General features: G+C 39.1%; 3 protein-coding genes across 3 annotated transcripts; 1 reads left to right on the forward strand and 2 right to left on the reverse strand.

Moving 5' to 3' along the window:
* Positions 1-30,176: 30,176 nt before the first annotated feature.
* LOC110682633 lies at positions 30,177-33,571 on the forward strand. Its single transcript, XM_021858968.1, has 4 exons — positions 30,177-31,949; positions 32,053-32,196; positions 32,312-33,187; positions 33,277-33,571. Exons 1-4 carry the CDS (start codon positions 30,177-30,179, stop codon positions 33,559-33,561), a joined length of 3,078 nt encoding a protein of 1,025 aa, XP_021714660.1. The 3' UTR covers positions 33,562-33,571.
* Positions 33,572-33,591: 20 nt separating this feature from the next.
* On the reverse strand, positions 33,592-35,033 carry LOC110682656. The gene is made up of 2 exons (XM_021858990.1): positions 34,693-35,033; positions 33,592-34,429 (listed from the first exon to the last, which is right to left on the reverse strand). The coding sequence occupies exon 2, from the start codon at positions 34,424-34,426 to the stop codon at positions 33,947-33,949; it is 480 nt and encodes a 159-aa protein (XP_021714682.1). The 5' UTR covers positions 34,427-34,429; positions 34,693-35,033; the 3' UTR covers positions 33,592-33,946.
* A 15,798-nt stretch (positions 35,034-50,831) lies between these two features.
* Positions 50,832-58,871, reverse strand: LOC110682657 (protein SAD1/UNC-84 domain protein 2-like). The gene is made up of 2 exons (XM_021858991.1): positions 57,506-58,871; positions 50,832-51,426 (listed from the first exon to the last, which is right to left on the reverse strand). Exons 1-2 carry the CDS (start codon positions 58,604-58,606, stop codon positions 51,118-51,120), a joined length of 1,410 nt encoding a protein of 469 aa, XP_021714683.1. The 5' UTR covers positions 58,607-58,871; the 3' UTR covers positions 50,832-51,117.
* Between the last annotated feature and the right edge of the window lie 13,218 nt (positions 58,872-72,089).

Consider the following 72,089-nt stretch of genomic DNA (forward strand, 5'->3'; position numbering starts at 1 on the left):
GTTTACTTAGAGAAAATCTATCATCAAAATTAAATTTTACTTCCTCTGCTTTACAAATATTGCAACAAAGATGAAATTACGCATCCCGAAACACATTTTATATGCTAAAAATTATAAAAAGTTGGTATTGTAAAAGTATTTTACGAGACGAATCTAACAAGACCCCACATGACTATATTTTACTTCACGTATAAATTATAATATGTGGTCAAACAAGCGTGATGAATAATGTAAAAGTCCAATTGTTGCAATATTTATAAAACGGAGGAAGTATTTACTAATAGATAAAATCTATCAAAGTTAGATTTTATTTAGAGAATAACTATCATTAAAGTAAGATTATTCTTTACAAAAACATTTCATTTAATCATTTGGTCTTTTTCTTTATAGAAGCCCCATTTCTTGTACCTTTTTCCTACCTTTTTGTTGCCCCCTAAATTCACCACGTCTTCGAGCCAAATGAAACCTTTATCTCCCTAAAACACCCCCAACAAATGTTATTGATAGATAAAATTTACTTTGACCTTGACTTTGACTTGAATGGATGACTGAAGCAGCCAAAAGGTATATGTTGAATATTTAAATCATACCAAACCAAAGATGTATAAAAAGATGCCATTCCATATTGCATAATGCATATTGCATGTTGAATACTTTTACTATAATCTATAGTTTCAAAAAGCATGCATAAGCAACTAATGGACCAACTTCTCCCCAATCGGTTTTATACTTATTTCATTAATAATGTAATTGTTACATTGTGTTTAAATCCATTCTTCATTTCTTCATAATGACACGAAGCTTATAATAATAACAAAAATTTGCTAACGATCGTTCTTAGGGCGTTAGATAATAATTTAAATTATTTTTTAAAATGATATTAATTTGAAAATGCAGGCTAAAATTATGTGTCGATCCGTGTAATTAATGATTGTTTTAATTTAATATTTTTACTTTTAGTCCTTATATCCAATACTTTAGGGGTATTCATTAGCTTTTGCCTAAATGTGAGAGAGAGAGAGAGAGAGTTTGCTATCAAAAAAAGTTCTAGTTATATCCCGGCGGTTGTTGAGGGCTGCTACATAGTCTGCTGCTTAAGTTAACTCATCGTATATATAGCGAAATAGAGGAAATTGAACCAAAGCGGCAGAGAACAACTATCACATCATCTATGAGAAATAAACCGAATCTTAAAAGGGCATTGAATAGCATGTCCTCCCTACAAAATATTTATGATAAGCAAATTATTACTTTCAATGAAAATATGAGAAATGTTAGTTATTTTTAAAGGCTCACAGCTAGAAGAGTTGTAGTTTCGACAACTAAAAGAGAGACACAACCAGTATAAAAAAATGTACAACTATCAATGCGATTTTCAAGATGATTCCTTAGCTAATAACAACTTACACCAAATAACCATTAATTTTACATGGAGAAAGTACATACGCAAATAGAACAACGAAAGAAGCACTATACTTAATTACTTTAAGACAGAAATGCAAAGTTCAACACACAACACAACTTAGCATAAGCAAAACATGTCGACACAATGCCATGGTAAAATGAAGAACATCCCCAAATAAAGGAAGCCGTGTTATATTTCAAATGGGGCAAGGGTAAATTGGTCAAACCATGGACCACCATTTTTCTAGACAAAGTAACGTTCTTGATGCATTCGTGTGTGCTTCAAACTTTGAAGCATTTGCCCCACTTTCCCAATGAGCTTTGTATAATTTCAAAGGCATAATCATAGTTATCCTTTTATAATATAATCAAAAGAAGGAATGCATGCATGTGGAAATCTATATTTATTTATTCAACTAACTAAGCTTAAATGAATATATATTATTGTTTATACATTATAAGTAATTATATATTAGCATTGTATCTAGACAAATTAAACTAATCTTAGTATAGATTACTCAACCAAAATATCCTTACCTAGGTTTGTCACACATCCAAAACAAACTAATCAAATTTTCTAATTAAATATCAATATACATCTCATCTAATAGAACTTTAATTATTGCAATATTGATTCCATACACACAAACACACATCAATTGATTTTAGATCAACTATTAGTCTATCAATCTTATATACTTCCTATGTTTCTATTTCATTGTAAAATTTGATAACTATCTAAACAACTACGTATAGTATTAAAATAATAGGCGACTGAACAAGAATATTAATAGGACAATATAAAATTAATTTTCGTCATAATTGAAAACAAGAACAAACTTTATCAATCAACCGATATGACCCATAACCAAATTGGTCCAATTATATGACGAATACAAATTCTTATATGTGGCAAGCCGTAACATTAATAAATGGTGTATCCACTTCGCATATAAGACAATCAACTAAATAATGGGGATTATCATACACAATTGATTAGGGGATTTTTATCCACCAATCACCGTCTGACAAGTGGACCAACCAGGTTCCGCCACGTGTCCTTCACGAAGGCCAATAGGAGTCTGCCACGTGTCAATCACAGATACGTCCTCTACGGACCAATCGAGGCACGCCACGTGTCCACCCATGCCAAATGGGAAAACCGGCCAACAAGGCCCAATCCTGTCTAGAGGCCCGGTCAGCCCTAGGTTTACCCTAAACCTAGAGAGTGGCACGCTTCTCAAGACTATAAATACTTAATTAATCCTCATTAAAAGGGATCAAGCAATTGAGAGGCAATTGATCAAGCAATTAATCTCACCTGAAGAACAGAAACAGTACGGAACACTAATAACCGGCTAATCTCGCTAACAAAGCAGATTACCAACATTAAACACTCTCACCTAGAGAGGTCTTATTACTTTAATTTCCGTATCAATTACTCCTTAATCAGGTACTAACTTGACCGTTGGAGGCGGAGCTCTCAGGAGTCTCCGTTATTTTGCAGGTACAGGCGTCCGGTTCCAGTCTCGGAATTGTAACTCTCCCGCAGGACATCAGAAAACCCCGAAACATTTTGGCGCCGTCTGTGGGGAGAGTACTTCAGAGATGGCATCCAAGTCTGTACCGACTCCTGAAGAGAGGCGTCCCCTAAACGACCCTCAAGTTCAGTCGGATCATGACACCGAAAGTGAATTTGAAGTGGAAACTCATACAGCTCCAGACGGGACCCTAAGGGCCCGACGTACCCGTCATACCGAAAGGAGGGAACGGGAGCATCTTCAAACAGGAAGCGAGCCAGCAGGCGCACCGCCTGCTCGGCAACAGCCGACTGATGGGTCTGCTCCCATCACAAGGAACGAACTCATGACCTTCATGAGGGACTTCAAGGGAGAGATTCAAGAGTTGATCAACAAAAAGCCGCCTGCTTCAGTCAAAGAGCAGTCGGCCAAAAAACCTTCCACTTCACTGAAGAGGAAGCCAGTTCAAGGGCGAGAGGCGACTCCTCATCCTAAATCCAAGAAGCGGGAGCCACCTGCTCTTGATTTCACAAAATTCCGTTATCCTACGGGAAATAGGAAACCGGTTCGTCATATTCAGGCGGACGGGTCAAAGCAAACGTTCACAGATGCTCGGCTACTGCTAGAGCAGAAGAAGAGTGACCGATTGTCAGAGTCGGCTTCTACTTCAAATTTTCAAGACAGTTTGCGAAATGCCTCGATGAGGCATACTCAGTCGTACCATGAGAGTCAGTCAGGCGGCACCTCCCGTCAGTCCGGCTTTCATAGTGCCCAGGCGGTACCAAACTTACCATTTGTGCCGCAACAACAGTATTTTATGCAGCCACCTCCATTTGGTGGACCTGCAGCAAAAAACGTCCAACCTATGGACTGGCAGCTACGGTTGCTTAGACTTGGTGAACAGCCGTCGGCCTTCTCCAAGGAAATTACTGAAGCCGCTCAGCCGGCCAAAGTAAAAAATGTACTAGTAGGCGCCTATGACGGCACTACTAACCCAGAAGACCATCTGATGGCATTCACCAACCTGATGTACCTTCAAGGGTTGGATGATCCCACTTGGTGCAAGTGTTTCCCAGCGACTCTCAAGGGAATCGCACAGCAATGGTTCGGCAACCTGTCGACTGGTTGTGTAAACAGCTTCAGGACGCTTGCTTACTTATTTGCCTCCAACTTCGCCATGAACATCCCTGCGAAGAAAATGACCCTTGATTTGGGAACAATTCAGCAGGGCGAGAAGGAGGGGCTTCGTTCTTACATCAGGCGGTTCAACCTGATGAGAATACAGATTCAAGGGTTACCGGATGAGGTAGCTTATACTGACTTTTTTAGAGGTCTCAAAGACGGGTCTACCTTCAAATTTGATTTAGTTCGAAAAAGGGTGGCGACTCTTCAAGAGGCCTTGATTGAAGCAGAAGCCTATATACAGGCGACTGATCTGTGTACGATAAAACAGTCGGACGGGAAAAGGTTCGACAAAAGAGAAGGACGACAGAAACAGTCGTCTAACAAAGATGAGAAAAGAAAAGAGGTCTGGGCGGTTGATTCCTCTAAACAGCCGGCCCAGAAAAAGAAAAAAGAATTCAAACCATACTCCCCAAAGTATGTGTTTAACAAGGATAACCAGTTTATCCTAAAAGAAATAAAGGGACGGTTCTCAATTGAGAAGCCGGTCCCCATGAAGGGTTCTGCAAACAACCGGAACCAAGACAAAATTTGTGCTTATCATGATGACGTTGGTCATCACACCAATGACTGCATCAGTCTCATGCGGTACCTAGACCGCTTGGCTGAGCAAGGTGATCTTGACACTTATGTCAAGAAATCTACGGGGAACACTTCCTCAAAAAAGCAGTCGGCCAAAAAGAATCAACAGGCCGACAGTTCCGATACAGATGATGCAGTCGTCTACACCATTGCAGGCGGCTACTCAGGAGGCGGCCCCACTATTAGGGGCAACAAAGATAATATAAGGCGGTTAGATGTAAATTCCGTTCACCAAGAACGGCCGTCCAAATATACATTTCCTGAGATTGTCATCACTGAAGAGGATCTAGGAGGGGTAAGGGGGCCGCATGACGACCCTCTCGTTATTGAATGTAAAGTGGCCAACCAGAGAGTTGGCCGAATCCTCATAGATACCGGGAGCTCCTCAGATCTCATCAGCAGCAAATGTCTGTCAAAACTGAAATATCAGACGGACTGCATACATCCGGCCTCCCACCCTTTAATAGGGTTTGGAGGAGGAGTCGTCCACCCACTGGGACGAGTAGATTTACCCATTCGCCTGGGCGAAAAAGGGGAAGGACGACACATGGTAGTCCGGTTCCTAGTAGTAGAGGAACTCTCGGCCTACAACATGATTCTGGGTCGACCAACCCTGAATAATTCCAAGGCTGTTATAATCCCGTCTCTTATGCTGCTTAAGTTTGAGAGGGATAATGGAACAGTCGGCTCCCTAAGGGGAGATCAGAGGATGGCCCGAGAGTGCTATCTCTCGGATGTCAAGCCCACTGTTATGGCCACTGGGTCAAGTGGAGAAAAAACAGACCTTGACAATGTCAAGGAGAGTGCGCCTGTTCAAGAAACAGGCGACAAAAAGAGAAAGGCGTCCCAGACAGAGTCCGCAAGAAAAGCAAGAAAATAGCAATCATTGGCAGAGGAGCGGCCGGATGAGTTCCGCCCTCAGCCGGCTGGTGAGCATGCGGACCTGATCTTAGACGACTCACGTCCTGACCGAACAGTCAAAGTTGGGACGACTGCTCTGAGAAACCTTGGTGACGACTTTCACAACCTATTGAAAGAATACAAGGACATCTTTGCATTTGAAGTCCATGAAATGCCAGGCATTAGTCCTGATCTGGCAGTACATAAACTCGCTGTGGATCCGAAAAAGAAGCCGGTACGGCAAAAGAAGCGGAACCATGGCGAAGAAAGAAGTCAGGCGGCAGCCGCCGAAGTTAAAAAATTACTTGATGCAGGGTTCATTCGGCAATGTTACTTCCCAGATTGGGTTGCAAATGTGGTGCTTGTTAAAAAGCCGAATGGCACCTGGCGAATGTGTGTAGACTACACAGACTTAAACAAGGCGTGCCCCAAAGACAGTTACCCTCTGCCTAAAATTGATAATCTGGTCGACTCAACAGCCGGCCATGCCTTGATGAGTTTCATGGACGCCTATTCTGGTTTCCATCAAATTCCCTTATGGAAGAAAGATCAGGAGAAGACGGCCTTCGTCACTGATCAGGGGTTATACTGTTACACGGTCATGCCGTTTGGTCTTAAGAATGCCCCGGCTACCTTCCAACGAATGATAAACACTGTGTTCTTTGATCAGATTGGGAGAAACGTCGAGGCATATATTGATGATATGATTGTCAAGACTAAACTTCAGAAAGATCATCTGACGGACCTCCGAGAAACTTTCGCCACACTCAGGCGGCACCATGTCATGCTCAATCCCAAGAAATGTGTATTTGGAGTTGAGTCTGGGAAATTTCTCGGATTCCTTATCAATCAGAGAGGAATAGAGGCGAACCCTGAGAAGGTGCAGGCGGTCATTGACATGCAGTCGCCTCGTACCATCCGAGAGGTTCAGAAGTTAACAGGTTGTCTGGCGGCCTTGGGGAGATTCCTAAGCCGATCAGGCGACAAATGCCTATACTTTTTCCAGGCAATTAAGAAAAAGGCAAGGTTTGAATGGGGGCCGGATGCTGAGGCCGCCTTCCAGAAATTAAAAGTTCACTTGCATTCCTTGCCGAGGCTGGTCAGCCCTTTGCCCAAAGAGGATCTCTACATGTACCTGGCCGTCTCTGATCATGCGTTAAGCGCTGTTCTCCTTGCTGAAAGGGACGGCTGTCAGCACCCGGTCTACTTTGTCAGTCACGTACTGAAAAATGCCGAGTTGAGGTATCCCCTAGTGGAGAAATTTGGTCTTGCACTCTTTATGGCTGTTAAAAAATTAAAGCCCTACTTTTTGGCACATGCAGTCGTCGTGTATACAGACCAACCAATCAAGCGGCCCCTTACCATCATGGAGTCGTCAGGACGAATGATCAAATGGGCCATAGAAATACAGAGCCTCGAAGTTACTTTCGAGCCTAGAAAAGCAGTGAAGGGGCAAGCCTTTGCTGACTTTATTGTAGAGATGACTCGTCCTCCTGACTCTCAAGTTCCAGACCAAGTCTGGAAGGTATATGTGGACGGAAGCTCTACTTCAAATGGTTGTGGAGCAGGCGTCGTATGTCAATCTCCAGAGGGCGACAGGTTCGAGTATGCTCTACGCTTCAGTTTTCAGGCTTCAAACAATGAGGCAGAATATGAAGCTTTACTAGCCGGGATCCGCATGTGCAAGGCGGCAGGGGCAAGAAAAATAGACGCCTGTTCTGATTCACAATTGATAGTGAGTCAGTACAATGGCGAATACGAAGCAACCCATCCGGCCATGATCAAGTATTTACAGGCGGTCCGACAAGCAGTCGGCTCCCTTGAGGATTTCCATCTGATCCAAGTGCCGAGATCAGAAAACAACCAGGCAGATGCACTGTCAAAATTAGCATCATCCGCCTCCTCCGATACTCCTCGAACTGTTTTTTGGGAAGTAATGGAGAAGAGAAGCATCGAGGAAAACCCTATTGGAATCCTAGACAGAAGCTCAACCTGGATGGATTCAATCAGGGCATATCTGACAAACAGTACACTGCCGGATGATCCTCAACAGGCGGCAGCACTGAAAAAACGAGCCTCCTGTTTTGAAATGATACAGGGAGAACTTCACAAGAGGGGGTACCTTTAACCCTTCTTAAAGTGTGTTACTCCTGAAAAGGGACGAGAGATACTAGATGATATTCACTCTGGTTACTGTGCTTCTCATATAGGTGGTAGGATGCTTGCTCAAAGGGCAAGGCGGCAGGGCTACTTTTGGCCTACTTTGGAAGCAGATGCAATGGAGATGGTGAAAAAATGTGACAAGTGCCAAAGGTTTGGCAAATTAATTCACCGTCCGGCTACTGACCTCACTACCATTCACAGCCCACTACCGTTTGCTAAGTGGGGCATGGACATTCTGGGTCCATATACGCCTGCTACAGGCGGCAGAAGGTATATACTTGTTGCCGTTGACTACTTCACTAAATGGGTAGAGCCGGAGGCTGTAAAGGGAATCAAGACGAAAGATGTAATTTCATTCATTTGGAAAAACGTCATCACTCGGTTCGGGGTTCCCATGTCTATGGTTTTTGATAATGGTCCCCAATTTGAGACGCCTGTTCTCAAAAGCTGGTTGGGAGACCAAGGAATTGCACACTACTTTGCATCTGTCGGCCGTCCACAAGCAAACGGCCAGGTAGAAGCCTTTAATAAAATCATCTCAGACGGTCTCAAGAAAAAGATTGAACGAGCAGGCGGCCTATGGGCGGATGAACTACCACATGTTCTCTGGGCCATTAGGACGACTGAAAAAGGGGCGACTGGAGAAACTCCATTCCTCCTAACTTATGGTGCGGAAGTTGTTCTTCCAATAGAACACTACGAGCCGACTCTTCGAGTAATGCTATATGACGAAGAGGCAAACTGGGAAGCCATGCGCCTGGCATTAGACTCACTTCCTGAAAAGAGGGGCAATGATGTTTTGCGCCATGAGATCTATCGCCTGAGAATGACTAGATCATACAACAAAAAAGTACACAGGCGTCCACTCAAAGTAGGGGACTTTGTACTTAGAAAAATGGAAGCAGTTGGTAGGGCTAATGAGTCTGGCAAACTAACTCCCAACTGGGAAGGACCCTACCGAATCTATGAGGAAGTCAGGGACGGTACCTACCGTCTGGAAACACCAGACGGACAACCGTTGCCTCGAACTTGGAATGTAGATAACCTTAAAAAATATTTCTTCTGAATGATGTAAAGTAAAGAGCTACTTAATAAAGTTTGCACTTACTATTCAATTTTGTATTACGAGGGGCATGCCGTCTGTACCTTTACAGTCAGCTACTCTCCATTGAGTTTTTTCACTCTATCTTCAGAGGGGCATGCCGTCTGTACCTTTACAGTCGGCTACTCTCCATTGAGTATTTTACTCACAATACTTAGCTAAAAAGATTAGGGCCTGGCCGACCCTGTGTCTAACAGGCGGCTACCCTTCTTTTACTTAGCACCTACGTTCACCAAGAACTTACCAAGGCCACCGGCCGAATGATCAGACCAGGCGCCAAGCCACCTGATCAAATCTACAAAACTAATACGACCTGTCCCAACATCATAGCAGGCGTCCGACGGCATCCCTCCGGATGAAATTCGTCGCAGAGAGCAGCTCCCTTTTGGGTGGAACATTGTTCTATAAACTAATTACACGGCACCTATACGACTGTCCCCAAGGGCAACCACGTAGCCGTTTTTGAGACAAGGATAACTCTATCACTAACCAAACCAGTGGTAGCAGTTGACATCTGAGTCAGATGACCGCCTGTATTACTTGGGATAAATGCAGGGGGTACCTATTGAGTTAATAGCCAACAAACATGGGCGAATCAAGGGGTCTAGCCGGCCTACGCCGCCTGGTACCTCTACTACTCAATCTAGATTGTGACGAAGACTAAGTAACTCCTATGTTAACTTAATAGTCACTCAAACTTAGTATGGAGCCTAAAGGGTATGAGTCGTCCGCCTGTTTTTAATAAACAGGGGCTCTCAACCACTACTCTTGCTAGGTTAACAAATTACGAGTTAAAAGCCAACATTGGCAATAAAGGGAAACAACCGGTACCCGCCGCTTGTTATCCTACTTAATCCCTTGGCGACTAGGTAATACTATTTACTTGGTCAGACTGATTGAATAAATAGTTCGAATACCGATTGAATAAATGGCCGACTGATCGTCTATCCTGGAAACAGACAACCAGTCGTCCAGGGGCATAGGCGGCGTACTTACTATTTGTACCTGTCTGCAACGTTCGGCCATGTACAAAAGTCGGTCTAGTGAACAATGGGATATTAGATATGGAATACTTAGACAAATTTGAATCAAAACAAAAATTTGATTAAAAATAAGCCGGTCATTAAAGACCAGCAGAATATTCAAAGCCCCGGCCCCCTGGCCGGGTAAATACAAAGCAAACGGCACGCAGGCCGTGGAAAAAAAAAATACTTTAAGCTTAAGAAGGGGGCAGTTCAGTATTAGCAGGTGCCGCCTGGTCAGCACTCTTCTTGCTGGACTCGGCTTCAGCTGCACCCTCTTTTGATGCCTTACCCCCAAGTGGCACAAGCGCCACAACCGGCTCTTCCTCCTCCTCCAACGTATCTCCCAACGCCTCTTCTTCAGCAGCCGCCAGGATCTCTTGATTATATGTTTCCGAACACTGGCGATACGTTCTTTCCCATGAGGCAAAGTCGGCTTTGGAGAACAGGCGGCCCCAGGTCATGCGCTGGATTTGAGCGGAGTCTTCCACCATCTCCCGGACGAGCTCTTTCTTCTCTTGCTCGGCCTTTTCCGAGAGCTCTTGGGTAAGACTCTTCTCTTGGCTCACCAGGCGTTCTTTTACGTTGGCCAAAGATTTCTCCATGGCTTCGTAAGAGTGCATTTTTTGGCGAAGAGGTTTCAGCTCGGCCTTAAGATTTGTGACGGTCGCCTCCAGCTCGTCATTCTTCTTCTGGGCCGCCTCTAACTGAGCCCGAACAGCGGCGGTAGCCTGCGCCTGATAATAAAGAATATCAATGGTCAGTACTTCATTTTGGGCAATTTGAAACATTGCCTTATCACAGTTGGAGGCGGCCATAGCTTTTGCGGCCTTTACCTCTTTGTTTTTCCGATCAATCGGCTTGCGAAGGCTGTTAACTCGGAGCAAGGCCTAAGTACAAAAAAAAAACAGGCGTCAGTTTCCAAACAAAAAAGATAACAGGCGTCCTGGAACTCAAATACTCAAAAATATGCTAAGTATACCTCAGCAAGGACCCCTGCAATCCCATCAAGGTCAAGGGTGCCGGCACCCCTGACCGCCTCCCTTTCAGATGGAGGAACTACTTTGATCATGGACTTGGCTACCTCAACCAAGTCAAGCCCCTGAGGGCCGGCTGCATCAAGCGTAAAAAAAAAAAAAAAGCAAGTTAGACCTAGTCAAGAAGGAAGCAAGTGTGAAAGTTTTTACAAGTGATTGTCCATACTTCTAGGCGGCCCCGCCGGGGTTTTAGAAGAAGTGGCCGGCTGCTTCTCAGCCGCCACTGTTTTCCTAGAAGACCCAGGAGAGCTTGCAACAGTCGTCCTCCGGGCCTTGGGGTCCGGCTGTTGCGAGGAAGAAGCTCTTGGAGTGCCAGACTGAAAACAAAAAGAGTTAGTATATGCATAAGACAACTCCTAAAAGAGGAAGAGTTTTCGAAGCCTACCAAGGGTGCCCCCTTGTTGGGGGAGTCGGCACAAGACTGTTGCATGAGAGAGGCCCGCAACATGGCCGCCGCAGTCTTGGATGCTGTTATTTTACTCATGGCGTCAGCTGCAAAAAATAAACAGCAAAGTTAGTAAAGATCCCAAGTAAACAAGGCGTGAAAAAAAAAACAGAGTATTTGTCAGGCCGGCTACCTCTAGAGCACCGACTGCTGAGGCCACAGGCGGCCAAAAAGTACTCGTCATAGAGCCACTTGAAGCTCGGGACGCAGTTTAGGGGTACTTGCTCTCGTACCCCTGAAGTAGAGTTCACCCTAGTCTCTACTTTGAAGAGTCCTTTGTCTAGGATCTCTCTTTTAGCCTTTGGGGGAACAGGCGGCATGTTGCGGCCGCCTGCGAGAAGAGGCGGATCCCTATTCCACTTGTTAAAACGTTGGTTCAGCTCCGTGTCTGAACCCTCAATGATAAGGAAGGTGTTCCGCCAATCCTTCCATTTGTTCGCCTTACCTCTCGTCATGAGGTAACCCCTATGGCTTGTTAATTGATACCAGTCGGTACCTCCCGACTTAGGGGTCCGGCTGAGATAGTTCATGTGGGCGAAAGCCTCAAAGCTTGGCTCCACCTCGTACATTTCGCACCCGGCCACATAGCCGAGTACGTTTACCCAAGAGTTGGGGGCTAACTGCCATAACCCCAAATCATACCCATCTAAAATCCGCTGAACAGCCGGATGTAATGGGAAGCGCAGTCCAGCTTTGATGGCCGCCACATAGCAGCCAAAGCAGCCGTCATCATAGCTGGTACCAGCCGGCCAGACGACAGTGTCTTCTGGATCCGGCACGAACAGTAAAAATTCCGGGCCCATTCTGTGGTTAGCAATAAAGCTCTCCACTTTGTCTTGCATGGTTGCGATCCGGCCCCGGGGTACCATGCAGTAGTAGGGGGCGTTTTCCTCTCTGTAAGAGGCGGACGGCTCCGCCCAATTGTCCCCCTTCTCAACTGCATGAGAAAGTCTCGCCTCTTGTAAACGGCTATGTCTTTCTTCTGAGCCTGGAGAACTGTGGCCAGAAGAGCTGGACTCGGACTCGTCCTCTGACGAGTCCGAAGAGGACGACTCCTCCCCTCTCCCAGAGGGGCCCGCCTCCTCTCCCTTAGAAGGAGCAGGAGGAAAATTAGACATATCAACGGTAAGATGGGAAGGGACCACCTTGGCCCCTCTCTCAGAACTGTCGGCTTGGCAGCCGCCTCGTTTCAATTCTACATCTGGCGCCTGGTCAGATGTTTCACTAATGAGCACCCTTTGGGAGGAGCCGTCTGAGTTTGATATCATAGCAGTCTTTTTTGTTCTGGCCATCACGTTCTGCATAGATACAGATACAGTCGGACTTTGTATAAAGGGCAAAGATGGGTCCAAAAAAGGGCAGGCGGCACTCCTAGTCCTAGATTCAGCCGTCCCCGGTGACCGGCTGATCACTAACTTAGGTCGTGTCGAGTGCTTCCGTGGTGCCATTTCAAAAAATAGAAAGAAAATTAAGAGTAAGAGAACTGAGTTACCTGAACGAGTGACGGTTGATGAAGTTCTGGAAATCCGGTGCAGTCGGCTTGTCAGAACAGGCGGTAGGCAGAAAAGGTCCGAAATGTCAGAGCAAGTTCAGGGGTCCGAATGTTCTCGCAAAGTTCTCAAATGTGAAAATGACCGAAGTCAGCACTTCCTTATATAGGCAAAGTGAGAAGGCGAAGGGTCGCTTCCAAATTCAAAATTTGGGCGGGAAAATCTCTCGGCCGTTTGCAAGGTGACACCTGTAGCAGGCCGTCGCCTGTCACCGTGCGACACCTGTCACAGGCGACACGTGACCAGTCACGTGCCACCTGTGAGGGGCAAATGATTAGGGGATTTTTATCCACCAATCACCGTCTGACAAGTGGACCAACCAGGTTCCGCCACGTGTCCTTCACGAAGGCCAATAGGAGCCTGCCACGTGTCAATCACAGATACGTCCTCTACGGACCAATCGAGGCACGCCACGTGTCCACCCATGCCAAATGGGAAAACCGGCCAACAAGGCCCAATCCTGTCTAGAGGCCCGGTCAGCCCTAGGTTTACCCTAAACCTAGAGAGTGGCACGCTTCTCAAGACTATAAATACTTAATTAATCCTCATTAAAAGGGATCAAGCAATTGAGAGGCAATTGATCAAGCAATTAATCTCACCTGAAGAACAGAGAAGAACAGAAACAGTACGGAACACTAATAACCGGCTAATCTCGCTAACAAAGCAGATTACCAACATTAAACACTCTCACCTAGAGAGGTCTTATTACTTTAATTTCCGTATCAATTACTCCTTAATCAGGTACTAACTTGACCGTTGGAGGCGGAACTCTCAGGAGTCTCCGTTATTTTGCAGGTACAGGCGTCCGGTTCCAGTCTCGGAATTGTAACTCTCCCGCAGGACATCAGAAAACCCCGAAACAACAATGATCATAGGTTAGTTACTCCAATAATCCAATGAAAGAAAAGGGTTATTACTTTTATAAACAAATGAATTTATTATTAATAAATCAGAACACAAGAAATAATGGGATTGCTTGAATAACCAAATGTGTGTGTGTGTGTTTTTTTTTTTTTATTATTATTTGATTTATTGATGTTAATTGTATGATGAATATAATCAAGGCTACTCACCCTGGAGGATTAAAGTTACTCTTTGAATAAATGAGGTTATTCATATAAATGAGTAAGAGTTAATCTTATTAATCAATGTGGTCAAATCATATGGCTGACTACACACAAGACTTGTCATTGAAAAGCATGGGAAAATGTTTTTATAAGTAAAAATTGTTAAAAATAAGTCAATCTTTGGCTAGTCTTTAGGTCGTTGATGGGATTCTGTAAGCCTTAGGCCGAAATAATATACGGCCCTGAAATTTTTTGATTGCGTGTAATAAGGTCTTGTATTCTTCACCTTATTGTTGCCAACATAAAATAATTATTACTAAACTAACATTATTTTTGCTGAACTTGAATTACTTTTACTAAACTGAAATTATTTTTAGTAATTCTCTATTATGTTTCGTCTTTATAAAAAACTGTTTTTTATTTACTAAAATGAAATTATTTTTCCTAAATTGAAATTATTATTACAAAACAAATGTTATTCTTACTAAACTGAAATTATTTTTTTACTGAATTAAAATTATTTTTAGAAAATTATTTTATTTAACCACCTATAAAAACATAAAAATAGTAGATTTTGCCACAACCTCTTAAAAATTTATGTTTAGGAAAGGATATCATTAATTTTCAGTTTTTAATAAAAAGAAAATCATCGATTTCGTGCCAAAACTTACTCTGTTAAGGTTTTGGGGAACATATTTATTAGTTCTTTAGAATCCGATTTGAGGTTAAAACTGACAAAAACTATCAAAAATTCCTCGTTTTATGTGTCAAAAAAGTATCGAAATTATATATAAAGGGTTAAACTAGAGCATTGATAGATGTGTGAAGTTTGAATGTATCTGTTATTATGAAATTGTAGTACATATTAAGCCTTTTTTCACCTTAAGATAATTTAAGTTTCGTAAAAATAAGTAAGTTTAGCAAAAAAACAAGTAAGTTAATTCATTCAAAGAGCAAATACAATAGTGAATCGGCAAAAATAAATTTTAATTAGTAAAAATTAAACTAACACTTATTTAAGTTTATTAGAAATAACTTAAATTCACCAAAAATAAGTGTATTATTTATTTCTACTAAATAGAATTATAGCTAAAATAGTTTTACAAATGTTTTGTATTCATAATAAATATGTAAAAGTTGACATTTTCATCGATCAGGCATATAGTAAGCACAACTCCAATAGTTGTAACTAGGGACTTGCTTGTAATTTTAAAAGTCCCTAACTACTTGCTAGTGCCATTTGAGCTAAAAAAAAAGCTTATTTGCTTGAAAAAAAGTTCAGAAATTTTGAAGATTTATATATTAGAGCAACTTTAACGGTAAGCAAGCGATTTTATCTTCTAATTTAAATTGCCACATCAACTTTTGTAGAAATAGGACTAAGTAGGAAAATTTACCTTTATTTGCAAAATATAAGAGAATATATTATTTTATTTACTTAAGAAAATCTAAACACATAATTCACTATATGGTAAAATAATTTTTTCTATAAATCTTCAAATTATATTGTCAGCGAATATATATGTCCGAAAATTTATAACTTAATTATAAAATTTTCGGAATTCTTACTTATTAAATAAAAATTTATTCTAAAATCCAAAATATTAAGATTTAAAATGTATTTGGCACCTATATTCAAATATTCATTTGGCTCCAATATTTGAATAAATGAGTTAGTTTACCAAAGTACCTTTTTTTTAAAATAATAATTAATTAATTAATTAATTAGAAAATATTTATCAAAAATACGAGGTATTACAATAATTTTCCTTGCTAATTTTTACTCCAATGGTAAGCTAGGTTTCATTTAGTTATTTTGACTTTTTTTTGAATTAAATAATATTTATTTTGAAATAATAGATACATAAGCTAATTAGCTTTCCAATGGTTTGGTTATCAGCTTGAAAATTATAGAAAATAGAAGCAAGTCCCTAAAAGCAACCATTGGGTTACTCTAATATAATTATACTTTCTCCGTTTTTTTAGTTGCATCACTTTCCTAAAAAGGAAGTTTTAAATTAGTTGCATAACTTTCCTTTTTAACTAATAAATTCTCTCTATCTCTCTCCTACCACATGGATCCCATTTAATTTTTTCTCTCTACCTCTATCTACTCTATTAATTGCCTAGGAGTCTGTAAAAATAAAAGTGATGTAACTAAAAAAAGGAGGAAGTATTTAAAAAGTTACTCCGTAATTGGGAAAGTCAAGCTCGTTAAAATATCAAGCTAGTAGCTAACCATTAGGACACAACTAGCTACAAAGAGGATTAGTTTGAAAATCTATGTGGAAGAAGGAAGTAGTAATAATGTACTATAGTTATGTACTAGTTACATAACATGGGAAGTGCATAAATATTTTGAAAGTAAATATAGTTGTGAAATGTACAGTTGATAGTGCAATAGTAACATAAATGGTTACAATGGTACTAAAGATTGTTATAATGATAAAGATTGTTATAATGATATACAAAGTACTTTTGAAGCTAATACGTAGTATATGTACTATTAGGTTGTAAACTTGTGTCATTGGTAATATAACGGTATTATAAATGGTTGTAATGGCTCTATAAAGACTACAACGGTACACTAAAAATTAAATATTAAAGTGACAAAATATTGTCCCATTACCTTTTATTGTTGCACTAAATTATCATTACACTCTTGTTATGTACAAACGATAACTTAACAACATTCCCTTTAGGATTCCTCGTGGCGTGGCAAGCTAATTTGACAATTAGTTTACCATCGAAGACTCTAAATTTCACTACTAAAAGTAGTGATTTTTGCGACCGTCATAAATGGTCGCTGAAATGAGTGAAAACGGTCACTTAAAGCCCTTGCGACTGTCAACGGTCACAAACTAACTATCATTAATTTGACTCGAATTAAGTACTTTTTTGTAAAAAGATGTCGTCATTGTTAAAAAAATTGAAAAGAAAAAAATAGTTTTAATACCAACTTAGACTTTTGTTTATAAATAATCTTAATTTTCGATTATTCTGACATAATTCCAACTTTGAGCTACATTTTTTCCTAATTGTTCCATTGACTGGTGGCTTGTGAAAAGGTTAATAATTTTATTTATTTATTTATTTTCAAAATGACATGTGTCGCAAGTTAATTAATAAAAAAAACAAAGTAAATAAAAAATAAAAAAACAAATTCCCAACCACCACCCTCCCTCCCCCACCGGCCGACCACCCAAAGCCCCAAAACCGGCTGGCCACCCCACCCCTGTAGCACCTCGTTCTTTTAGAACTGGAAGCATTAGCGAAAATACGCCTGAACGGGAGGCTACTTAACTTCGATTGGCAAAGTTAAGCTTAACCTAAGTCTAAAAGTCAAGTTTAAGTCATTCAAACATCCAAATTAAGTTATTTTAACCTAACCGCGAACTAAGTGGTAAAAGAAAATAACAAAAGACCTTAAATTTAGGCAAATCAATTATATTCAAAAGCGAAGGGCAGAACAACCCTTATCGGCCAAATTGAAATCAAACTAAAACCAAATTCAAAGTAGTTAAACAATCAAATAACAACAAAGGCATACAAGCCCAAAAGTTAGGTTCTAAACTCTCAATTCTCAACCCATCGTCACAAAGATCAAATAAACAAATAGAACCCGCAAATTTCAACAATGTTCCACAATCAGTGGGGAGCAACTAGCAGTTCTCCCTCAAATCAGAAATATAAGAATTCAGACTTAAATTAATATAAAGAAACCACAATCACAAACAACTTGCAAACTCAAATGAAATCACTTAAAACCATCAAACCTTAAAACTATGAAATGTTTCATAATCAACTTAAAACGATAAGTTGTTATTTAATTACTGAACTAGTGAGTAGCCCGGTTGCCCCGGGTAACTACTTTTATAGATGTGTAACTGCTAATTTATAAGAGCATCTAATAGTTTGTATATAGTATGTGTCTTCAATACTTTGTAGTATAATATTATTTATTGTGCAATGTTAAAGCATAATTATCAATTAGCCTAGATAGTTATACAATAACATTTCTTCTAAGAGGTCAAGTGTTCGAACCTTCTCATCCATATATTTTTCTCAATATAGTTGAGACAACATGGAGTATTGTTGGTTGTGTGAATGACGTGGCATATTGAGGAGCTGAGTGGATGACGTGGCCTATTGAGGAGTTGAGTAGTGACGTGGAAAAATGAGGGGGTCTACGTGGCGCATAGACGTTAGCAGAATTGGCATGGTCATCTCGCAGCAGGCCGTATCTAAGATTGGCAAACTCCCGGTTATGGGTAGATGCCTATAAGGTCTTACACACCCTCGAACGACAACTATTAACGCAGGTTGAGCTACCTAAGACTCACAGTCAAGGTAGTTAATATGTTCATTAACCATCGGGAAGCAACTCAGCCTCACACTCGACTATGGCCCCACACACAATTCAAAATCACTTAAAATCCTTAATATATTATATTTCACTCATAAATCCGTAGAGAAGCCTAAATGGTCTTACACTCAATTAAAATTGCATAAGAAAATCATATTTCTTAAATTCAATTGAAACTCCATTTCAAAACACATTTCAACTTAATGAACCACAAAAGGTATCGTCTGAGTTTGGGAATATAATTAATTATCGAAATTCAACAATTAACTGCATTCACAACTCTTGGTGAAGAAATGCTAAAGACAGTGTTATTCTTCTCTAAAGTATTACGACGTCGACAATACAATTACAACTCGATCACTCACATTTAAACACACATCCAAGTATTTCACTTTAGGGGTTTATGATACCCAAAAATTAACACATCACTTATTTAAAATATAACTTCAACTAATATATAATACTTACAATAAAAATTCCATAAATTCATTTAATAAAACCAAAAATCCAAACTAACATTTCATAAAACAACCAAAACGGGGCATCAGCATATAAGTCCAAAGATCATCGTAAAAACCCAACCAAACATGCTTCAAATGCGAAATAAAAATTAGGGCACATACTCACACTTAATAGGCATCATATAAACACATTACGGGCTTAAAATTCATGACTTAACATGCTTAAACGAAAATACAAACACAGCCCCAAGTTTAATTACAGCAGCACCATTCACACAAATCACCCCCAAAACCCACTTTAAACATGAAACTAAGCTTAGCCCATTATATTACTCACTCTAAAAACATAATAGGTCATGTTAAACATACATTTGGGATTAGAAATTAGGAAAAACACATCATAAAAACTCTCTAATCACACACCTTTCACAGTGGCTGGCAGCAGCTCCTATACTTAGTTTTAGGCCATTAAAACAAATCAAACTTGCTTAGAATCATGCCAAATTAATTAGGTGATAGCCAAACATGATACTAATTTATTTTTTGCAAAAAAAATCAATCAAAATAATCAGATTTGTGACCTTGAACTCACGCCCAACACGCTGTAATACTATTCGCGGATTTCAGTTTTCCCCGCCCAAAAACAAGTCCGGAACATGCCCAAAATCGAATTTTAATACATGGAATTATACCTAATTAACCATAATATGCCACTAAACATTAATCAGCAAGATTAAGCCCAAGAAACTAGGGTAAGCATGCCTCACAACCACAACAAAACTCATGACAGATATGTAACAATTCAGCAATACCTATGGTGCATTTTGAGGCTTAAAAGCATGTATAAACTCATTAAAAATACCATACAAAGATCATACAACATCAAGGCTTTGATATCAAACAAATTTAATCATAAGAACATCAATAAAACTCATCAAAATAAGCACAAAACTACACGAAAATTGCAGCTTATCAAGGGTACGAAATTCACACAATATCCCTAACCCTAGGCATGATTTCCACCCATTAATCCAACCCTAAAATCCCTAATTCTAACCTAAAGGAGAATGGCTAGTTACCTTTATGTATAGACCACCAAAACCAGAAGAAAAGGACAACACCAAGCACAAACAGCAGCAGCAACAACACGCACAGACACCCACCCAAGCAGCCTTGTTCCCTTGCTTCGCCTTTGTGTTGTTTTAGAGGAGAGATGGAGCACGGTTTTGGCAGAGATTATGGCAGCAACTAGGGCTTTGTTTAACCCTTGCTTTATCCCTTGAAACTCACGAAAAAGATGAAGAGAAAAGGAAGAGATGTGCAGCGTGAAAATTGAAGATGAAAAGTGATGTAAATAGGTTGAGTTGTACGTAGAAAGGGAAGAGGAAGAGGAGAGGTTTTAGACAAGTTAATTAGGTGTAACTAGGAGAGTGAATGAGTTACTTAGGTTAGAAAATCAGTCCCCATTCCCCCCTTGTGCAACAGAGTACATGAAGCAAAGATGGGCCACAAGAAGCTCATAAACAAGCCCCATGTAGACTCGGTTCAAGGCTTCCCTTTTGGGCTTCAATTAGGATGGATTATTAAGCTAAGGAGAGAGCTAATTAGGGCTTAATGACATCTCAATTACCCGCCTAAATCCAGGTCCAAAAGCCACTTAAAAGCTCGAACTTAAACAACAACTAATAGGTCCGAAACTAGACTAGGGAAGAGAAGTATCAAAAGGCGTTTGAAACGCGTTTTAAAACAATATTATAAATTAAATTTTCGATATTTTCAATAATTATATCAATAATAGTTACAATAATAATAATGAAAATAATAATTTAAATCACGATACAAAAATATATAAAGTTCATATTTATAGAAAAGCGACATAAAGACGAAATGCGAAACCAATAATATTATTCATTTATAATGACCTAATTAATAAAACAACATTATAATAGTTTTATAAATGTAAGAATTAAAGAAAAGTTTATAAATAATATCAATTTGATAAACGGGTTGATGGAATCACCCAATACATACAACTTTATTTATTGATATTGATACGATTGAACATAAAACGTCTTAAAAACTCAAATATCATTTTACACCTATGAAATTGACACTTCAGTCAAGGAATCACCCATGATGATCCATATCAATCGCAATAGGTTAATATCAAAATTACATATAATTTAAGTGTAACACTTAGTGAATTGCCACTTAAACTTAAGGAATCACCCTTTAAGAAAAATATCAATTCAGACAAGTTAAACATAATTGAAATGATTAAAACTCAAATATAAAACATTTTTAAATTATAACTTTCAATTGCTATATCAAAATATCATAATTAGGGTTTCAAAAGCTTAGGATGACCCTTAAATCAAAATAATAATTAAATTAACATTTCAATATAGAAATCGAGATTCAAATTAGAAATTAGGTTTAATAGGTTAAAAGGTGCACATAAAATAGTGGTTCAAAAATACGGGGTGTTACAACCACTGTATATATATCAAGCCATTTTGCCATTCCTGCAGCAACAATTGTCACTACAAGAAATTATCCATTTTGCGACAGCCATTTTTTGTCGCAAAAAATAACAAAAACTGTTGCTAAAAATAACTACGACAATCAACCGTCGTAATTTGTTTGTCGTAATGAAGAATGTCGCAGAATTTCATTTTTACGACAGTTTGGCTGTTATAACAATTACTACGACGGTTTAACTAATTTCATGTTAATGGAGGGTTGAGGGAACCACTTGGACGACCTTTCAATGCGGGGAAGAACAAAGGGCCCACTGAACAAAGCAAACTCTTCCTCAAATTATTGAGATTTTGGAGTTCATAAGGAACTAGTGAGGGTAAAATCGAAGCAATTTTGGCAGCGAAGAGTTTCGAAACAACGAAAGCAGTGCCGATCAAGGTGGTGATTCCTTGTGTGCATGGAGGTAGAAAGTGAGGGAATTGTTAGGGTAAAGTTAGGGGGGAAAGGAGGGGGCAGTTGTAATACCCCGTATTTTTATACTTATATTAATTTAAAGTATTATTTTATGATGTGTTTAACTAATTTGAAATGAATTATTTATGGTAATTTAATAATTTAATAAGTTTTATTTTAATTAAAAACCCGTTTTTATTTATTTATTTGGTTTTGGAAATATTTTATTTTATTATTTAGAAACTTTGGGGCATATTTAATTTATAAAGGAATTTTTAAAATCAATGGAATTTTAAAGAAAAGTCAAATACCAAGTTGAATGGGAATGTGAATCATTAAGGGTAAAAAGGGAAATCAAGTTAGGAGGATTTTGAGAAAAAATATAAATACCCACCTTATGAGAAAATTAGACTTTGCCAAGGTGGAGAATACCCAAAGGTAAACTCTCTTTTTCCATCCTCTTATTTTCTTTCCCCTTAATTTTCCCCCCTCCCCTCACTCACAACTCACGACACACACACAAACACACACGCGCACACACACCGTGAGTGGCCGGCTGCCACCTCTACCACCACCACCACCACCGGCCGGCCACCAACAGCACAGGCAGTCGTCCTCCCTCCCTCCTTATGTGCGTACGTGGGTTCAAGCTATATAAAAAAAAAAAAAAATCTTGCTTCAATTTTTAATTAGCTTTGATTAATTATTGTTTTGGGTATTGTGTGATGATTTTATAATGTTTTTAATGATGTTTAATTCATATAATTTTCAGTTTGATTTTTATTTGAAAAAGCCCAAATTGGTAAACCCTAAGTTAGTTTGGTTTTTATTTGAAAAAGCCCCAAATTGGTAAACCCTAGGTTTTTAAATTGATGTTTATTGATGGAATTTAATGGTGGATGATTAAAACTATTGAAATTAGTGTTTTTAAATTAAATTACAACAAGTTTAAGAGTTTTTATAATGTTGAAATTTTTATGTAGAGGCTAGAATAAAGTTTTCTTGAAAAAATATTTAATTACCCATTAGTTAAGAATATAAGTAGATGGTTTTAATTAATTTTCAGCATGTTTTAAAAGATTTACAAGTGTTTTAAAGAGTGTATATATTGCTGAAAATTTAATATGAATAGATATTAATGTCTCTTTGAAATTGTGGGTTGAGGAGACTTCTAAGTGAGTGATTTCGTGTTGTTGTGGCGATTTTGAGATCATATTCGAGGTACGTACGCGTATTCGATATTATTTAAGCACGTAGAAGCATGCTAGAATTTATTTTTAATGATTCTAAATTAGTATCATGCTAGGAATTGGTTGGAACTGGTGAATTGAATTGAATTGATTGAGTTGAAATGATTTTTGGTGAAATATTAGTGAAGCATGATTGGTTGAAATAATTATTTACAGGAATTGGTGATATTGGAATGTTGTTATTGAACCATACTTTTATTGTTGGCATGTTTAAAGACTCATTTTATTAAACTAAATGCTTAATTTGGATTGGAATATGAAAAGAGAATTTTATTATGGTTCATATAATTTTTATTGATGCTATGAGCATGGGAATTGAGCTAGTAAGTGTCTTAGTACACAAGAATAAAAGGAAATGCAGTGTCTAAGTGTACTTAAGGTGTTTTAAACACCGAGGGATAGGATTTGCGGTGCATTATGCGGTTAAGGTGTTATTTCACATCGAGTTAGTTTAAAAAGGATTCAACATTTAATTATTTGTGATCACTAATTATTCAAGAGTTAAATTGAAATGTTTGGTTACTTGAGTGAATTATATAGATTAATTGTGTTGTGGATTGAGAGTCATCACCAAGTCTAAAATATGTAAATAACGTAAGCGAAAGAGATTGCGCACCAAAACTCTTGGAATGTATATACCTCGAGTATTAACATATAAGGGGAGTTATGTGACTTTATATTAGATCATAACTACTACTGGAAGTACAGGACGATGTATTTTCCTTTTTATTTTTATGCGCGGGATGTCCAGTCACTTCATGTGGCATTTTGCCTACCCGATTAGCTCCTAGTGTAGTTTACCTCAATTTATTAGGGGCAGTGATTTGGTGAGAAACCCGTTCAATGCGTAATCAAACTAAATAAGAAATTTAATTATTCATTGATTGTGTTGCATATTGTATGCTTGAAAAACAGGTGCAACAAGGTAACTTGTGTGATGCTAGGATGAAAGCATGTTAGTGTGATTCGTTTACGCTTATGTACTCAGCATTGCTAATTGTGTTTTGCATGTTTGTTTGGCCTTGTCTTTATCTTGGCCCTACGACGACCATTTTTTATGGTGAGTAGTGAGGACAAAGTAAAGAGAAGTTTTTCAGGTGATGAAGCGTATTCATAATGGGCATGAGTGAAGAGCGAATCTTGTTTAGTTCCTATAAGGATATGATGTGTTTATTTGCTTTTTTTATTATATATATTTGCTTGTGAGACTAACGCAATGGTTTTCAGTATTTGCTTGGTTTTAAAAGTGCCTACAATGGTTCCAAGTTAGGTTGACTTATTTGACTTTGTTTGACTATGTTTGACTTTACTTTTGTTTGGTTGACTTTTGAAGTTGGTTTTGTTTTCAATGGTTTTTAAAACAAGTCTTCCGCTATGTGTATTTGATAATTGCCTTAGCTGTTTTCACGGTGGCAACAATATCTTAGAAATTTACTAATTTGTATTTTAAAAAGGGCAAAATAGGTGTTTTAAAGGAAAGGGATTTCTAGGGTGTTACACCGGTTCTCCGGGGTAGGGGAAGGGAGGGGGCCATTTTACAGAGTGGGGAAGGGAAGGGGGTGGTTTCTTGGGCTGGGAGAGGGTGGTCGACCTTATTCATAGGTGGGGGAAGGGGAGAGGGTTTTCCGGTGGGGCTGGGTGGTCTAGTGGGGGAAGGGAAGGGAAGGGGCTTGATATGTGTCAAGTAACCTCATATAACAGGTTGTTAACTTTTTGATGTCATTGTGGGATTGTTAGAAGAAAATGCACCCAAAAGTTGGGATTATATTCTTGAATAATCGAAATCTAGATTATTTAAAGAAAATTGGCCAAAGTTGAAATTATTAAAACCAAATTTTCCAACAAAATTTAGGAAAATTTAACTAGAATATCACAACTTTGCGTCATACGCCCAAAATAAAACCAACTTTGGATCATTTTTTAATAATCCGAACTTTGATATGAATTTTCTTCCTATGGTCTCAACCGGTCATCTAACTTGTTATAACAAGTTATCTAACATGTGTCGACATTAAAAGGAATGTTGTCCTTCGAACAAGTGTATTATTCCGATAGAGGGTTCTGAATTAATTAGAAAGCTAATTATTCAGTGAGGTCAAGTGATCAAGATGCCTAGTTGGAGGCACAATATTACAACTTAATCTTGACTGAACCCTTCGGGTCACACCCAATCATGTAACCAAATCGAAACGACGAATTAATCCTAAGGATCAAATGAGTTAATAGAGTATTTACGAACAAAGACGTCATATTACGAGCTTAGAGCGTCAAAATCGAGCGTCGTAAGTCGAGTCGAATTTTGGAATCGATGAGATGAAAAAAATCGACCAAACGACAAGTCATTGCTAGAACAATATGGCTAGCAAGGCTGCGGAATGTCGAGTTAGCTAGCATGCTAGCTGGCGTAGCATGGGTAGCATTGCTGGCGCGCATGCTAGCGTGCTAGCACCAGCCACACCATCGCTAGCAAGGCCAGCAGCACGCAAATGCTTGTTGTGCCTTGCAAATGATAGCAGTAGCTAGCTAGGCAATGCTAGCGATAGCAGCGCAACAGCACTAGCTCGCAAAAGCTTGCGGTAGCAACGCCAGCACGCCTAACAGCAGCCCGCATGCATGCGTGGTGTGCTTGCTGGGCAGCCAGCACATGCGACCAGCTGGCACGCCCAGCCAAGGGGCCAGGCTGCCAGCAAGACAGCCTTGGCGCCCAAGGCAGGCCACGCCTAGCTGGTGCACCGTGAGTGGTGCATTGTGTGTGAGGACCGATTGTGAGAGTTTGCTTCGGGAGCAAGGGAGGATGGTCCCCCCCTTGTGGTCCTTACCTAACCACTTGCTCTCCCCTTGCCACTTGTCGTTTAGTGATTCATTTGGATATTTAATTTAAGGCCAAATTAGAAAATAACACCCAATAAAACCCCGATTTTGATAATAACACCTGTAAAAAAAAGAGTTTTATTATAACACCACCAAAAATCCCAAAATTTTGGTTTCACCACCCACTAACGGATTTTTGGATGGAAACCGTTAGTGGGGCCCACTAGGGACACGTGTCAGTTGTTTATTGGTTTTAAAAAAATACAAAAAAAAAAAGAGAAAAACCCCTAAACCCTAACCCAGCCACCGGCTGCAGTGACTCCACCGCCGAAGACCCCAAGTGCCGCCATAACCCTTTCCTTCACCGGCGAAATCACTGGCCATCAACCCCACCCACCACAGCCCCTCCTTTACCGTAGAAACCACAATCCCTACACCGACGAAAAGGAAAAGTCGCCACCACCACTCTTTTTCCCAATCTCTGTCGAAACCACACCAGCCACCAACAATCCTTTTCACTGGTTTAAGGTTCGTGGTTTCGCGTCGCCTGCAAGGGGAGAGGTCGCAACTAGATCTGGCAGGGCTACGGATGGAATTGGGCGTGGTTTTCTCCAACTAGTGGGTTAGGGTTGGTGATGGGGCTTGGATTTCGGCGCTTCGACAGTTGCTGTGGTGATGGGGCGACGGTGGTGGTGATGTTGCGCCAGTGAAGGAAGGTGTTCCGGCGACAGTGGGGGTCTCCGGCGGTGGAGTGACGGTCGCGGTGGTGGGGCTGGTGGCTGGGTTAGGGTTTAAGGGTTTTTCTTTTCTTTTTTTTTTTTAATTTTACTTTTTTTTTTATTTTACCTTTTTTTTTGCCAATACCTTATTGACACGTGCCCTTGTGGGCCCCACTAACGGTTTCCATCCAAAAATCCGTTAGTGGGTGGTGAAACCAAAATTTTGGGATTTTTTGTGGTGTTATAATAAAACTTTTTTTTTATAGGTGTTATTATCTAAATCGGGGTTTTTATTGGGTGATATTTTCTGATTTGGCCTTAATTTAATTTAGAATTAAATTAAATTCCATTTTGCATTTTTTCCAACTCTCCCACATTGATGGGAGATGAGATTTCAAGGGTTCCTTTCCCTAGAAATACCAATCATTTGGCATTGGGAAGGAACACTCGAGTTGGGAACTTGAAGGGATCTCCAAGAAGAGAAAACCTTCGTTCTAATACTCTAAGTTATTTTTGGCCTAGCCTTGACTAAGCTTCGGGGTAAGGGCCGGGTCAGTTCGGGGAGCGAGGGTGTTAGCCGTCGGACGTTCGCGCATTTGCGGTACTCTACACTTTCAAGTCCGAGCTCTAAGTGAGAGCGAAGCACGCATAAAGGGTAATGATTCTTTCTCTCTCCTCTTGTTAATTATGTGATTATGGTTTTAATATATGCTTAGTTACTTTGATTTGTGTGCGGATTTTGGGCGGGTTTCGTTCCGCGTGATGTTGGACATCACGAAACCCAACAGCGGTACCGGAGCCGCGTACATTTAATTATTGTAACTAATAATTAATTAAGGTGATTTAAATGGATTTAAATTTCTGTTTTTTCTTTCTAATTGGATTAGAAGCTCGTTTTAATTAGTTTTAATCTTGTATTTATACTAATTTTGGCTAAAGAACCTAGATTTCGACCCATGACTAATGAATTTTTGGTGGAATCGATGTTCTAAATCGTTTTTGAAACACTATGTGGAAGCTCCAGAAGCCAAAATCGACCCAGAAACATGTTTTTTGAGGGGTTTTTCGTTTTTGACGAAAAATTTAAAATCTTTAAAGCTTGATTAAGTATGGCATGTTAATGTTAGATTATGTGTATGGTTACACCATTAGTCTACTGCAATAATAACCCTTATTAAGCATATTTATGAAGTCATATTTGGTGCTTAATTTTGTGAGCTCATTTTTCACATAAACTTGCAATTTCACATTTTTGCAAATTAATTGCTTTAAGTGTGAATGTTTATGGTGAAGTATTTTTGAAGCCCCTAAAATGTTAAAGATCCAATCTTTAATTGTTTATTTGGTTGGAACTTAACTTTCTAAATTCCATGTTGAACTAATTTTTTATTTTAATCATTTTTTATTTGAAGGATGTTATTTTTCAAGTTTACAAAAGTTAGTGTTGGAAAAATTTTCATTGGATGATTGTGTCTATTTTTACAACTCCTTTTATTTTGTCAAATCTCATTATTAATTTATGTTTGGTTAGATTAATTGTGAGAATATCCCTCAATTTTTGTAGCATCAAGTTGAGCCAAAAATAATTTAAAGAATGGTTCTAGAATTAATTTTGGTTTGTGCACTAAAAATTGAATTTATTTAAGTTGGACTTGCTTTATTTTCATTTGCTCAGTATTAGTTCTAAAAATAATTTAGAATTAATTTTATATCACACAAAAATTGGGATATACTCCCGAGGCACAAGCACGCAAATCGAGGCACGAAGCCCCAAGCATATCGAGGCGCAGCCCGTATGTGGCTGCCGAGGAGTGCGGGGCTGGTGCATCGATGTGTGCGTGAGTGCGTGTGTGTGCGAGTACTGGTGCGCTTGGTGCAGCATTGGTGCGATACGTGGGCTACGGTGTGCGAGCTTTGGTGCTGCGAAGGGCCCTTGCATGGGCTGTGGCTTGCGGCTGTTAGGCAGCGTGCGCCTCGCTCAAGAGCAGGCCTTTGAGGCCCTCACATGTTGCACGCAAGCATGCTAGTATGGCCAGCATTTGTGCAATGCTGTCAGACACATGCACATGCTTGGCGTAGCAAGTGGATGTGCGAGGGGAATCAGCAACTCAAGGGAGTCGAGCCTCGGGCCTAGCAAACCAAGCCTGGTTGCTTGGTGCTAGGCACTCGAGCATCGTAGGGCGATGTAATTTTTGCGATTTTTTCCGTTTTAATTATTTTATTTAATTATTAAAACGAGGCTAGGCCTCGATTTTTCCCGGCACTTGCAAAATAATTTTGGCAAACTTTAGGTTAACCGGTTTAATTAAATTAATTGGATTAATTTTAATTAAGTTGGATGCGAAATTTAGTGGGAGCTTCATTAATTATTTGAGCTAATTTTATTGCATTTAATCACATAATCGGTTAACAACCTTGACTAGTTTTAATTAGGCGCGTTAATTGGATGAACCACCTAAGTTAGTTACTAGTTTGCGCGTGTTTTGCATTATTGCTTGAATTATTTGTAAAATGCATGGGCCATTCACGTTGGTGAATGGATGAATGGAATAGATATTTTAATGTAGGTATTACAAAATAGCAACTAGTGGGGCCCGACTAGGATAGTAAATACGGACTGCGCTTCGTTTTGTATTTTTGTAAATCACAATACGGTCTGCATACTGTTGCGTATTTTTGTACCTTAATATTTATATTAGTCCTAGTCTTAATAGTAGTTGCATATTTGGTGGTGATGTCTCGAAGACGGCGTTTCTAAAAAGACGAGCCAAGAGGATGCAATGAAGGCCCTTGAAGATTTGAAGACTCAAGTTCAAGGGGTCATGCTAGTTGTCAAATGCATCTTTATTATGCTTTTTATTGGATATTTTGGATTTTAACACCTTACAAAAGGCTGAAAATGTTTTTTAACACCCCCCAAAAAAAAACTTTTATTTTAACACCTCCCAAAAATATAAAAGTTGGAAGTTAACACCAGTTAACGATTTCCGTCACGGAAATTTAACGTGGGTCCCACAAATTGGCTTGAACTTCAATTTTCACCCAGCAAAACACGAAACTTCTTTCTTCATTGAATTCGCAGCAACCTTCTGCATTGAATTCTTTCTGAACCTTCATTGATTTCGCTTTTGAACCAAAGGAGATCTTGGCTGAGAAGTGGAGTGTAGGGTGGTGTCAACGTTGGAGAAGATAAGCTCAGGAGGGTTTCTTCATCATCTTCTTCAACTACAAAAGTGCGAAAGCCGCTTGAAATTCACAGAAAATAAGGTAAAATTGCTCTCCTTTGATAGCAATTTCGTCAATTACTGGTGCTTCATTGCTGTAAACCTTGCAATAATTGGGTAATTAGGGTAAATTTTGGGACCACAGTAGGAAAGCCTTGATAAATCAATTTCTGTAACTGACTATGCGACTTAGGTTAATTGGATTTCGTAATTGAAAGTAGAGATTAATTAAGGTGGTTTATTGTTAATTAAACTAGCAAGTGTGGTTTGTTGATTAATTTATGTTACTGAGCACCTACATTGGCTTGTATATGTTTATTTTCAATTTTTTTATGTGTTTGTTTGTGTGGCTGTGATGGATTTGTTTATTCGTATTGTGCATGTATAGTTACATGGCTTTTAATATGTTTTATATGTTTTTCACTGGTGGGTAGATAATGGGTGACAAGGATAGTTTGGTTGACATCTGCCTTAGAGTGGGAGGTGCTTTTGTCCCTAAAAGAGTAACCAAAAACAGGCAGCTGCTGTGTTGGTGTGGTGGTTGGTGTTACTGGAAGAGGAAGGTTCAAGTATCTAAGTTGGATGTGCATTTGATTAGAACAGCTGCAATTCATGGTTTTGTTAATGGTGATATGGATGTGCCTATGCATTACAGCTGTTGGTATAGGCAGAAGGGGAAAACCTTTAACACTGGGAAAAGGGAACTAGTTAACAGTGAAGAGGTTAAGGGCCTTTTGGAGACAGTAAATGAAGAGGGGTATGTTGAGGTTTTTGTAACAACAGAAGCTCCTAGTCAGCCCATACAAGAGGCCCAACCCAATCCTGCAAAGACAAAAAAAAAGGATAAGAAGGTAGAAAGTTCAAATACATCGACTATTAGGAGGAGCCCTAGGTTTAAGAAGACAGAAACTGAACAAAGGGAGGAGAGTCCACCTAGGAAAGCCTCAGCTAATGCTAAAGTGTTGAGGTTTGATGAAGAAAAGGATGATGGATGTGAAGGATCTGGTTATTCAAGTTCAGATTTGAGTGATGAGGGACAAGATTGGGAACCTGGTGAAGAAGAATTTGATGAAGGGGATGAGGAATGGTATATTGAAGGGTCAAAGGAGATCTTGGCCAAAGTGAACAAGAGCCTTAGGAAAGGTTTGGAGAGTGCAGTAGATGACAGGGTTGGCAAAGATAAGAGAGTAGAGTTGAGAAATGATTTGGATGTTGGAAAACCGAAGGTGAATCCAGAAAGTGATGCTGATTCAGATGATTCAAGGAGTTTGTGTGGATCTGATGAGGAACAGGACTATGCTCCTTGGTTTAATGCTGATGTGGACTTTGACAACCCAATCAAGTTGAAGTTAAATCAGAAATTCAGTAATGCTTCAGTCTTGAGGAGGGCCTTAAGACTTCATGCCATTCAAAACAGGTATGAGTTCTACTACTTGCATAATGACAGTAAAAGGATTACAGTTCAGTGTAGATATAGATGTGGCTGTGAGTTCAATAGCTACACTTGTAGAATGCCTGCTTGTACATGTGTGGGGGGGGTAAAGTGTCAGTTCAAGGTGTTTGCATCAAAACTTGTTAAGCAGCAAACTTGGCAAATCAAAACCTTGAATTTAGACCATTCCTGCTTCAGAGTAAAGAAGAACAAGATGCTTACTGCTGAATACATAGCAGAGAGGTATTTAGAAGAGTTTAGGAGTAACCCTGGTTGGAGAATTAAGGAGATTAGGGCTAGGATTTTGAATGATTTAGGAGTTGATGTGAGTTACTATAAGGCATGGCTAGCTAGGTGTAGGGCAAAACTACTGATATTTGGTTCAGCTAGGGAGCAGTATGCTAGGGTGTGGGATTATGGGAAAGCTGTGATGAAGTACAACCCTGGTTCAGGGTGCAATGTTGTTGTTGATGGTATTGACAGGCCAGAGCCACCATTGTTCATGAGGATGTTCATCTGTTTAAGGCCATTGAGAGATGGATTTGCAAAGGGTTGTAGGCCTTTAATAGGGTTGGATGGTTGTCACCTCAAGGGTGCCTTTCCTGGGCAAATTCTGGTGGCAGTTGCTAAGGATGGGAATAACAACTTGTTTCCTCTAGCTTGGGCCACAGTGGAGATTGAAAACCAGGAAACTTGGGGTTGGTTCTTGGAATCCCTTATGTCAATGTTCACACATGATCAAGGAGCTGGGCTGACCATCATGTCTGACAGGCAAAAGGTAATGCTTCTGTTTCCCTCTTAACTATTTAGGTTCAATTTCTAAGTTTTCATGTGTATGTATGTGATTGACTGATGATTATACTTTTGTCTGCATTTGGTAGGGTTTGATTAAAGCAATGGCTGATGTTATTCCCAAAGCTGAGCAAAGGTTTTGTGTGAGGCATATTTGGGCTAACTTCAAGCTCAACTTCACTGGATCAACCTTTAAGGAGCTGTTTTGGAGAGCAGCTAGGGCCACCACCATTGTAAGTTTATTGATTGTTGAAGCTAGCCTATGCTTTTATATGACTGTTGGTGTGTTTTTATATTGGTTAGCTTGTATATGCTTGGTGTGATTTCTGGTATGCTTTTATATGTCAGTTTGAGCATGAAATTGCCATGGAGTCTATCAAATTCCTCGATGAAGAGGCATATGAGTATTTAATCAACATTCCTCCCCACCATTGGTCTAGACATGCATTCACACCAAACTGCAAGTCCAACATGTTGTTGAACAACATGTGTGAGACTTTCAATGCAGTCATTAGGCCTGCCAGAGATAAACCTATCCTCACCCAAATGGAATGGATGAGGAGGTATATTATGAACAGGAATAATGAAAAGTGGGAGGATTCAAAAACAATTACACACAACTTAGTGCCATATGTGAGGCATGTTCTGGGGAGGATAGACTTTGTGGCTAGGTCCTGTGTGGTGCAGCCATCCAGAGGGAATACATTTGAGGTGCAGCTGAAGGATGACCAGGTGTTGGTTGATTTGGACAAGGAGACCTGCACATGTTACCATTGGGAACTCACTGGCATTCCATGTGTTCATGCTTATGCCTGCATATTGGATATGAGGGGTGACATAGAGGCTGTTGTTGACCCATACTATACCATGGACACATACAGGTCTGCTTATGAACCAGCTGTCCAACCAATGCCTGGCCCAAAGCACTGGGAGAGAGTCAGAATGAGGGAACCACTACCCCCTTCTGTTAAGGTGCAACCTGGGAGACCAAAGAGCAAAAAAAGGAAGCTTGAGCCAGGAGAATGTTCTTCTTCAGGTGGTCAGGCAAGTACCAAGAGGAAGAAGCAATGCAGCAACTGTGGGGGATATAGGCATTATGCCAAGACTTGCAAAGTACCTGCTGCACCAGCTACAGAGCTGATAAAGTCAGCAGGCAGACCCCCACTGAACACTCCTTGGATGGTGGAGGAGAGGAAGAAGAAAGAGATTAGGGCTGCTAAAAAGGTAACACAAGCATTACACCAACTCCCCCTTTGTTTTATATATGTATGTGTCTTTTCCATTGACTTTTTATTTTTATATGCATGTCATAGAGTGCAATTGGGGCTGGACCAAACAGCATAGGAAACAAAAAGTTTCCTCAAGAGCAAGAAGGTTGTCTGCCATTCAGCAAGCGCCCACAGCCACAGTCTTCCTCAGCTAAGCATTCCTCAGCTCAGCCATCCTCTAGTCAGCCATCCTCAGCTCAGCCTTCCTCAAGTCAGCCTGCCTCAAGCCAACCAAAAAGAAAGACAAGGTCTTCCTCAAGTCAGCCTACAACAGCCACAGGTGTTGTAACAAGGGCCAGGCTGCAATCCCTCAACAACCTTACTCAGTGATGTACTCATGCTGGATATCAAACATTATGTCTGTTGAACAATTTCAAACTTTTATTATGTACTCATGACTGGTTATGTAACTTGCTAGTTTTTTAGTGGCTTCCCTTAACAAATTTGAACAATTAGATATTGAATTGTAATGGTTGCATGGCTTTGATTGCCATTGAAACATGTTGAAGTAAGGTTCTTTTGTCAACCTGTACTTGAACTATCTTAGTGTTTCACATATTTCCCATGTTTTAATGTTTCACATGTTTAAATAGGTTGATTAAAAGACAAGGCATAAATAGGAACTTAGACAAGGCATAAATAGGTTGATTAAAAGACATATTTATAACACTTCAAGTCATTACAAGAAATTATAACTACTTAATACAGCTTACTATTACACACCTCTAGCCATTAGGAAAATTACACCCATTGACAAACCTATACAAATGGCCATGCCCACCCAACCAAAACAGCTGATTGAAGACACCTTCCCTTCATTGCACTCCCTGTTCATTCTCTTCCTGTCAGCGTTCAAGGCCTTGCATCTCATCTTCAAATTATCAACTTCATTAAGTAGGCACCTCCTTTGGCCACTGATTTCATCAACTTCCCTTTTCAATTCATTAACTTCACCCTTTAGCAGCTTCTTATCCAACAACAGGTTGTTGATAACCCCTGTTTGCCAATCTGTTCCATCAGGTTGATCAACCCATTCGAAAGCTTTGCAACCCCTTGTTTCTGTTATTGGGTCATAAAACTTACATGATATGAACTTCCTGCCTGGATTCTCCCTTGTCCAGCTAGTGAGCTTGGCCATTGGCACACCACACTTACATTTTCTGGCCTCAGGAGGGGAAGAGCTAACAAACGACATAATCTGCATCAATTTTAGATCGACAGTCACATTTACAGATTTGTACACTGACGAATTAACATTGACAGCAACAAAATTCATTTTTAATTTCATAATACGAAAAGCCCCAAATTCAATTTCTGACGAACCCTAATTTCGCAATTGGGCATTTAGATGCGTACATAACATAATCCAACCATTAATCTGAGTACGAAACAATTGCAAATAATAATTGAAGAGAATTTAAACCATAATTACCAAACAACCGAACAATTGACCGCACTCACCTGTTTCAGCAGCTTCAATCTGTTCCTCTTCTCAAAAATCGTGGAAGAATCGTGAAAGAATTGTTTCAAGTATCGTGCAACAATGCAATGCGCTGCTGCTATTCAATAAGAACAACGATTTCGTTCATTGGGGGAGAATCGTGCAAGAATGGTTCTTATATATCGTGCAAGAATCGTGGAAGAATGGTTCTTATATACAGATCTTTTAAAAATATATCCGTTGGGGTGGGCCCCACTAACAGTTCTGTTAACGGAAGATGGATTTTGGTGTTAACTTCCAACTTTTATATTTTTGGGAGGTGTTAAAATAAAAGTTTTTTTTTGGGGGGTGTTAAAAAACATTTTCAGCCTTTTGTAAGGTGTTAAAATCCAAAATATCCCTTTATATATTTTGCTTATTTAATTGCGATGTTAGATGCATGTTTAGGATTTCAAATGTTGAATGATTAGTTAAGTTCACTTAAATCAACCAACATAGAAACCATAAGTCCCAAAGAAAATTGAGTTAAATTTGCCATTCCAAAATGACACTTACGGAACTAATGAGAATAGTAATGGGTTGTGCCAAATTACGTCATTACTACTTTCCTAAGAAATTAAGGTATGTTAATGCGCTTGCCAAAGCAAGGCATCGCATACACATTAGTTTTGGTTAGACTCAACGATATCAGTAAGGAGTCCTTAGATGTCATGGCAATGGAGATAGAACGTCAAGAAAGCATTAGATGCGACGTTTTATCGAACCAAGAGTAGCTTAGAGCTATTAGCAATTGGATTGCTTACCTTAAAATATTAAGTGTTAAGACAAGCCAAAGCATGCTTAATCACTTTTTGATTTTTGAGGTCTTGGAATCGTATTATTCTCGCCTAAATGGGACAATTTTAAATGTGTGGATAAAATGCTCAATAAGATTAAAAATTTGCATGTACGCTTTAAATTTCAAACTTATTAGTTTATGAATGGTTTTTCATTGCAAATTCTTTCAATTGAAGAATCATGTCTACAACTAATACTAACAACATTCACTCCGTTCTATTCTTGATAAGGAGAAGTTGAATGGGACAAACTTCCTTGATTGGAAAAGGAACTTGCGTATAGTTCTTATGTAAGAGCAAAATGAATATGTCCTTGATGAGGAAATTCCCGACGCTCCTGATGAGGAGGTCACTCAAGCTGCCCGAAACCGATGGCACGCTGCCAATCAGGATGTCAAATGCATCATGTTGGCCACAATGTCTCCGGATCCCAAAAGACCTTCTTTGGAAAGGAGACGGCTTTTGAGATCATTTCTGAACTTCAAAATATGTTCCAAGAGCAGGCCTGAACTGAGCGGTTTGAGACCCATAGGCAGATCCTTGAGAGCAAGCTCAGAAAGGAGAGTCGGTCAGCCCACATGTACTTAAAATGATTAGATTATTCTCCACTCGCTGCATAAAGGTTATGATCAGTTCAAGATGAACTATAATATGCACAGCATGGAGAAAACCCTCACCGAGTTTCATGGAATGTTGGAGCAAGCTGAGCAAACGCTCTAGGATGAGGGGAAGCATGATATGCTAATGGTCAAGAAGGGCAAGCCGTTCAAGCGCTCGGGCAAGAAGAAAGGCTATAAGGGGAAGGGTAAGAAGACCTTTCCGCCTAAGTCAAGAGCTACCAAGGGCAACAAGGATAAGAAGGTAGCCTCTTCTCAATCCAATTCCGAATGTTTCTACTGTAAGAAGAAGGGACATTGCAAACGGGATTGCCCTCAAATTCAAGAAGGATAAGAAGAACGACACCGTTGCTTTTGGATCATGTATATATGTTATAGACCTTAACTTTACTAGCAAAGCTTCATGGGTATTAGATACCGGATGTGGCTCACACCTTTGTTCCAACGCTCAGGGACTAAGGAAAAGTAAAAGGTTAGTGAAGGGAGAAGTGGAACTCCGGGTCGACAATGCAGCAAGGATCGCGGCCGTATCCGTTAGGACACTTAGTTTCTCTTTGTCCTCTGGGCTTGTTTTAGAACTTGAACATTGCTATCATGTTCCAATCCTAACCAAAAACATTATTTCAATTTCGGCATTGGACGCCAAGGGATTTGAATTTTGGATAAAAGACAATAGTTGTTCATTTTATCTTGATAATGTTTTATATGGTATGGCACATTCAAAAAATGGTCTTTATGTGATTTTTCTAGACAAACAGGTTTTAAATGTTAATGATACCACCAGAAGAGCTAAGACCATTGAGTTGAATCAAACCTACTTGTGGCATTGTCAACTTGGCCACATTAACATCAAACGCATCAAGAAACTTCTTCATGAAGGGATTCTTGATTCATTCGACTTAGAGTTGTTTGAAAATTGCAAAGGATGCTTACTAGGCAAGATGATAAAGCAACCATTTTCCGAGTTGGGAGAAAGGGCTAGTGACTGATTGGATCTTATACACACGGATGTATATGGACCAATGAGCACAACCGCAAGAAATGGTTATCGCTATTTTATCACTTTCACGGACGACTTTAGTAGATATGCCTATGTCTACCTTATGTCGCACAAATCTGAATCTTTTGAGAAATTCAAAGAATTTCAGAGTGAAGTGAAAAATCAGCTTGGCAAGAAAATCAAAGCACTTCGATCGGATCGAGGTGGCAAGTATTTAAGCTACGAATTCGACGATCACTTGAAAGAACATGGTATTCTCTCAGAATTGACACCTCCTTGAACTCCACAATGGAATGAAGTGTCCGAAAGGAGAAATCGAATTCTGTTAGACATGGTTCGATCAATGATGGGTCTCAACAATCTTCCTATCTCTTTCTGGGGACACGCACTTTTAACCGCGGAACTCACTCTGAACCGCACTCCGTCAAATGTTGTCGAAAAGACTCCATATAAATTATGGATGAAAAAACCTCCACGGTTGTCTTTTCTTAAGATTTGGGGTTGCGAAGCATATGTCAAAAGACTCATATCTAACAAGCTTGCACCAAAATCTGATAAGTGTTTCTTTGTGGGCTATCCAAAAGAAACCAAGGGGTATTACTTTTACAACCAGTCTGAGAACAAAATATTTGTAGCTCGAGACGGTGTCTTTTTGGAAACGGAGTATCTTTCCAAAATGACAAGTGGGAGGAAAATCGAACTTGATGAAATTCGAGAGGATGAGCAACAAAGACAACCTGACAAAACTCACAATCAACGTGCTTTAGAAGCAACTGTTGACATTGGTCAAAGTCAACCCGACAATGTGCAAAGTCAAAATGACAATGCAAATGCTCAACCTATTACCCTGCGTAGGTCGCAAAGGCCAAGATCTCAACCAGACAAATAACTCGGTGTTGTACGTCTTAACCGAAGATCAAGACATCCTAGTTGTGGATTGAGATGAGCCAGCGACATACAAACAAGCTATGAGGAGCCCCGACTCTGCAAAATGGCAAGAAGCCATGAAATCCGAGATGGACTCCATGTTTGAAAATCAAGTCTAGGACTTGGTTGATTTGCCCGAAGGTTACACACCTATCGGTTGCAAATGGATTTTTAAGTTGAAAACTGATAAAGATGGAAATGTATATGTATACAAAGCTAGATTGGTGGCAAAAGGTTATAGGAAAATTCACAGCATTGATTATGATGAAACCTTTTCGCCAGTCGCAATGCTTAAGTCCGTCTGGATTATCCTAGTAATTGCCGCATATTATGATTATGAGATATGGCAAATGGATGTCAAAACCGCCTTCCTTAATGGGATTTTCGAAGAAACTGTGTACATTACAGAGCCGGAAGGTTATGCTGATCCAAATAACGCTGGGAAGGTATGCAAGCTTCAGAAATCCATTTATGGATTAAAGAATTGGAATCTGCGGTTTAATGAAGCCATTAGTGAGTTTGGTTTTATCAAGAATCCAGATGAGTCTTGTGTTTACAAGAAGGTCAGTGGGAGTGACATCGCATTCCTCGTCTTATATGTCGATGACATATTGCTCATTAGAAACAGAATTCCAATGTTAGAGTCTGTAAAGGCTTGGCTTGGAAAGTGTTTTTCAATGAAGGACTTGGGAGAGGCATAGTACATATTGGGCATCAAGATCTATCGGGATAAATCTAAAAGGATGATTGGATTGAGCCAAAGTACTTATATTTATAAGGTACAAGCACGATTCAACATGGAGGAAGTCAAGAGAGGCCACCTACCCATGTCACATGGCATAACTCTCAGCAAGAAATAGTGTCCGAAGATACCTGATGAGCGAGAGAGGATGAGTCTGATTCCATATGCTTCGCTTATTGGATCGATCATGTATGCTATGATATGTACTAGGACGGATGTATCGTATGCCTTAAGTGCTACGAGCCGATACCAATCAGTCCTAGGAGAGGCGCATTGGACTGCGTCCAAAAATATCCTAAAGTACCTAAAAAGGAACAAGGATAAATTTCTGGTCTATGGTGGGAGTAAGGATTTGGTTGTTGAAGGTTATACCGACGCAAGCTTCCAGACTGACAAAGATGATTTCAAGTCACAATCAAGATACGTAGTCTGTCTTAATGGAGGAGCGTTTCGTTGGAAGAGTGCTAAGCAAAGCACGACTATAGACTTTACAACTGAAGTCAAATACTTGGCAGCTTCGGAAGCAGCTAAGGAGGCAGTTTGGATTCGTAAGTTTGTTAGTGAACTTGGTGTTGTCCCCTCAATAAAGGGACCAATAGACCTCTACGGTGATAACAGTGGGGCTATTGCTCAGGCCAGGGAGCCAAGGGAGCATCAGAAAGTCAAACATGTCATGAGGCGATTTCACATGATAAGGGAATGGAAGTCCAAGGGTGAAATCAGAATTTGCAAGATTGGAACGGACGACAATGTAGCCGATCCACTCACTAAACCTTTGCCTCAACTGAAACACAACAAGCACGTTGAGGCAATGGGAATCAGGCACATTGGAGATTGGATTTGATTTCCCTGTTTGTGTGTTTTAATTAAGTTGTGGAGATCTTAATGTAAAACACCATGTTAAAACCATTCATTTATGGAGTAATTTAATTTTTCTGTAAATTATTATTCTATTTCTATTTAATTGTGGTTTAGAATTAAATAATGAGTCCATTCGATTTGAACATTCAAAATAGGGTATCAAGACCATGTCTTGGATAAAGAAACACCTATTAAGTGAACGTTGAATATCATATCGAAATTATCTCTGATCGAGGTCATTTGAAAGTTGAACGACTAATGACCGCATGAGATTAGTGTGTAGTATGATTTATAGCACTGTTTCTAGTGCTACAAGGACATGATTGTAATAAATCATTTGCACAGGTATTAGTTTGGATTTATACCAGATCGACCTATGAGAATATTTTAAGAGATTTGAAAATTGTCATAAGTATATCGCTCATTATAGTTATCGGAACCTCTTTCCTCGACCATGAGTGTTGTTAGTTCTCTTGTTTGAGTACTAGTCTGCTTTGCTGTTGTCAAACGTCTGCCGTAAAAGGGGATTATAAAGGCAACAGTTGGGCGGCTAGGTCCTCTTAGTAAGGGAAGCTAACAATGCAAGACTGGGAATGTCCCCCTATTAACTGTAGGGAATGTCTTTGTTGTTTACAGGGCCTCTCGAAGAGTGAGACTGTGAAAATGCATGGCTGAGCTTAGATGGATTTTAGAAATCATCTGCTCAATGACAATCGAACTCGGAAATCGAGAAACACTTTGGAATATAATAAAGATGACGAAGAATCTTACCTTATAGTTCATGAAGAGACATTAAGTGACATAGAAAATAGGCTATACACAATTTGCACACTTGTCCCAAAGGACAAGTGGGAGTGGGAGATTGAAAGGAATGGTGTCCTTCGAACAAGTGTATTATTCCGATAGAGGGTTCGAGATTAATTAGAAAGCTAAATTTTCAATGAGGTCAAGTGATCGGAATGCCTAACTAGAAGCCGCTTCCGATTAGTAATATTAATGAATATTAATATTACAGCTTAATCTTGACTGAACCCTTCGGATCACACCCAATCGTGTAACCGAACCGAAACGACGAATTTATCCGAAGGATTAAATGATTCAATAGAGTATTTACGAACAAAGACGTCGGATTACGAGCTTAGAGCGTCGAAACTGAGCGTCGTAAGTAGAGTCGAATTTAGAAATCGACGAGACAAAAATTGACCAAACGACAAGTCATTGCTAGAACAATATGGCTAGCAAGGCTGCGGAATGCCGAGCTAGCTAGCATGCTAGCATCGCTTGCTAGCTGGCGCTGCATGGGTAACATTGCTGGCGCGCATGCTAGCGTGCTAGCACCAGCCGCACCATCGCTAGCAACACCAGCAGCACACAAATGCTTGTTGTGCCTTGTGAGTGATAGCAACAGCTAGCTAAGCAATGCTAGCGATAGCAGCGAGCAGTACCAGCTCTCAAGAGCTTGCTGTAGCAACACCAGCACACGCGACCAATTGGCAGACCCAGCATGGCAGCCTTGGCGCCCAAGGCAGGCCATGCCTAGCTGGTGCGCCTTGAGTGGTGCATTGTGTGTGTGAGGACCGGTTGTAAGAGTTCGCTTCGGGAGCAAGGGGAGGATGGTCCCCCCCCCCTTGTGGTCCTAACCTAAACACTTTCTCTCCCCGTGCCACTTGTCGTTTGGTGATCATTTGGATATTTAATTTAATTTAGAATTAAATTAAATTCCATTTTGCATTTTTTCCAACTCTCCCACATTGATGGGAGATGAGATTTCAAGGGCTCGTTTCCCTATAAATACCAATCATTTGGCATTGGGAAGGAACACTTGAGTTGGGAACTTGAAGGGATCTCTAAGAAGAGAAAACCTTCGTTCTAATACTCTAAGTTATTTTTTGCCTAGCCTCGACTAAGCTTCCGGGTAAGGGCCGGGTCAGTTCGGGGAGCGAGGGTGTTAGCCATCGGAGGTTCGCGCATTTGCAGGACTCTATGCTTTCAAGTCCTAGCTCTAAGTCAGAGCGAAGCACGCATAAAGGGTAATGATTCTTTCTCTCTCCTCTTGTTAATTATGTGATTATGGTTTTACTACATGCTTAGTTATTTTAAATTGTGTGCGGATTTTGGGCGGGTTTCGTTCCGCGTTATGTTGGACATCATGAAACCCAACAGACATGTAATTAGTCAACCACCTCCTCCTCCACCAACCCAAGGCCGTAGCCAACCCAGGGAAACTAGGGCACTTGCTAGGGCCCACGAATGGAGAGGGTCCAATTTCTCTTAGCTTTTTAGTCTATAGAATAAGGTTATATATTTTTTGCGTGCAATATATTTTATATTTTCTCCTGTGGCTTGGTGGTTGAGTAACCTACAATCACTTTGGCAAGTCATGGGTTCGAGACTCATAAGCTTCACTCTTTTTTTTTTGTTTTTTGGTTTAATTAATTAACCTTTTTCCTTATTAACTACGCTAGTTAATTTTTTTTATTTCAAGGAACCTACAACAGTTACCTCTTATCATTATAATAAACAATTAAAATATATATATACTTGAGCTTTTCTTTTATTTATTCTTCATTTTCTTTTTGAAGAACAAAATTTTTCCTTTTTGTCTTATAGAAAAATAAAAAACAAACTTACTTATACTACCAAAAGACCCACTGAAATTGGAAATATTACTTATATTGTTTAAACATTTGAATTTTTATCCAATTTGAAAGATACCTTAATTCATATTTCAATACTATTTCTATTCATATATTTTCATTTAATAATTCATCATTTAAATACTGGAGAGCAATATAATTATTATTTTTTCTCTATTATTTAAAATATGTTTGCACCACAATTATGTGTTATAATAGTAAAATTGCTAAGGTATTGGATCATGAAAATATTAGCGATGAATTTCATTTACTGGAGAGGGTCAATCTTAATGTTATTTTAATTTTGGTAGATGAGACATTTGTATTTACATAAAGTTGTCAGAGATAATAGATAGTATGTATTTTACAACACCTAAATGTTTTTATAAAAAAAATTAATAATATAATGTACCTTTTAGTAATACAACATGCATGTAAAATTAGATAATTTGTTCAAATTAAAAGCAATAAAAATAAATTTATCTCCTACAATTATGTTAATATATAGGGCCCCAATATATTTTTTCGCCCTAGGCCTCTGAAATCTCAGAAATAGCCCTACACCAACCAAACCACCCTCTTCGCCCAGCCATCTACTCCTGCCCCTCCCGCTGCACCCAGACCTCCCAACCCTTACACCGGTGTCGGCCCTCCCCCTACCCCTACGCCGCCCCCTAAACCACCATTAACCCCATCCTCCCCTGAAAAACCCCTAAAAAACTCCTCCCCAAGCGCAAAAAGCCCTCAATTGGCCCTCACCCACCTTCAAAACCCTAGCCCGATAATGACTACTGCAATTGAGAGCCTTTCTCTTCTTTGACGCGGGCGGCGCTGCTGGTGGAGAATAATCGGATGGCAGTGGAGGAATTGAGATGACGGAGATTGGGATTGGTGGGGAGTAAATGAAGTGAAAAGGGTGTAGTAGAGGCGAGAAGATCTCGGCATCTCGCATGGTTGGGTATGGTGGTTTAAGGGGCGACGCATGGGGTAGGGTGAGGGGCAGCGCCAATGCTAGGGAAGAAGGTCTAAGCGCGGCAGGGGCAAGGGCGGGTGCAAGGAGGGTGGCTGGCTGGTGGTGGGTTTTTTTTTAATTATTTTTAAATTAATTAGGTTTTTTTAAGAATTAATTATTTGGTTTTATTTAGTAAGTTAAGTGTTAATTAATAACACTGTTTTTTTCAGTATTTTTGACTAATCATGTGGTGACACGTGTAAATTAATAAAAAACAAAAAAAAACAAAAAAAACCTTACCTAATCAACCGGTTACAGGTAACTTGAACCATTAAGAGTAAATTCACATCAAAGTTCGAATTATTAAAAAATAATCGAAAGTGGGAATTATTTTAGGTGAATGAGGTAAATTTGGGATTCATTCTAGTCAATTTTTCCGAAAAATTATTGTATAATACTTCATATGATATTGGATTGGTCATTATATTAAGTTTTTATAAATTTGTATTCAGACAATTAAAGATATAATGGCCAAAACTATACATCGACTTGTCAATCAAACTTTTACACTTATATTTTAAAATGAGAAGGTATTGGGTGCGGACGTCCGCAAACAAATTTGGTGCGGGAAGCTTGGCTGATATATTTTACTTGTTGGCTGATATGTTTCATGTGTTGGCTGGTATGTTTCATTTGTTGGCTGATATAGTTTTTGTGTTGGCTAATATATTCTTTTTGTTGGCTGATATTTTTTTTTTTTTTTTGATAGGTTCCTTTTGTTGGTTAATATCAGACATCATTTGGCTTATATGTTTCTTTAGTTGGCTGATATATTTATTTTGTTGGCTGATATGTATATTTTAATTGTTGGCTTATATGTTTCATTTTGTTGGCTGATATGTTTATTTTGTTGGCTTACCTGTTGCTTTTATTTGCTGATTTCATCATTTTGTTAGCTGATATGCATTATTTATTGGCTGATATGTTCCTTCTGTTGGCTGATAAGTACCTTTTGTTAACTGATACATTCCTCTTGTTGGCTGATATGTATCTTTTGTTGGCTGATATATTCCTTTTGTTGGCTGATACGTGTTCATTAATGTCTAATATGTCCATAATGTTGACTGATATCAGACATCAATTGGCTAATATGTTCATTATAATGGCTGATATACGTCCTTCGTTGGCTAATATGATTAACAACATACCTATATACTTTCATTTCCCCTCTCTATCCTCTCTCCCCATCTTCCTCTCTTTCTTTCTCTTGTTTCAAATGAAATGAATTCATTCTCTCCTCTTTCCCCCTCTTCCTCTTCTTCTTTCTCAAATCAGCCACACCTCCCACCGCACCCACCAACCACCGAACTACTAAAACCACCCACGACCCTAACCTCACACCACCACCCAACCACCCACGACCCTAACCTCACGCCACCATCAACCATCCACCACCAACTCACGATCTCTAAACACTAGATCTGTTACGAGCTCAGCCACGCAGCCACACCTCCAAAATCGTAGCACCACCACTAGCCACCATCAACCAGCGATCCCCAACCACCGCATTGGGCTACGCCGGAGCCCAGTTCAAATTGCTCTGATTTTGCTTTGATTTTGCACCACCACGACCTTTACCTTAAGCTGACGCCGCGCCGCCATTAATACCTCCAATTGTTATTTATTTATTTTAATTTGTGATTTGTTTTTATTTTGGGGATTTTGTTTTTTCTTAGTATTATTTTGGTTTAATTAGGGATTTTGAAGGTGATGGAAGGATGGAGTAAGGGGATTTTGCATGTGGTGGAAGAATGGAGTAAGGATGTTGTTGCCGCTAGTCTGCTATCGCTGCTACTACCGCTTGTGTTTTAAAATTAGAAGAGTATCCGTTATACAAAATCTTAAATAGACCTAGTTCACATTAATTTATTGTGGAACTTATTAGGGGACACTTGTTTAAATGTTGCTATTTAAATATAAGAGTCGCTATGTTAAAATAAAGATTATTATCTTACAATAAAAGTCATTGGGTTATAACAAAGGTCATTATATATTTATATTAACATTAAAATCACTATGTTCAATATAATGCTGGTGGACACATTACTATACAATTTATTATAAAGGTCACTATATTAAAAAATTTAAAATTAGGGTCCTTTGTACAACATAATGTCGATTGGCGACTATGGACCTCAGGTCCACAATAACATTATTATAATATAGATCAACACAAGTTTTTTTCCACTAATTATAATTTTTTCTTAAAAGTAAGAAAAGTAAAACATTTAAAAAAAATTAAAAAAAAAAAGAAGAGCAAACATTAATCATAATTGGATTATAGTGACAGAATAACAACCATACTTGCAGCGCGTAATATGGGTTTTAATTTTATACTACCTCCGTTAACAGTTATTTGCAACATATACTAAAAATGGGTGCTAACTATTATTTGCAACAAAGTCTTTTCTTTCCTTTTTTAGTAACTTTTTTGGTGACAAAATTACCTTGCTGCCCTTATTAAAAACTGATTATATTCTAACTTACTTTGTTATTCTAATTAAATATCCCTCTTATCCACAAATCTAATCTAATGATTCCCACCAAAAATAAAGATCTATATCCCCTTTTTCTTCAATTCATCAGATCCACATTCATCTTCTCACCAACCCTCTTTAATGCACCCTTCAATTACTTCCATTAATGAGGCTGTTGAAGCCTTTAGCTCTGGAGATCGTTCCAGATTTCAACACCCTCTCTCTTCTCCTCTTTCGATCTGGTTGACCTCACTCTCTCTCCTCCTTGTTGAAACCCTAATTTCTCTAGATCTTACACCTTCTCTATCTGCGGATCTACTTTCTTCTTTGGAAAAACCACAAAAATGAGTTCCCTAAACGAGAAGAAACCAGATCTGGACGTTGTTGCGACCTACAAATGTCAGCGTCGTACTGGGAAAATGAGGTTGATCAATACTCGTAGGGCAACATACCTGGATATCCGCCGTATGTATGGTGTGGGTGCGAACCTTGCTCCTTACGACTCTGATGAAGAAGGTGAGGGGTTTAAGGTGGCAGATCTGGCAACAACGGTGAGGGTTCGAAGAAAAAGGGTCCTATTGTTGATGTTGTGAAGAGCGAGGATGCTGAACCCCATTTTGCAGCTCCTAAGCCGGAAAAGACTGTAGAGGAGGCGGTTGAAATAAACCCAAAGGTTGAGAAATCCAACGGTGTTGTTTCCAGCAAGAAAAGGGGTAGATCTGGGTCTCCTGTCGACGAGGCTGTTGATGTTGGTGGGGATTACAACCCTTCCAACTGTGGCTCTAACTAATTTCGCAGCGTAACTCTTTTCTTACCATTAATTATTTGGATTAATTGCGTTCAATTACTCAGAGTCCCTGACTTGTTTGCTGGTTGTGATAATTAGCCTCTAGTTGCTATGATCTGCCTTATTGGTAGTAATTGTTGCTTGTTGTTGGTAATTTGTGGCTTATGATTACTAAATTGTGGGTTGTTGATAAATTTGTTGACTGTTGGTGATAATTTCTGCCAATATATGAAAAAATGTGGGCATTATTGTTCAATTCTGGCGATTTTTGATAATTTATTGGCTACTGTTGGGAATTTGTTAGCTATTTGTGATAATTTCTGTCAAATATTGATAAATTCTGAGTATTGGGCATTTGTTGGCTTGTGTTTGGGAATTTGGTTTGTATATTTGTTGGCTACTATTGGGAATTTTTTGGCTATTTCTGGTTTGTGATATTTATGGCTTGAGGTTGTTCATATTTGGGTTTCTAGTTGTTCATATGTGGGTTCTAATTCTTTTGTGGGTTGTGCTTGTTCCTTTGCAGCTTGAGGTTGTTCATTATTGGCATAGAATGACTTTGGGATTGTGATATGATGATGAACTTGTAGCCTATTGTGAATGGTATTAGATGTTTTCAATGAAATCTAATTAAGAGAACATATGTGCCTGCAGTTCAGTCCCTTGTTGTTGGAGTCCCTTTTGCTTTGTTCTCAATGTCTATGCTAACAGAGAACAACATTGTTGCCTAGATGTGTGTCCCTTCATGAGTCCCTTATTGTTCCCTAGATGTGTGTCCTTTATTGTGTGTTCCTACCTGATCTAGGAGTCCCTTAATGTAGCGTCTGTGTGTGTGAAAAATCCAAAAGATGAAGGGACTCATTTGACACAAAAAATTGATAAGTTGGAATTGCTCCAACAACTTCAACTATAAGTTGTTGTTGAGGGAACCACTTATGCAATTTATTAGATAAAGCAACACCCTCTGATGGATTTAAACATGTGTGTGTCTGTGTATCACAATGGCAAACATAATGTAATCACTTCTTGTACATAAAGCAACCACAATTGATATCATTAAGTTGTTCAAAAGGTTTTGCATGTTCAAAAGAAGCTAGTTAAAACTGCCTTACAATATATGGCCTGAATTTTAACAAAATACACATAACCAATTAATTTCAAACAATGGTAAAACTAAAAACACAAAAGACTACCTCCTATTTTACCATTTTCTTCCATGCTCTTCTTTGGTTATGTGTGGCACTCTCACTGTCACCTTCCTTATGTGTCTGAGATGTGTTCAATCTACATCAACTTGCATGCCTTCATCCTCTTCATTGCCTTCACCTGTCGATATGAATAAAGTGTTAAGATAATCAACAGCTTGTTGAACCAAATTCCTCTCCACCTCTAGTTGTTATGGCAGCAAGCCAAGTCTTTCCAACCTTTTCTTCCCTTTGTGTGGTGGGGTAAAATTATTCCCCCCTAGATGCTTAAGTATTTCTTCCATGCAACATTGTAGTGTTATCCAACAGTACTTGTTTAATACTGGATTAAACAAGTCATAAGCCTCTTTGACCCTGTCTATGAGTTCCCCTAAGTTCTTAGGGAATGACTGGTACTGTATGGACTGTATGACATTGAACAAGCCAAGATCTAGCACATTCAAGTCAGGTGACTGTGCTGGCTGGTAAATGAACTGAATGTTAAACCCATCTGACTGACATGAAGCAATGAATTCCTCATCCTTAGGAATTTGATGAGGTCTAGCATTATCCCACTAAATCCATATGTCCTTAGACAGATGGGGTAGCCATTTACTTTTTATTACTGGAATTACATTGTTGAGAAGCATTGCCCTGATTGCCTCCTTGTTTGCATTTTATGTTGTCTTAATTTCCACAGCTCCAGCTTCTCTTTTTTTGCTATTATTCTTTGGAATGGTCTCATAAACAAATGGATATATTCTATACTTTCCATCATGTAGCGCATGTCCATGGGTGTCAAAAATTGGCTTGCCAATCATTGCCATGAACATGCCTTTTACCTTGAATCTTTTGGACTGTTAGCACCTATATGGATTTGGTTCATTTGGCAGTAGGTAGAACCTCCTTGTTTCTAGGTTCAAGTAGGACCATTTTTCATATATGTGTATGACTTGCTGCATATCCTCAAACTTTGGGTTAGCATTCTGTTCAGCAGGCAGCAGATGATTTAAAACCCATTTTAGTCTTGCTATCTTGTGGTTGGATGTCAGGGCTGGGTGATTTGTGCTTGTATGTGTTCTTAGCCTCCCTTTTTTCTTTAACTTGTAAATAGTGACATGTGAGATATTGAGAGCAGCTCCATAGCTTCTCTCAGTTGTCCTTTTGTACAAAGGGACTGACTGCAGAAACTCAACGGTGTACTCTGTTGGTTTGGGTCCAGTTTGCTAAGCTTCTTGCTTCTGACATCTATCACATTCCCTACGGCCATTTGTCTCTTCATGTCTTTGAATAATCTCTGTATTGTTGATCTGTGAACATTGAACTTCATTGCTTGCTGTGATAAAAAAGCCTCATGGCAACTCCTCACCATCCATCTTCACTAGAATAGCATCAACACGCTCTCTTTTTTGCATAACAATAAGTTGTTTCCTGCCTTTGGGTTGCTGCATTACTTCTTCATGTGACACATTTTGATCAATGTTGTGAGTTTCTTCTATGGTGCTTGAATCACTGTCTTCCATATTGTCTTCATCATTTAGCAATTGATCAATGCTAAAACATTCCTCATCGAAAAATTCTGCCATGTTTGATAATTTCTACAGTGTTGATTTCCACAGATTTGAGGACTGGTGATGAAGTGGGAGTTGCTGTTTTTTTTTTTTTTTTAAGTACTGAAGCTGAACCAGATTTACCTTAGAAGATGAAGGATGCTACTTCTGATCTTGCACTAATTAGTTTTAGAAGGGTAGCTTAGTGTTGACTTTTGTGAAGAAAACATGGTGTAATTTGGTTAGGGTAGAAATTTTGGTTTATATGAAAAATTAGAATGCTTCTTATGACTGCATGTTTAAATAGCCTCCCTTGAATGAAAAATTCAAGTGGAGGGAAACATTTGGTGTGGAAAACTGAAAATTTTCAAAAGAGGGTGAAATTTTAGGTGGGAAAATTAAATCCCCCAAAATTTCAGTTTCTCTCCTCTTTATATAAAACCGGGTCCCCCCTTTCCCTCCTTTTAAGTGAATTAATCACATGCCCTTGTTTTCAATTACTCTCACCTAAACACTCCTTAAAAGTTTTGCCTAGGCCTCTGCGCATGGTACATTTATTGCAAATAACCATTAACGGAGGAAGTATATTGAGGATGAAGCACACACTCCAATTTGGGCGAAAGTTCAACCAAACGCACAATGCATCATCTAGCAAATAGATTTCTAGTACAAGAATGTTTCAAACATTTTTGAACTTTGATTGATAAGTTCAATTTCTTACATGCAAGAGAATGCTCCATCAACATCAAAATCAAAATCAAAATCAAAATCTTTCTTTTGTAAATTTTTTTTTATTTTTTTATTTTTTATGTTCCTTTCGAACTCTATGAACACCATGGGTCTATGATGCACAATAAAGGTTCTCAAAAAACTAAATCATAACAATATCAACCCATGTGATAGGTGATCATAAATGACAATAATGATAAGTACGTAATTCATAAAATAAAAAAAAAAAAAAAAAATGTCTATTTTAATGCTAATCCCACCTCCCCCCCCCCCCCCCACCCCCCCAAAAAAAGAAAATATTATCAATTTTTCTTGACAATAGGATTGCATTACTAACAAGACGATATTTTTCACCAATCCTTATCCCTCCTTAAAATCACCCCTCATGCATTCCTCCCTACGCCCCTTTTTATAGTTCTCATTTGAACTTGGACGTTTGCCAATGCAACGACCATAAATATCGTTAGTTGTTTATTAGTAAAAAATATAACAATTGAATATTAACAATCTATTCATCAAGATGAATCAAATAAAACCAAACATAACTATGTTATGTCTTATATATTAGAAGATTCTCTCACATTATGAATAGTATCAAGATTCCAAATTGGAACTATAAAAAGGAGCGGAGGACATATGTTGGGAATTCCCCTGTTCCTATCCCTGTCCCCATCCTCATCCCTATCCTCTATTAAGCCCATCCCACCACATAAACATGTCATTTCTATTAATCCTTCCATTTTTATTTACACCTTATCTAACAGCATACCAAAAGCACTTTCCTGATATTCAGAAAGGATAGAAAGCAATTTTCTGAAAAAAGATGCTGATCACCAATGTAATAAGATGATATACATGTGTTGATTCACATATATTGATTCATTCTTACAAATTCATGCACTACATGTCTACATATGCAAGAGAATCTTCACTAACTAGCAAGCCTATAACGGCTATAATTGAAAAAAAAGATGACCACCATGAAAGAAACTACCACTAAGTCATCAATGACATACATGCATTAACAAACCAAGTGAAAAAGAGCAACCACCAATTACAAAGACGAGGCATGTGATCCAAATACAGCTCAAGAATCAGCAGGAATCACTGGGACTGATTTGGGTACATGGCCATGCACTCTAAGCCGATATATGCAGGTATATAATGAATTTCCATGGTTGGAGATTAAATCAAACCTAATAGTATTAATAACAGATGATCTAGCCTCATCAAGCACGTTGAAGGTCTGGGCATTGCTCTTCTTCAGGTCATACACAAAGTCTGTCAGAAGAATTTCCTCTCTATCAACAGTGTCAATCTCAAGACCTTGTTTCCCTTGAAGCCAACCAGATACCCGGCAATTTTTTGGAGCAGATGACCGGTCGAAAGCCACACTCTGTAATGTAAATAGAATAAAAGCTAAAAATAATGTGATTAAAAAAGGCATGAAATACAACAGAAAATTCATCACATAGCATGCCAAAGGAAAACCGTTAAAGTCATTTGATCAGCTAATAAGATTAAGTTAAACCAATAAAAAATTAATATATAAAGGAATAAATACTTATACAAAGATAATGACCAACTTCCCCAACTGCAAACCTGAAAATCCTAGTAGCAAACATACAGAGCACTAGCTCAACAAAACTGGATCATACATCCTATAACAGTTCAATTAAGAGTAAGATTAACCTGCACACCAAATCAAGGAGCTCATCCACAATTTTTTTTAATTACCTTTTAATGACCAAAAATAATAGCCTGATGAGAATACAGGAACATATTCGTCATAGCACAACTGCTGCTTTTGCTACATACAGATAAGTTGAACTGGTTGAAAAAAGACCAAGAAAGGAAGACATAACAAAGGAAAGAAATGCCCCATCAATTTAGCTTCAATCATCAAAAAGAAAAGAAAGAAAAGAAAAGGGGAGGAAGCACATGATTCACTTACAACCATAGAATCATTACATTTTGCACTCAAACCAGGATGTGCATCCCAGTCCCAAATAAACAACATTGTTCTAAGGAAAAATGTTGCCTTTTTTCTACAAAAAAACCAATTTTAAAAGGTGGTTTTCGACATTCCTCAACACTTTGACCAAAAATGCTATATTCATTAACGTCACTAATGCAATCAAAAAAATTAAAAAATACTCCTCTGTCTAATAAAAATTGGAACACTTTGGCCAAAAAGCTCTCACATTTTTGGTCAAAGTGTTGCAATTTTTTAAAACAGAACTGCATATTCGTAATTTCATAGCTAACTGTTCACATTTTTTAGCAAACTAAACTTAATGATCATATTTTTAAACTATATTTTAATACATAAAATCATACTCTATAAATTAAATGTTTCATATCTTTAAAATGCATGTTAATTATTTTGAACTATTTTTTCATTCAAGACACAAGCTGACTCAGGTGTAGGATATAATTTTCAAGATCATCATCTTAAAAATTTCAGAAAAAGAACGTTATATTTGCACCTTCTGGTACATAGTTCCAAATATGACAAATAAATAAATTCATCAACAAAAATGACTGCAAGGACTGATCCAGATATTAGACTAACAAAAGTGCCAAACCTTAAGAAATACATGCTATAAAAAAGTGTGACAGCAGCCCCAAAAGCCACAAAATCTATTGCGCTCACAAAAAAGCACAGCAGACTAAAAGAGGACTATAGTGGCAACTACAACATAGCATCTAAATAAATTGATGAATTTACTCCCCTCCCCTGGCAATAATAGTAACACCACAGAGGTCACTTGTTCCAATTTCTTAACTTACAATTTTCTTTATTTTCTTGTGACAAAAATAAATATATAAATAAATAAATAAATAATAAAAAAAATTAAAAATAAGAAAAGGGAAAAGTAGAAAGAAGAGAAAAGAATCAAACCTAAAAATGGAAGTATTAAACAAGTAGAGGTGCTGGAATGCTGGGGGCTATGTGGTTTTAAACAAACATAGAAACATCCATGCAATGGCATTTTGCACCATTGGAGGTATAAAGAGAGAAAACTAAGAAATGGTACAAGTAGAAAAGAAGTTTGATGCATGAGTTTAGTTTTACTTTGTGTATGCTTGAAGTGACACAGTTTCCGTGACATATACTTCTGTTCTTTAAGTTTCATTTCTTTGACTTTACCCTTGCGAAAGTATGTAGCAACACAAAAGAGGGAAGAACTTCAATGAACAAAGTATTATTCTGATGATTTTAGTTGTCAGTCCTGCTGGATAATACTCGGTAAATATTTTGCTATTACCATTATTGTAAGTCCTAACAAACATGTAAACAACCTCACCAATAATCACAAAATTCACAACCTCATAACCAAGATTTCATTTTGGTTCAAAAGAGGGAAAGGGATACATGAGGAAAGAAATACATACTATATTTTTTTGTTGTTATTTGTGTGGGCTTATGGAGAAGGGAAGAAAGACAACCACCACATTCTCCCACTTTACAACCATCACCATCATTGACAAGAAGAAAGCAGTTTCAACCACCACCAATTTACCCTCTCCGACATAGTAATCTCTCCCTTGGTAGCCATCATTCCCATTCTTCCTTCTTGCTCAGATATAATTTTTGAGTAGGATAATTTGGGGTGGATGACTTGGTTGGTTTTGGGGTTTTAGGGGTGGATAGCGCGAATCTTGTGGCGTGAGGAGGATTTATGGTTGGTGGATGGGTTGGGTAGATTTCAGGTTGGTTAAGGTGGTTTTGGGCTAGGTGCGGCGATTTGCGATGGGTTGGGAAGGCAAAGTGTTGCGGTCGACAGTAGGATGGCTACGCTAAGCTGAGGCAGTGTGGTCGATGGTGGTGGATGGGTTTGGTGGTGCAAGTAGTTGGGATTGGGACACAAACATTAAAGTTGGTGGGTTGGGAAGTGGTCAAGGTTGAGTGGTCATTCCCTATTCCCTTAAAATGAAACCCATGAAAAGGGATCCTAGTGGAGAAAACTATGGGAAACAATAAGGTAAAGGAAATGGGAAAAATGACCCAACAACTACAGAAATCAAGAGTGTTCATTCCCTTACCCTTTCTTAATACCCCATACCAAACACAAAATATATGAACTCTTGTTCCATTAGCTTATTAGATTCAAAGTGTTGAAAACAATAAAACAAGGAGTATAAAACAGAACAAATCTACAAGCAAGACTTCAGAACACGTGGCTGAGAAAGGTATTTCATTTTGAGTCGTAAGGACATTTGGGGGAAAGAGAGAACACATAATGGATATTAAACCAAATAGATTGCATTCAGTCAAGTAAAGCAACCACTAGAATTTAAAAATAGATTCCTAATAATCAATCTCAATATGCATAAGAAAGTAAGAAACTAGGAGCAATGTAAGTTGCAATAGCAACATGAAGATCTCAGAGCCAATGGAACTTTTCATTAGTCTAGATCGAAATTTTCAAGGGCCACCCACTCTGTAAACCTTTTATGTAATGTAAAGAATATCACCACTGGCAACAAAACAAACAGGTGCATCCCGAACAACACCAATGACCAATCCATAATTTTGGATTTCAAATCCTAAAATGATTAATATCTACACCTAAATAATTACACTAACAAGTAACAAATATCAACTACTAAGGCTCGCACTAAAATAAATTAGCGCATACCAACAGAGGAGTCCAGCACATCAATCAATCTATCAATCAATTAATCAAAGCCTTAATCCCATAAGTGGGGTTGGCTACATGAACCAAATTTGATTATTCCGCGTAGTCATCAACATAAATCTTCCTCCTCCATCCCTTACGATCCAATGCTTCATCCTCGTGCAAATCCATATACTTCGTATCCTTCCTAACTCCTTCCAACCAAGTCATTTTCAATCTCCCTCTCCCTCGTTTAACCCCTCCATGTTCCCACTCTTCCACTCTTCGAATCGGTGCACCCTCGGGTCTCCGTCTTACATGACCAAACCAACGCAGGCGATTTTCCTTTAGTTTGTCAACAATACCTGCCACACCTATTTTCTTGCAAATAACCTCATTTCTCTTTCTATCTCTTAGAGGAGTACAGCACATAATCTTATAAAAATCAAAACACATTCACAAGATGTTGACACTTGGCAGTCAGTAACTTGGTACATCCCTCCAATACAAAGGTACTCCTTTTTCTTCTATTTTCTATTAGATAGACAAAAATAAATAAAACCTTTAGTCTATAAACAGGATATAAATAAAAAATATTTTAGAATAAGTAACAACCTTAACAAGTAACAACCAATACAATACTAAACTACTCCCTCCATTTCTTTTTTATGTTCTTGCTTCGAATCATTTACAATTTGAGGCAATCTTCTAAATTATTCCAAAAAAAAAAAGCATAGCCATGTAGAGTCTTGCTTAATTCATCTCAATGATTGTTTTTAAAATATCAATATTATAATTTTATTACTATCACGTAATTAGAGATATATATGGTTACAGATGTGCATTGACAAACGTGCACAATTAAAAAATGAGCAAAAATAAAGAATGGGAAAATCACATAGTATTAATTTGGATAAGCTATGAACTAACCATCTCATCTAAGTTGCTTAACTTTAGACACACCCTTGAGAGAAAGAATTCCAAGTATATCCAATCCAATGTATAAGCCTAAGAACTTAAATAGTCTCCAAATGATCATTACACAAGAGATAGCACCGATAAGACAACACATGTGCACCAAAAAAGCCCGACATTCATCCTTGATTTGTACTTAAATCTGACATGTCTTAGTCTTACACCAAAAAAATCACCCAAACCAATAAAAATGGCCTCTAAACAATCCGAACTCAACATAAAATAAAGCTACAATCAAACGTAAAATTGACTCACCCTCATGGACAACAACCAAAGAAACCACGTACAACAATCCTTATTCCTTAGCATCAGTTGTATCTTTCCACCACCAAAACTAAGTAGACTAACAATCTAAAGCACACCATATACACTTTCTTGGGAGCGAGCTTATAGGCTTGTAAACACCATTCATCTTCAAATTTTCTTATTCTACTTGAATTGAAAAAAGATTTATAAGCAATCTGCCCCTGGCATTCATGCATACCCAAGGGATCAATCATTTCTATATTTAAGATTTCTCATAGTCAAAATTCGATACTCCACTACTAATTGTAGAAGTTTCATCACTTTATACTACTGTTAACATCAAGTTCTTCCCAAAACAAGTGAAATCTCAAACAGTTGCCCCATTTTACTTCTGAATGTCACTCAATTTACTTACAAAATCATTCACCCTCGACTAATTCAAAATTTTTACCAGAGTAAGGTCATTTCAAGCAAAAAACACCACCCTTGACTAACTCAGAACCTGTACCAATGCAAGGTTATTCCGAGCAAAAAACACTAGCCACCACTCAAGTAACTGAATCACGCAATAACACCAGTATGCTGTATATGGCATGTACAATTCTCCATAAAAACTACTTAGAATAAAATAAAGCACTTCAATAATCCACAAATTGCAAGTCACGCTTCCAGCACCATACATAGCAGGCACAAATAGTTTGTGATTTGCTAATGCTTGAATCAAAGGTTAAACACTAAGCACCAAAACAAAAGGACACACTAAGTAACATAGTATAGATATATAGTTCTAACTTCAAGCACATGAAACAACAAAACAAACCACAGGGATATTAACATATATATACCATAGAGCAGTATTCAACAACTCTGTATTAAGCATTTAACCCTCATTGACTATTGTAAAGCTCACCTCCTAACGCAAGAGTACTTTTAAGGCAATTTAAGCTTTTACAAAAATAAATGTCAATTGTTTGAATCCTCAAACCACAGTTATACTTTGGGAACATTTTCTCCCTCCCCTGTTTAATCTTTGAATCACATAGGTTATGGCAATCCCATGCATATGTAACAAGCTTCTAAACAATAGATCTGAACTGCATATAAATTTAATTTCAGCATATTAGGCTAAAATAACCTAAAATAATACAGTAGAGACATAAGATAGAACCAATAGCTGGATTATAAGTAAAGATAAATTAATTTACGCATTTATTATAACAATCCTCACTAAACACATTGATAAAAGCTGAACCTTTAATCTAATAGGAATATAAAACTTCAAGCTTCTGAAAAAGTTGCATAATTTATCAGTTCACTCAAAGCCAAGTTGCATAACTGTATATATTTCAAGGTATTGAATTCCAATGAACCAACTTAAGGATCACAACATCCACATAACTACTAAACAGGCCTTCAATAACCTCTATCTTTCTACACATAATTCAACAAGGCATACGACCTTTCATTGGCCAATGCAGCCTGCAGCCATCTGTAAAGTTATTCAATCTCTACAAGAGAATTCCACAATCACAGCAACAGATAAAAGCGCAACAATAGTATCACACATAGATTTCATTACATGTCATAGAGCATCCAAAACCCTAATTGAAAAATAAATGAAAATGATACCTCAGAAACATGTTCAAGTGTAATGGCCTCCGGAACAATGGCGGTCTTTAACTGGATTACAACAAAACCATTGCTGCCTGCCAGTGGGAAACACTCTCCAGGCTCTCCAAAGCTGGGGCTCAACATTTTAACCGCCTTACTGTGAACCCCTTTGTTCCCTACGTTCAACCAACTACCTGCATTCCCAAAACCACCTAATGGTTCTGAGTGACTTAAAACTCTGGCACCACCACTAGCCACAGCATAATCAACACTTCCGAGCCCATCAGCAGCGTGTTTCTCGATTTCCTTCTCAACAACCTCCCTCGCCAAACCCCTAATCTCATCAAAACTCAACCCAATATTACCACCACCATCACCTCTCTTCAGTTCATCATACAACTTCACCACATCATCTTTAGTTAACAACTCCTTCGATTGCAATTCAACCAAATCCAACTCCAAACCCTCACTCTTCTCCTCCAATTTCCTCAATTGATCACCAATCTCTCCACTTTTATCCTCAATCTTCCTACTAACCTCTCTCCTCAAATTCCCAACCTCACTATCAATCTTCTTATCAACAACCTCCACTTGAACCTGCAGCATCTTCGTCGTCGTTTTAAGCGACGATTCGACCCCAGCAATCCTTCCCTCCATATCCGAAAACCCCATCAAACTACCCGAACCACCCACATTCCCAGAATTAGCAACCAACTTCCTAACAATCTGAACAAACCCTAATAACGCAAATAACAACAATAAATTCTTAATCAAAACACTCATTACCGTAACCCACCGGGGCTTCGGCGGCTTCTGAGGCGCAGTTGCCGCCTTTCGATTCCGGGTTCGCAGAGCAGCATTTGAATTGGGCAATTGAGATGATTTCTTCTCCTTAGATCTTTCAAGAACTGCTTCACCTCTAATCGAATGACTCAGATCTTTGTTACCGCTTGTCACTTTATCACCTCCTCCATCACTCGCGACATTCCTGTTGCTATTGTTGTCCAAATTGAGGGAATTTGTAGCATCGTTAACTATGTCGATGCCCTGTTTCATGTCGGAAACCGCCGATGCTCGTCGGCGAGGGTTCGCCGTCCCGGAAACTGTCGATGCTGACATTTAAAGAGATAAAATTCTGGAAATTTGAAGTCAACGGAGAAAAATTGGAACCCTAGTAGTTGAAATTGAAGTGGAAATTGGGGGAAAATGGAATGATTTGAAGAAGAAAATGAGTGAGTGACAGTAAGAGAGGAGAGAGAAAAAGAACCCTAAATGAGTAATTGCGATTTACAAATTTGAAATGAGGGAAATGAGGAGTACCGAGGATGAAAAGGAGGGAGATGGGAAATGCTTTTTCAAGAATCTAAGATGGCGGTTTCAAATTGTTGAGAATTAAATAAATATATACTATTATTTTAACGCAGGAAGTTGGAAGGACACATGTCTACTTCCTGTTTTTTCTAATTAGAAAATATTTAACAAAAAAAAAAAAAAAAAAAATCATTCACTTACATCTTAATTTTCCAACTAACTTTATACATAAAAATTGATCATGCCTTTACAAATACCTTAATTTTGAAACTATCTTTATATATAAAAATTGATCATGCCTTTACAAAAAAATAACCTAACCTTTTTCAAACTAAGGCCATATTTCATTGAGTTGTTCTGCTCTGCTTGGCTCTACTGAAATCCGCTCTGCTCTGCTCTGCTCTGCTGAAATCTGCTCTGCATTGCTCTGCTCTGCTCTACTTAAAAATAATAATTAATAATAATAATAATAATAATAATTAATAGTTAATAATAATAATTAATAGTTAATATTTTATAATAATTAATATATAATGTTAATTGATGATAATAACTAATATTTAATGATAATAATTTTATAATATTTAACACATTTTCTAATGTTATAATAAGAGTAAAAAAAATTTACAAAAATCAAATAATAATAATAATAATAATAATAATAATAATAATAATAATGTGATAATAATAATAATAATAATAATAACTATTATTTAAAAAAATTTGTGTGAAAAAAGTGTTCTCTAACTTACAAAGTTGTCACTTCAACACGCTTTAAAAATGTAAATATAGGATGCTAAACACAAAATTAGTGTTTTTCTTATTTTTTTTTATTTTTTTTTTATGAAAGATTAGTGTTTTTATAAAGGGAAGTTAATTGTTCATAGACCCATTACCCTATTGAAAATAGTAAGTTCCTTTCTATTTTTCATTCCACTATATATGTATTCATATTTTAAGTTTCATTTATGTTATTATGTATGATCAATTTGTTTTTCAAATTTAATAAAATTGTTATTTTTAATTTGCATAAAGGTGATTGTGGGTCAACAGTGAAGGTGAAGATTAAAGCAAGCTACAAATTATGTTTAGGTGAGCCTATTTATGACATATGTTTATATTTTTTTTTTTTTTTTTGTAAAAATTTTGATAGACTATTAACTATGTTTTACTTTTCTAATACTTTTTTTTATTAGTGCTTTTAAAATACGGAGTTCTTATTTAACACTACAATTACAATTTTTTTTTACGGATTACTAGTCTTATATGAAATTAAAATACTAAGAAAAAATACAAATACAAAAACAATATTATAAAACATTATACAGCCGTGCATCGCACGGGTTTAAGACTAATTTATTTATTTTTCAAAATGGTGACAGTCAATTTAAATTTTTTTTTTTTTTCACCAAAACAATTAAAGTTTGGGTTTTTCTACACGATACCCCCAAATTATTGCATTTTCTATGTTGTGCCCTTCTAAATTCAAACTTCTACACGGTGCTCATAAGCTTAATTAACTTAATCACTTTTAACCATTCATTAAATTAATGTTAAACACTTTTAATTGACTAGTAACTATGGTTAGCAATATATTTTTTCCCCTTTATTTTTTTAAAAAGAGGTTAGTAATATGTTATTATAAATTTATAAGATAATGCGGTTATATTTCCCCCAAACTCACGATCCCCCACCATTGTCAGCTTCTTTCTTCTTCTTCTCCATGATGAACATTTATAAAATGAACTCTTTATCTCTGAAATTTCTCAATTTACCTTCCCCGTTAAGACCCAGAAATCTCTCCCCCGTAAACCCCTCCAATTCAGCCCCAATATTCACCGTATCGTCATTCTCCGAAGTCAAATCGACTCAAATGTAATTGTTTGTTTGTTTTGTAGGTGGATTTGTGTGAACATATATCATCAATGGAAAAATTCAAATTTGTGCCAATTCTTTCTCTGTCATTTTGGTTTTCTTTGCCTTGTTCAAATTTCAATTGTTGAAAAATCAAAAAAAATGGGCCAAATGATTTGGTTATTATATTTGATATCGGTATCATATCAAGTATTCATATGTTATCAGTGATTCATGACCTAAAAATTGAGCCAAAAATATCAGATTATGTGCTTAAATGAGTCAATTTGTTAACATTCAACTGTGATTCAAAGTGCAATCAGACATATGCAAAATGATGCTTTACTCTGAAATGAACATCTGCAATATCTCAAGATATATGGCGTATTTGGTGCAATGATCTGCAATATCTGACTCAATATTAATGCCTGTATTTGGTGTAATATTTGCAGTAAAACATTAATTAAAAATCTGCAAATTAAGGATTACATATTTGCAATACAAAATAAACATATATGTAATTTTAGACAGTAACTATCCATGACAGTGGCAATCCAAAAAAATTCATAAAAATTCTGTTTGGTTCATCGTATTATCCCTTATATCAGTGAATATAGATCAAAAACACAAAATGACCAAAACACAGTAGTAGTCACTACTAAAACTGTAATCCTAAAAACAATCAGGTTTAACAAACTGCAAAACCCACAAGAATAAGACCTTATGCATATCAAACATAAAGAAATACATGGGAATAAGACCAACACATTAGGGATACCAAATCTATTTTGTCTTTTGTCTCTTGCCAGCACAACTTGTAGAATGGAGAGGAGCACTTGATGAAGGTTGAGTTAAGTTCGACCTTGGTTGATGCAGATGTTGATGGCTTGACCTTAGTTGCATCATGTGGTTAAATGCTTGCGATTCTGCAATTATGAGGTCAATCATGTTCATTTCATTACTTGTGCCTTCTCTTGTCCTTACATTACTTTTCCCCTTTGAAGCTGCCTTTTTTGAACTTGTTCTGTGATTCCTTGTTCCATTAGTTTCTCTTTCCGTGTTGCTCCTCCCTTGCATGTGAGAGCATTGTGGCCATATTCCTTGCACTTACTACATTGAAGTGTGCTACTCCTCTTTCCTGTCCTATGCTCTCCCTCTTCTCTTCTCCTATTACGTGAAGGTTTGCCTACGCTCCTTTTCATAGTAGGAGGGATTAACTTTGGGACAGCAAGCTCAGTCAGGAATTGGTAAAATATTCCCCTTGTATGCCTCCTTGTACCTATCTACAGAGTACCACTCCCTAACAAAGTCCAATGGGTCCTTGCCAGCATGCAAAATAGCTTCAATAGCATGCTCATAAGGAATTCCACTAACCTGCCACTTACCACAAATATGCAAAAAGCATACTTCTCCCATCTGACAGCTTGATGAGTCTATTATATATATATATATATCTATTCCCCGTCCCGTGGTCATATTTGTGCTTATTTGAGCTATACGGAGCTATTTTTATAACTAATATACATTTTCTAGTATTTTTGTAGAGTTGTTATTATTTTGTAGGAATTTGCAAAATTATGGTAATTCTCGAGCTTATTGAGTCACTACAAAGATATTGGAGTTTGACCGTATTTTATAACCAAATATTTTAAGCCCAAGATCGATTTAAAAGAATTTGGTTTGTTGATTAAGGGCTAAATTGGTGAAGAAGTACAAATTTTACAAATTAGTATCACGAACTAAACAAGTAAAGAAGTTTGGGTTAGAGAACTCTAAAAGCCTATAACAAAACAAAAGGAAATGGAGCTTTGAAGCCCAACTCGCAGCTCCAGCTAACCGGGCCCGATCGGGCGAGGCTTGGCCCGATCGGGCGGATATCAGCGCATATTCCAGCTATTTGGGCTTTGTTGTTTTGGGCTTATCCAAATTCTTGGACGATAGCGGATTAGTGGCAGCATTGTCTTGGCTTTGTACGGAGCTTATTTTAGTGGATATCCGGAGTAGTTTTATTTGCCCTCAAATTACTATAGTTTGGATTAGTTCTATTGTTAGTGGGATTTGTGCCCATTAACTTTTCTTATATAAAGGGAATTAGGGAGTAGCAGTAGTCACGTAGGCAGTTTTAGTAGTAGTTTATTTTTACTTCTGAGATTAGTTTAAGCTTTTTGTCAGAAACTTTGTTTTCATTGTTTAATTCATTCGTATGCTTTAGTTTTTCGTTATTATTACTTTTATTTTATTTTATTGTTTTTATGTTTTCTTTAATTGCTTTGGTTAGTTTAGATTTAATTAGGTGTGACTAGTTTTATTTCTAGGGTTCGTGGGGATCCATAAATAATATGAAGGGGTAATATATTATTATTGATTGTCAATGCTTGATTAATTTCCTATTGATTGATTTAATGCTATGCAATTAGTTTAGGTCTGGTTTAATTGTATGATTTATGCAATATTGATTCGAGATTCAAGAGATGAGAATTAATGTTTAAGCTTAGTTTCAGTAGGCAGGTTATTTTATAAATGGTTAAGTCAAGATTCGAGAGATGCGATTTAATATCGGTAGATTATTTCTGTGATTGTAATACGTAGCGAAAGCCCTTTATGATCTGATTAATTAATGCATTGATAATTGATTGTTGTGTTTTACCTTGGAATATTATTTATTGGTGAACCTTACCCTAGGCTTTGATTTATTGATTTCCTCCCTTATTCAATTTGTTTTAGTTTAATTATTCTCCTTAGTTTAATTCCTATAAAAATAATTTGGCTACTTGATAATCTAGATTACAATAATTTATTAGGAATAAAAGAACATTGTATCCCTGTGGATTCTACCCTACTTCCCTATCAATGCTAGTTAGTGGTTTTAGGAATTACTTCTGATTAGGTGATACGACTTTAGTTTGTCACAGCTCATACTCACCTGATCCTACGGATTATGCCTTACACTACCTTGAATCCTTTGTCAAGACCCTAACTTGAGCAAGAACATTAGGACATACTCCATCATCTCTCCAATCCTCACGTAATTGCTGCATAGTTGCATGTCTAACCATTGCAATTCTTCTAACTCCTACATATGATGATATAAGTTTCTATATGATTTACATGTCATTTAAACAAGTAAACAAGTCATGTTAAATTAATTACCTTCAAGAAGTGTTAGCATTGGGTAAGTCCTTTCAACGCCTATAGTGTTATTAAAACTCTCTATAGAGTTGTTTGTGTTCTCATCTGAGCATAGTTGAGGATCAAACCTCCATTTAGTCCACCTTTCCATTGGTCCAATCTCTTTAATCCACTTCACAACACCTAAGCCTCCATACTTTTGAATTTGCTCCATTGACTTTCTAAATGTGAAAACAGAGCATGCATTTGCAACTCCCCAAAAAAGTTTGGGCATCAATACTCTGGGGTAATCTTTCTTGAAGTTTTTGCATCAATATCTAGCACAATATCTCCTTGGAACCTTGGCCCAAACCTCTTCCAATGAAGGGTCAATACCCTATGAGATCAATAAATGCAAAGACAAGGTTAAAATAGCAAATAATTAAGAATCACGAAGACAAAGACAACATAAAAAGAATACAATACCTTTTGTTTATCTGACATTATTATCTAGTCATCTCTTCCATCATTAATTAAGATGTTCTTCAAGTGATGAAAAAACCAGGACCGACTAGTCTTATTCTCGGAGTCAACCACTACAACAGCAACTGGGAATATCTCATTATTTGGATCAAGAGACACGACACTTAAAAGGATTCTGCCATAGTTGCCCTTAAGGTGGCATCCATCAACCCCAACAAGGCCTCGACATCCATTCAATAACCCTTTAAACTGTGCACCAAAGCTAATGAACAGGATAAAAGCTATGTGTTTCGGGGTTTTTTGATGTCTTGCGGGAGAGTTACAATTCCGAGACTGGAACCGGACGCCTGTACCTGCAAAAAAAACGGAGACTCCGAGCGATTGGAGTTCCGCCTCCAACGGTCAAGTTAGTACTTGTTTAGGGAGTAATTAATGCGGAAAAATAAATGTGTTTCTCTAGGTGAGAGTATTTAATGTGCGTAATCCCGTTTAATGAGGATTAATGGGCATATTTATATGCCTTGGGATGCGTGACAATTCCTAGGTTTAGGTTAAACATAGAGCTGAATAAGCTTTCCCCAAAGATTGGGCCTTGGTGGCCAGTTATCCCATGTGTCATGGGGAGGACACGTGTCGTGTCGTAATTGGTCCATGGTGGACGGATCACTGCTTGACACGTGGCAGGCTCCTATTGGCCCATGTGAAGGACACATGGCGGAACCTGATTGGTCCATTTGTCAGATGGTGATTGGTGGGAAAAATCCCTTAATCATTTGCCCTTCACAGGTGGCATATGACTGTTCATTTGTGACCTGTGACAGGTGTCGGCCTGTAACAGGAGACGGTCTGCTACAGGTGTCGCTTGGTGAATGGCCGAGGGTTTTTTCCCGCTCAAATTTTGAATTTTGGAAGTGACTCTTTGACTTCTCATTTTGCCTATATAAGGGCGTGTTGACTTCAGATATTTTCACACTTGAGAACTTTTTAAAGAGAACACTCGGACCCCTGAACCTGCTCTGACATTTTGGACATTTCCAGCCTACTGCCTGTTCTGACAAGTCGGCTGATACTCAGATTACTTTCCAGATCTTCGTCAACTTCTCACTCGTTCAAGTAACCGTCTGTTCTCTCACTCTTTTACATTTCTTTATTTTTTTCTTTTTCTTTTTTGAAATGGCACCACGGAAGCACACGACACGACCTAGGTTAGTGATCAGTCGGTCACCGGGGACGGCTGAGTCTAGGACTAGGAGTGCCGCCTGCCCCTTTTCGAGCCAATCTTTGCCCTTTATACAAAGTCCGACTGTCTCTGTGTCTATGCAGAACATAATGGCCAGAACAAAAAGAATTGCTAGGATCACCAATTCGGACGGCTCCTCCTTCCAGGTGCCGATCAGTGAAACATCTGACCAAACGCCAGATGTTGAAGTGAACCAAGGCGGCTTGGTTGCCGACAGCTCTGAGGGGGGGATCAAGGTGGTCCCTTCCCATTTCACCATAGACATGTCTACATATTCTCCCGCTCCTGTTGAAGGAGAGGAGGCGGGCCCCTCTGGGAGAGGGGAGGAGTCGTCCTCTTCGGACTCTTCAGAGGACGAGTCCGACTCCAACTCTTCTGGTCACATTTCTCTCGACGCAGAGGAGAGGCACAACCGCCTACAAGAGGCGAGGCTTTCTCATTCAGTAGAGAAGGGGGACAATTGGGCGGAGCCATCCGCCACTTATAGAGAGCAGAACACCCCTTACTACTGCACTGTTCCAAAAGGCCGAATCAAGGCCATGCAAGAGAAAGTGGGCAGCTTCATAGCGAACCATGTAATGGGCCCTGGCTTTCTAGTTTTTGTGCCCGATTCGGAAGACACAGTCGTCTGGCCGGCTAGGACTAGTTATGATAGCGCCTGCTTCGGGTGCTATGAGGCGGCCATTAGAGCTGGGCTGCGTTTCCCTTTACATCCGGTTGTTCAGCGAATCCTTGACGGATATGAGTTGGGGTTATGGCAGTTAGCCCCAAATTCCTGGTTCAACGTTCTCGGCTATGTAGCCAGGTGTGAAATGTATGGGGTAGAGCCAAATTTCGAGGCATTCGCCCACATGAACTACCTCAGCCGGACCCCTAAGGCAGGCGGCACCGGCTGGTACCAATTGACGAGCCACAGAGGCTACCTAATGACAAGAGGTAAAGAAAACAAGTGGAAGGATTGGAGAAGCACCTTCCTCATTATTGAGAGTTCAGACAAGGAGCTGAACCAACGCTTTAATAGGTGGAACAGAGACTCACCTCTTCTTGCAGGCGGTCGCAGCATGCCGCTTGTTCCCCTCAAAGCTAAAAAAGAGATCCTGGACCGAGGACTCTTTAAAGTAGAGACCAGGGTCGACTCTACTACAGGGGTACGAGAGCAAGTACCCCTGCACTGCGTCCCGAGCTACAAATGGCTCTATGACGAGTACTTCCTGGCCGCTTGTGGCCTCAGCAGTCGGTGCTCAAGAGGTAGCCGGCCTGTCGAATACGTGCTTTTGTGGAAATTATTTTATGAACTTTCCTAACTTTCGCATTCATTTATGCAGCGGAAGCCATGAGCAAAATAACCGCCTCCAAAACAGCGGCTGCTATGTTGCGAGCATCCATCATGCAGCAACACTCTTTAGCTGACTCTCCCATCAAGGAGACGCCCTTAGTGAGTTCCCAGCTTTCGCCTTTCCCCTTTTTGTGTTAAAGGGTTGGGTTCATACACATATTAACCATTTGTTTTTTTTTCTTTATAGACGGGCACACCAAGAACTTCCTCCTCCCAACAGCCGGACCCCAAAACCTGGAAGACGACTGTGACGAGTTCGCCTGGTTCTGCTAGGAAACATGCGGCTGATGACAAACAGCCGGCCACTCCTTCTCAAAGTCCAAGCAGGCCGCCTAGAAGTATGAAACTGCCCTTCTAGATTTGGACCTACTTTTCTTTTACTTTATCTAAAATTCTTGTTCACTCTTGATGCAGTTGGCCCTCAAGAACCGGACCTGGTCAAAGTGGCCAAATCCATGATAAAAGCCATCCCTCCTGCAGAGAGAGACGCGGTCAGGGGTGTCGGCACCCTTGACCTAGATGGAATTGCAGGGCTCCTTGCTGAGGTATACTTGGCGTATTTTTGCTGTTTTAATTCCAGGACGCCTGTTTTTCATTTGAAATCTGACGCCTGTTTTCTTTTATTCAGTCCCTGCTCCGAGTAAACGGCCTTCGCAAGCCCATTAATGCGAAGAACAAAGAGGTAAAGGCTGCTAAAGCCATGGCCGCCTCTGATTGTGATATGGCAATGTTTCAAATTGCCCAAAACGAAATTTTGACAACTGATATTCTTTATTATCAGGCGAAGGCCACTTCTGCTATTAGGACTCAGTTGGAGGCGGCCTAGAAGAAAAACAACGATTTGGAGGCGACCATCCAGAACCTCAAAGCCGAGCTGAGGCCTCTTAGACAAAAGATGTCCTTATACGACACCTTGGAGAAATCCTTGGAGCGTGTCAAGGAACGCCTGGCAACCCAGGAGAAGAGACTCACTGAAGAGCTCTCGGCTAAGGCTGAGCAAGAGAAGAAGGATTTGGTCCGCAAAATGATGGAGGACTCGGCCCAAATCCAGCGCATGACCTGGAGTCGTCTCTTTCCAAATGCCGACTTTGCTTCTTGGGAAAAACAATTTCGCCAATGCTCTGAAACGTATAACCAAGAAGTCCTAGCGGCTGCTGAGAATGAGGCGCTAGAGGAGGAGGCGGAGGATCCGATAGTGGCCTTGGTGCCGATTGGGGCAGATGCGTCTAAAAAGGGTGTAGCTGATGCCGAGTCAAGCAAGAAGAATGCTGATCAGGCGGCTGTTGTTGTTGAAGATCTGCCCCCATCTTAAGCTTATGTCTTCTTTTTTCTTCGGCCTGCGTGCCGTCTGTTTCTGTTTTACCCGGCCAAGGGGTCGGGGTCTGAATATTTTTCCGGTCTTTATGGCCGGCTTATTTTTGTATCTTTACCCGGCCAAGGGGCCGGGGTCTTGAATATTTGTGCCGGTCTTTATGGCCGGCTGTTAATAGAATTTCGACGACCATCTTTTTAGGTCGCCTTAGCTTTCCGGGTTTTCGAATTGTGCTCTTATTTTTGCTAAGTGTCGAAACTCTGATATCCACTTGCATGCCATACCGACTGGTTTGTATGGCCGATAGTTGTAGATAGGTACAATGTAGGGACTGCCTATGCCCCTGGACGACTGATTGTCTATTTTCAGGCTAGGCGATCAGTCGGCCATTTATCCAACCGGTCTCTAACATATCTTGTTGATTGGTTCCCCTTTAGGCAGGCGGTTCCCCTTTCTATGGTTATTGTTTAAGTAATAGAGGCACTAAGCGGCATAGGCCGGCTAGTCCCCTTACTAAATTTTGTTGGATTTTACTCAAGATGTGATAACTTAGTAAGAACAGGCGATATATGAACACCTTTTTTAGTTTCAAACCAAGTTTTAAGGAGTGACTATAAGTAACATGAACGTCACTTAGTCGCCGCCATTATTGTTTGAGTAGTAGAGGTATCAAGCGGCGGAAGCCGATTGTTCCCCTTTATTCGCCAATGTTTGTTGGCTATTAACTCAAAAGGTACCGGCTGTACTTATCCCAAGTAGTACAGTCGGTTATCTGACACGGATGCTAACTGCAAACACTTGTTGGATTAGTGAGAGTTATCCTTGTCTTAAAAAGGGCTACGTGGTTGTCTTAGTTAAACAGTCGTATAGGCGCCGTGTAATTAATTTATAGAACAAGGTTCCACCCAAAAGGGAGCTGCTCTCTGCGACGAATTTCATCCGGATGGATGCCGCCGGACGCCTGCTATGATGTTGAGACAGGGTGAATTAATTTAAAAGTTGGATCAGTTGGCCTGGCGCCTGGTCTGATCATTTCGGCCATAGGCCTTAGATAGTTCTTGGTGAACTATGTATGGGAGAGTAGCCGGTGGTATAGAACAAGCGGCATGCCCCTCTTAATTTAACTCTTAAAAACTTAGAGAGTAGCCGACTATTTTACTAGTAGGCATGCCCCTCTTAGTACAAAACAAATGAAGTGAACAAGCGGACTTTTATTAGGTAGCTCTCGGCTATTTACATTATTCAAAAATAATACTTTTTGAGATTATCTACATTCCAGGTTCGAGGTAAGAGTTGGCCGTCTGGTGTTTCCAGACGGTAGGTGCCGTCCCGGACTTCTTCATAAATTTGGTAGGGTCCTTTCCAGTTGGGAGTTAATTTACCGGACTCATTAGCCCTACCGACTGCTTCCATCTTTCTTAGTACAAAGTCCCCCACTTTGAGTGGACGCCTGTGTACTTTTTTGTCATATGATCTGGTCATTCTCAGGCGGTAAATTTCATGGCGCAAGGCTGCATTGCCCCTCCTTTCTGGGAGTGAGTCCAGAGTCAGACCGCATGGACTCCCAGTTCGCCTCTTCGTCGTACAACATTACTCGAAGAGTCGGCTCGTAGTGTTCAATTGGGAGAACAGCTTCCGCACCATAGATTAGGAGAAATGGAGTCTCTCCCGTTGACCCTTTTTTAGTCGTCCTAATGGCCCAGAGAACATGTGGTAGTTCATCTGCCCATAGGCCGCCTGCTCGTTCAATCTTCTTCTTGAGGCCGTTTGAGATGATCTTATTGAAAGCTTCTACTTGGCCGTTTGCTTGTGGACGACCGACTGATGCAAAGTAATGTGAAATACCTTGGTCTCCCAGCCAGTTTTTGAGAACAGGCGTCTCAAATTGGGGACCATTGTCAAAAACCATAGACATGGGAACCCCAAACCGAGTGATGACATTTTTCCAGATGAATGAAATCACATCCTTCGTCTTGATTCCCTTGACCGCCTCTGCCTCTACCCATTTAGTAAAGTAATCGACTGCCACAAGTATGTACCTCCTGCCGCCTGTAGCAGGCGTATAGGGACCCAGAATATCCATGCCCCACTTAGCAAACGGTAGTGGGCTGTGGATAGCAGTGAGATCAGTAGCCGGACGGTGGATTAGCTTGACAAACTTTTGACACTTGTCACATTTTTTCACCATCTCCATGGCATCTGCTTCTAAAGTAGGCCAAAAGTAACCCTACCGTCTTGCCCGTTGGGCAAGCGACCTGCCGCCTACATGGGAAGCGCAGTAACCAGAGTGAAGATCTTCTAGGATCTCTCGCCCTTTTTCTGGAGTAACACACTTTAAAAAGGGTTGGAGGAACCCTCTTTTGTGAAGTTCTCCCTTATCATTTCAAAACTGGACGCTCGTTTTTTCAGTGTGGCCGCCTGGTGATGGTCATCCGGCAAAGTGCCGTCTGTTAGATATACCCTGATTGGATCCATCCAGGTTGAACTTCTATCTAAGATTCCAATAGGGTCTTCCTCAATGCTTCTTTTCTCCATAACTTCCCAGAAAACGGTTCGTAAAGTATTACAGGAGGCCGAGGATGCTAAGTTTGAAAGAGCATCCGCCTGGTTGTTTTCAGATCTCGGTACTTGAGTCAAATGAAAGTCTTCAAGGGATCCGACTGCTTGTTGTACCGCCTGTAAATACTTGATCATTTCCGGATGGGTTGCTTCGTATTTGCCATTGTACTGACTTACTATCAATTGTGAATCAGAACAGGCGTATATCTTTCTTGCCCCGGCCGCCTTGCACATGCGGATTCCGGCTAGTAAAGCTTCATAATCTGCCTCGTTGTTCGAGGCTTGAAAATTAAAACGTAGAGCATACTCATATCTGTCACCCTCTGGCGACTGACATATGACGCCTGCTCCGCAACCATTCGAGGTGGAGCTCCCGTCCACATATACCTTCCAGACTTGGTCTGGAACTTGAGAATCAGGGGGCCGAGTCATTTCTACAATAAAGTCAGCAAAGGCTTGCCCCTTTACTGCTTTTCTGGGCTCGAATGTGACTTCGAGGCTCTGAATTTCTATTGCCCATTTGATCATCCGGCCTGACGACTCCATGGTTGTCAGTGGCCGCTTGATCGGTTGATCTATATACACAACGACTGCATGTGCCAAGAAATAGGGCTTCAATTTTTTGACGGCCATGAAGAGAGCGAGGCCGAACTTTTCCACTAAGGGATACCTCAACTCGGCATTTTTCTGTACATGACTGACAAAGTAGACCGGGAGCTGGCAGCCGTCTCTTTCAGCAAGAAGGACAGCGCTTAGAGCATGATCAGAAACGGCCAAGTACATGTAAAGCACTTCTTTGGGCAAAGGACTTACCAGCCTCGGCAAGGAATGTAAGTGAACTTTCAATTTTTGGAAGGCCGCCTCGGCATCCGGCCCCCATTCAAATCTTGCCTTCTTCTTTATAGCCTGGAAAAAGTAAAGGCACTTGTCGCCTGATCGGCTTAGAAATCTTCCCAAAGCCGCCAGACAACCTGTTAGCTTCTGAACCTCTCGGATGGTGCGAGGCAACTGCATGTCGATGACCGCCTGCACTTTCTCAGGGTTCGCCTCTATTCCTCTCTGATTGATGAGGAATACGAGAAATTTCCCAGACTCAACCCCAAATACACATTTCTTGGGATTGAGCATGACATGGTGCCGCCTGAGTGTGGCGAAAGTTTCTCGGAGGTCCGACAGATGATCTATCTGAAGCTTAGACTTAACAATCATATCATCGATATATGCCTCGACGTTTCTTCCAATTTGGTAAAAAAAGACCGTATTTATCATTTGTTGGAAGGTGGCCGGGGTATTCTTTAAACCAAACGGCATGACCGTGTAGCAATATAGCCCTTGATCAACGAAGGCCGTCTTCTCCTGATCTTTTTTCCACAGAGGAATTTGATGGAAGCCAGAGTAG

The sequence above is a fragment of the Chenopodium quinoa genome, unplaced genomic scaffold, assembly GCF_001683475.1.
Source record: "Chenopodium quinoa cultivar QQ74 unplaced genomic scaffold, ASM168347v1, whole genome shotgun sequence".
NCBI lineage: Eukaryota > Viridiplantae > Streptophyta > Magnoliopsida > Caryophyllales > Amaranthaceae > Chenopodium > Chenopodium quinoa.

Excerpts from the sequence above, each read along its gene's own strand:
- LOC110682633 (XM_021858968.1), top strand. The coding sequence starts at position 30,177 with ATGGGTGACAAGGATAGTTTGGTTGACATCTGCCTTAGAGTGGGAGGT. Across the intron at positions 31,950-32,052 it reads TCATGTCTGACAGGCAAAAG|GGTTTGATTAAAGCAATGGC; the intron begins GTAATGCTTCTG and ends TGCATTTGGTAG. Across the intron at positions 32,197-32,311 it reads CAGCTAGGGCCACCACCATT|TTTGAGCATGAAATTGCCAT; the intron begins GTAAGTTTATTG and ends TTTATATGTCAG.
- LOC110682656 (XM_021858990.1), bottom strand. The coding sequence starts at position 34,426 with ATGTCGTTTGTTAGCTCTTCCCCTCCTGAGGCCAGAAAATGTAAGTGT.
- LOC110682657 (XM_021858991.1), bottom strand. The coding sequence starts at position 58,606 with ATGTCAGCATCGACAGTTTCCGGGACGGCGAACCCTCGCCGACGAGCA. Across the intron at positions 51,427-57,505 it reads CACTTGAACATGTTTCTGAG|AGTGTGGCTTTCGACCGGTC; the intron begins GTATCATTTTCA and ends TTTACATTACAG.